The 72,089-nt window shown below is 34.5% G+C and overlaps 1 protein-coding gene across 1 annotated transcript; it reads left to right on the top strand.

Moving 5' to 3' along the window:
• Nucleotides 1-24,587: 24,587 nt before the first annotated feature.
• LOC150106059 (BTB/POZ domain-containing protein 6-B-like) lies at nt 24,588-41,698 on the top strand. The gene is made up of 3 exons (XM_090393806.1): nt 24,588-24,609; nt 38,664-38,896; nt 40,586-41,698. Exons 2-3 carry the CDS (start codon nt 38,670-38,672, stop codon nt 41,649-41,651), a joined length of 1,293 nt encoding a protein of 430 aa, XP_090249932.1. The 5' UTR covers nt 24,588-24,609; nt 38,664-38,669; the 3' UTR covers nt 41,652-41,698.
• Nucleotides 41,699-72,089: the final 30,391 nt, after the last annotated feature.

Below are 72,089 nucleotides of genomic sequence, written 5' to 3'. Positions count from 1 at the left end.
TCATAACCTTTTTGATGGCATTCTCTTGACATGCCCGTACCACTGAAGTTTCTTCTTTTGATATTTTATATTAATGAGTCTGTATATTTTAGGTTTTGTCTTACAGTTTCATTTGTTTTCTTTTCTGTCCATTTTGTTTTATTTATTTTTCTGAGACCTTTCATCTCGAAAGTCTAAAGTTTTCGTATCTCTGTCTTCTTGAGTGTCCAGTTTTCTAAAGAATATAGCACAGTGGGTATTATATAATTTATTTTTAGAGCTTTGGAGATTTTAGTATTTTTTCAGATTTTCCCTATCTAATTAAATGATTACCATGCAGTCGATATTCTGTGCTTATTAGTGGTCACGGTATCTAAGTGTTCTGTTACTGTTATGCCTCAATAGTTGAATTTTTTTTTGTTTTTTCTTTGTTTTTTCCAATTATCAAGATTTTTGTTAAGTCTGTATTTATGGTCATGCTGTATTCTTTAGCGGTATTGTTTAGTTTGTTTATTAGGTTCACCATGTTTTTTGTGTCGGCTATCATTTCAAGGTCATCTGCATATTTTATATTATTGAAGTTATTCCAATTTAAGTTGATCCTTTTTTCTCCTTCCAAATCTTGGTTAACCATATCCTCTAGGTAGATGCTAAAAACGTACGGGAAGATGGGACATCTTTGAGCTACTCCTTTACTAACGTTTATTTTATATGTTGTTACACTATTGAACTTAATTATTGCTTCTGTGAGACTGATATTTTTCTAATAAGTCTAGGGAATCTTCATCGATTTGTGTCTGTTTTAATATTCTTAATAACATTACTCTGTTTATTGCGTCGAATGCCTGTTTAAAATTTATAAAACAATAATAGATATTTTTGTTATGATTCCAATATAATTCTGCTAGTCTTTGTATTACGAAGATCTGATCCAGCGTGGAGCGATTCTTTCTGAAGTCTGCCTGTTCTTCACTAAGAATGATCTCATCTGTGCTCTTTATTCTGTGCTGTAAGACTTGTAAATGTTTTGTAAGCATGGCTGAGTAATGTGATTGGTCTGTAATTTTTACTATTTTTCTTATCACCTTTCTTGTAAATTGGTATGAAAATTAATGTTCTCCAATCTTCTGGTATTTCTCCTGATTTAATAATTTTGTTGAAAAGTGTGGTAAGGAATTTTAAAGTTGTTTTCTTTCCTTCTTTCCAGAGTTCTGGTGAGATTTGGTCTATCCCTGGTGCTTTGTCAGATTTCATTTGCTTTGGAGCAGCCTTTCTCAACCTCCCCAAGGATTAGTTAAATGTTTAAAAAAATCTACGGACCGCTAAGATGTGTATTTTTTTTTTTAAATGTATCGTTCGCACCCGTGGATTACCAACATTTTGGAAAAATTGTACCTTTTATAACATAATAAATCTAAAATCATGTTTTGAATACATATGGAAACATAATTAATGAAAGGAATAGTGATGTTTTGCTCTTGTGTGATTGGGGGAGAAGAAGAACCACATAATACTATATCTATTTTGTAAACGATTAAAAGTGTATCATCACTAAACAAAGTTATATTTTATTAAAGAAATAAAGATAGTTTCCGATTTGCTGTGGCAAATAAATGGGTATGTCAGCGTCCTCCCGGTGACAACCGAATTCATCTCCCGATACTCATTAAGCTAAACCCAGAAAAACCTTTTGCTGTTGGTACCATGGACAAATGAATGGGGGATGTCAGCGCCATCCCGAAACCTTCATTCATCTGACCACAACGACGTTTATCTTAATCCCCATTCATCCCCATAGCAACATTTATATTTTACATGTTATCCTCATTCATCGCCCATGCTCATGAAGCTAGCCCACAACTTTCATCTTCACGCACTTTCTGATTCCATCTGCGACATTAAAACTGTTCCATTCGCTAAGTGCGCAGTGAAACGAGGAAAAAATGTTCCTATCTTACTCCATTCATCATAATACTGAATGCGAACTTGATATCCATGGATTCCATCATGGATGACATCCCTTGTCCTGTCAAACCATCCCCTGCATATACCCAAACATTTCATCAGAACATCCCAAAGCCATTAATACCCCCCCCACACACACACATACGTACACACACGCGCGCACGCACACACACACACTTCCGGCCGATACGAATCGCCTTATTTCCCTGAGGAATTTTACATGACCAACAAACAAAAATTAAGACTCCTGTTGTGTGAGGTCCTTCCCGATATCTATAAACAGTCCAACCCACAATGTCAGTCGTAAAATGCCATCCACGTGGTCGGGAAACGCCTGCGGCATACGGTCGCAGGCGTTTCCCTCCTGCGACCGTATGCCGTATATACTGTACGCATGTGATTTGTATTAATTGTGTTATGATGGTGGTTTTGATTATATCCGTCCTGTTTTCTCCAGAGGCACAACAGTGGTCATCGTAAATCTGGTAGATTGATTAATCGTCTGGTGGTTTTATTTATATCCGTCCTGTGTGATGGTTGTATTTGTTATGTTATGATGTGTGTTTCTGTACAATCCATGACCGTACGGATGTTCTTGGCTGCATGCGATGGATTCAGTGTGCTCGGGCCGCATATTCCCGGAATCCACAGTACAAGATACGGAACTTCGCTAAACGGGAGGAGGGCAGCTATCTTCCTCGCCTGCAAAGCTGAGCCTCACCGTGATGTCACTTTGTGAGCCTTTCGTTTCATCCCAGATTTTGGAAATGGATTAATTCCAAAACTAGTAAAGAGAATAATCGGAAACTGGAGTCCAAATAAATAATATGATATAGTTAGCTTACTACTTACTTTTAATGAGGTGGTTCAGCTTCACAGCCTTTGCAGAGTTGCTGGATATCCGGCTCAATATTGATCAACTTCAGTCGAATATCGGCACACACATACTAAGACGATTTCTGTATTTTGTTTTTATTTGAAGGAGCGATGAAAATACTATCTCAAAAAGATAGGTTGTAGAAAACTGCATGACAATTTTCAATTCTTCTTCAGATAATTCGGGAAAATCACTTCTCACTGAAGGCAAGATCCAGAATCGAGCCAAACCAAGATCACGAAATTGCATTTTAAGCCCGCTATCACATCAAAGCTCAATTAACTGTTCTTTTTTCGATAACAAAAGGTCGTTCTCGTGAATATAAGCCTGAAATCGATCTCGAACTCATAGAAATTTCTTATAAAAGTTATTCCGAAAATATGTTTCAAAATTCTGTTAAAGAGTTTTGAGGTGGTTACAAACCCTTTTCAGAAACTCAGAAACAGCAAAACGATAATTTTCCACTAAAAAGGATTCCCATGTTGGAAAAGGTGCAAATTATCTGTCTTTTACATAACTAATGCACAACACCAGTTTTTTATTCTTCGAATGCCTTTATTTTGTCGTAGGCATCAAGAACAGTTAAAGAATTTACATGAAGGAAGAGATTTAGTTCATTTAATTTCGAAAAAAAAATGTCTGAATGATAGGATAGTGTTATAACCATGCTTCATCAACAAGGAGTGATACAAAATTAGAATTACGTTCATTTATAAACAATAAAACTTCGTGCCTTAATTGAAATAATCTTCTTAGTACTTAGCCCCTGGAAAACCAGCAAATTTCAGAATGAAGTAAAAGTTGTATATATTCACTACCCATTTCATATCAGAGTACTGAAAATAATCTGTTATTTAAAGGTCGAGACTTAATAAAATTACCTAGATTTACAGCGTTGTATAGCAAAATTTTTAAATTCTGGTGCCATTCCTTTGGAGACCAACCTTTCTCCTGTATGAAACAATATACCCGATTCATGTCTGGAGCCACTTCCTTGACCATAGAAACAACCCCCAACTATGCCTGCCTGTATGGGCGCGAGCTCCATCCGAATAGAAGCGCATGCATTTTTCCCACCTGTATTTTATATTTTCCCACCCTTTATGTATGATTTCAGTATTGAGAGTGAAATATTTCTTCTGCAGTTGTTCGGGATGGCGAAGTTCTGAAAAACAGAATATCGTTATAAATGTTCTTATAATGCGTATATTTTACGTAGCATATTAACTGCGTATTATCTGTAACATTCGTAGTATCGTCTATTTGTAACACATAATAAGGGCTCTTCTTAACTCTTTCGATTAACTGAGATTCTACGTCACCTGCCATATAATTAATTCTGCGACGTGCAGTGTCATTGAAAGAGGAGTCAAATGAATATCGTTTAGTATCTTGTTGCCAAACATAGTTTTCACCACATCTTTTATAGCTGGATGCAGTAAAGTTTACCTGATAGAATGAGATTTCTCTGTTTTCGCTATGCGCAAACTTAAGAGATCGATGCTTCCAGTGCCTTGCTATTAATCAAACCCATGGCCGAAACTACATCTTTCCCTTGATTTAATGTCGCTAAGCGTCATTGAAATTGGTTTTATTTTTTTCAATTTGCTTATTTTTCACATCACAGTGTTTAGTTTCTAAATGTCGGAGTTTCGCAGGTTTCATGCGCTCGTTCGACAACACTTAATAACACAAAACACATTGAGGTTTCTGTTCACTTTCATCTCCACACCAAGTAAACCCGAATTCCAAATATGAACTGTTATATTTCGAATTGTATTTTTTCTTTGAACTGCTTCTTTCTTCTACTTTAATAGTATCAGATTTACTCGCTGTTACAACACGTGTGTTACAATTAGGGTTAGCATCACCTGTTTCATTTGCTCTTGTTTTCAAAGTCCTACTTCTAAGCCACTTTTCCATTATTAAAAAAGGTTTCCGAAAAATACATAAATACTGGGGTTAACTCCCGTCACACTTTGTCCAAGTATCATGTAGCACTTCTGAAGGTATACTGAGCCTTGGTTGAAGGAGGAAAACCTTCACTAATAAAAATCAATAAACTACAAGCAGGTGGTTGAAATGTGGATAACACATGTCCACATCAAAGCTGACAAAACAGCAATGGAAGGCGGAAGTAATAAATCTATATTGTTGTTCACTTCTCCCCTCTTATTATTCGTCATTCTGCTGCTACGCTACAAATTATTGTAGTGCCAGAATGAAGAATAATAAAACATTCTGACAATATTTGTTGTTTTTTAAGTCTCTTTTTGATTTCAATAATTTCGACTTCCTTATTCAATTTTAATTTGTATGGATAGCAAAAAAATATAAATTTATTTAATTAAATTAAGTTCTGCTGACCACCGTTCATATCGTCGCGGACCACAGGTTGAAAAACACTGCTTTAGAGCATTCTCCACTTCCTATGGAAGTCTCGTCAAGGCGTCATGTCTTGAGTTAGTGTGCGGCTTTGTTATTAGGCAGTTATTGTTATCATTCTTAAAGATTTCTTGCTAGTAATGTTCCATTCATATTGCTTTTATCTGATTTCGATTTCCTATTTCCTGATTTTTGATCATTGTTAGAGGTAGTGGTGAAAAATATTTTTGCAATTTCTTTAATTGGGTTTGTAATGTTTTTGAGTTATGGTGTTTATATGCCCCATTGCATTTTCCTGTTTTTTTGTTTAACCAGTTTTCTTTAGCCTGTCTCCAGAGTTTATCAATTTCGTTTTTGAGTTATTTGTATTTCTTCTTGTTTTCTTCTGAGGTACGTATGTTCATTTTTGTGTTTAGTTTTATTTTTTCTTCACATTTTACTAAAATTTCAGATGTTATCCATTTATTATTGAGTCTCTTATAATAGATCTGATATTTACAGTAGCTATATACTTATCACATTTTGTTGACCACATAGAAGATTTCTCACCAACACTATGTGAGGCTCATATTGGTGCGTCGGCCGGTTCTATGAAAATTCACCGAAAAACAATTCATCGAAAGACAATTTATCGAATGCAGTTCATCGATGACAATCCATAATATCATTCATAATATCATAATATTCATAACATCATCATAATATGATCTTTGTTCTAGGTGTTTATCAGAACCTTTCAGTTTTGCACTTCCCTCGTACAGCTTGTTATGTTCAACTGGTCTTGGGCCACTCAACTAGTGACTTCCTCTTCTGGGATATCGCGGCCCCATACCCAACTTCAGATTGGTGTCGGACAACCAATCTCCAGTCCAGTGCACTAATGCATTATACAACCCATCTTTCCACTTTAAATGGCAGGTTGCTATTTAGCAATCTATCAAAAGGATTTACCAAAATTTAAATATACCACACTGTATGCATCCCATTTTCCCAATTCACCTGTCTGGTTGTTATCATAAAGAACTATATTGTTAAAATACGATTTTCCTTTAGTAAACCCATGCTGTTTATCAAAGAGAATACCTCAAGACACATGGTGATATATCAATAAGTCCCAGATGTGATTGATATCGATTTTGCTCAATTCCTCATGAATATCTTCAACTCACTCACCATCAGTATTCCTTCTCCCTCCCCATTGACCTCAAGATCTGAAGGATGTTATTTTCACGAGGATGAAATATATTTATGAAATGTTTATTTGACTTCTCCACTATATCCGTCTCAGTGGATATCATTCACTGCAACTGGTTGCAGTGAATGATATCGCTAGTTAACGATCCTTCACGTCGCCCACAAAAAATCCCTTTCTGAAAGAAGGCAGATAACCAGTAGATTACTGCAGATAAGTGGCCTAAAAGATATATCCATCTCAAAACAAAAAATTGCACACACATCATCACTCGACATGCATTATAATTCATTGATTCAACTGTATTTTCGAAGAACTGTGATTTTTGGGTGAATTGTTGTCTTTCGATGAATTGTGTTTTCGATTAACTGCTGATCGGTGAATTTCCTTTCGATTAACTGTTGTTGTGTGAAATGATTTTCGATGAATTGTTTTTTCGATAAATTGCCTTTCAGCAAATTGTCTTTCGATGAACTCTCCGTACACGGCGTCGGCTATCCGTACGCGGTGTTCGGGTTTCGTTTCGATGAACTGTTTTCGATTAACTGCTGATCAGTGAATTGCTTTTTCGGAGAATTGCCTTCATGAATTGTATTTTCGATTAACGGCTGTTCTATGAAATGATTCTGATGAATTGTTTTTTCGATAAATTGTCTTTTGGTAAATTTTTGTTCGGTAAATTGTCTATCGATAAACTGTTTTCGGTGAACTTTCCGGACACCTCGTCGGCTACCGGTGTGCGTTAGTGTGAGGTTTATTCCCGGTAATTGTGTAATCCATGGAAGTTAAAACCTTAAACATTAAAACGTTAAATAATGTATATAACATTAAAATTAAATGGACAATCCTATTCGAAATTTCAATGTACAGTCTGCATTATGCAAAGTTATTAATGGTTCTTGAAGAGACGAATGTAAGTCTCCAAATATGGGAAGCGTGTGGGAGGGGTGGGTCTTCTATTTTAGCTTATGATGAAAGTAAAAGATGTGAGATATATGTAAACCGTTGGCCATATCATTGCAAAGAACGTTATTGTAATATATTTAGCCTCAGCTGTCGTAATGGTGTATGAACGTTAATTAGATATATAAATAAGATAACATAAATTAAAAATTACAACAGTCAGTTCTCAAGAATTCATTCCATTTTACTTCTCCAATTAGCCATGGAGACAGTGAAAAGAAAACTACTGCGACTATCTTTGCTAAAATAACCTCTCTATTCTAATGTAACATTTGTAGTTGGTTAAGTGCAATAGCAAAAGTTCATAAGTTGTTACTTGCCATTGAAAGTCCAGTGTTTGCTATTATGTTTTATGGGCGTTTGAAGGAAGAGGGAGAGATAGAGATTCCTGACGTCGAAAGCATCTGAGTCATTCCAGATTATATTAACAAAAAATTGCACACACATCTTCACTCCACGTTCATTATAATTCATTGATTCAACTGTATTTTCGAAGAACTGTGATTTTTGGATGAATTGTTGTCTTTCGATGAATTGTGTTTTCGACTAACTGCTAATTTGTTTCTTTCCGAATACTGCCACTGATCTCTTTACCTCATATCCTTTTTAAAAATTTAAGATAAAATGCGTATTAAATTTTTGGGTTACTGGGGGAAACATAAACATAAGGCTCTTTTATATGTTTGCATGCCCATCTCTATCAACTAAATTCAGTGTTCGAACAGATATCCTGGTTTTGATATGCGATCCTGTCGTCCGCAGGATGTACAAACACATATTCTGCATTCCGGCATTAAACGAAATCTGAGAAATCTTGTCTAGCATACCATTGATTGATGCTGAAAGTTATATTGTATGGTCTGAAACACGCTTACTCCATCGTTGCCGTATTTCAAATGTTTGTTTCAAAAAACATCCAACACCTTACTTGAATGTCCAAACCTGAATCGGCGAGATTGTCTCCCACTATCTAAGTTACGTGTTACTCTTATTCTAATCAAACATCATTTACAATCTTTTAAATCATAATCCAGTGTTTTCTCTGTTTTCTATTTGTGTTGTTCTATGTGTAAAATTATCGGCCTTAATATTATAAATAATTCAATGTCCACCTTCTACTATGCATTCAAACTGCATTATGTTCTGTAATTATCAGGTTTTAATATTTGGCTATTAAATATATCATTTGCTCTTTCTATATATCGTAGTGCTAATTTGTTAAATGTTATGGCACAAGTTGCACTGTAATCGAATGATAACTGTGAAACCATTCCAAACAAAGAAACAAATTAAATCAATTGATCAATTATGTTCATTTGTATTCCATTTTTTTACATCATTTTTATATGTTAAGATTTCAGATAAACAATTTTGTCCTTCATGTTAAAAAACAAAAACGGTCGTCTCAGAATTTATCCAACTTCGTGAAAGACGCTCTGACGTGTCTTGGGTGGAAACGTCTAGGTGCTCTCGATTCATAGAACAGATTCGAACCTAGATATTTCAACAAAACGGCTCTATCCCTGCAATTTTAACTTAAAAGTCTTGAATAAAATCTTGAGTGAGAAATATGGATACTCTTTTCAGACATCGTGTAGTAATTAGAACATTGAACCTCATTAGTAGATTACTTCACATTTCATATTTGCATTCTGATTTCTAATTTGCCAAAATTAATTCTTTTCAGCTATCTGTACACAGATGAAATTTCAATTCCGTCAATAGACACGGCAATGGAAGTTTATTTTGTGGCAGAAAAATATCAAATTTCATTTCTTAAGGAGAAAAGCGAAGTATTTCTATTGGAAAATATGACAGCAGAAGCAGGTTGTGTGTGTAGAGTTTATGAATTTTCTAAGCTTATGTGTCTCTCTAATGTGATGTATAAATGTCTAGACATCATTGACAGACACACGGAGACAATTCTTAAGTCATCGGGATTTTTGGAGTGTGAGAAAGACACTGTGGAGATGATAGTGCGTAGGAAAAGACTGACACTCGAGACAGAATATTACGTATTTGAGGGCGTTCATAAATGGGGTGTAAATTTTCTCGCTGAAGCACAGGAACAAACAAAAGAAAGTTTAAGAATCGTGCTGGACCCTCTTTTGAAATGGATATCGTTTTCTCTTATGTCATCGAAAGAACTCGTTGATGTTATCGAAACAGAATTGTTCACATTTGAAGAGATTGGACCGCTCTTATGCCGAAGTATAAAAAGTAACACAACCGTAAAATTTTATCAGACAATTGGCTGGAATTATAAGAGATCATATCGTACACATTTCTATTATCGTATAACAATATTTGATTTAAATAAACGTTCATCAAAATCTGGAGTTGCTGGAATCATAAATGCTCCGTTTTCAACTGACAACAAGATCTCTTTCATGCTAGATATTCTAGAAAACTCAATACTCCTTGTCGAACCATTTATAAAGGTTCAGGTTGAAGATGATAATAAAAGGTATTTCAATGTGAAATCTTGTATAAAATCACTCTGTTCTTCTGAGGCCACGGAAACAATGTATGAAAATGTTCCTAATGATAATCCTACAGCACTGTATGTGAAGTTAGGAGAAAAACTTCAATTGACTGCGATATTTAATCAGAAGTTTAAGAAATGTACAGATGGATCCATTCCTGAAAAGAAACTTTATAATGGGTCCAATTGTAAGTTTAGTCTACAACCAGAAAGTAATTGGAGAATGACATCTCTTACAGTTTACATGTATGTCAAATAATGAAACCTTATGTTTGTTCTGATTAAAAGCAAAAATTAAAATGCTATTCGCATAGCAGAGAATTTTGTAATCTTTTTTGCAATTTTTGAGACAATTTTATCTTTGATATAAGATTTCTTATTTGCTTTTATTTAGTTGATATCAAAATTCACTTGATAAACGAAATGTAATTATTTAGTTGTAAGTCGGCAGCATAAACAACTTTTTATGTCATATATTTATTATCTTAATATCAGCTTAACCACAGAGTAAAACGTTTTGTTTAGGATATTTTATATATATGATCATGGCAGGATGCAATGCCAAGAAAAGGAGAACCGATAGATCAACTCGCTCAAGAAGAACGGAATTACGATAATATGATTGCTGCCTATTTAACATCCTCGCAAGGTTTCAAGTTCCACATTACTATTTCCTCAAAAAAGACCGCATCAGATTTGAATCTAATCGCTGACTGCAAGTGATCTTAGATACATCACGAGTTAGTTGGTCTCTAGAAGAGGAATAAGAGTTCATTCTATCTTAAAGGTGCTTTTTTAATCCATATTGCTGAGACATCGATTCTAGAATTAAGAAGATTTCAGAGACTGTTGCGTGTTGGTTTTCTAGTGTCACGATAATTTCATATTTACATTTGGTCGAAGTGGTGTATCACACTTTCGAAAGGTAACTTTTGCAATATCGAAAAAATAAGTATCACGGTGAAAATGTGTCACTTTATGCTTAACCATCACTGATAGTTAGCCCAAGATTATCATTAATCTAAAGCCACTTGGGAAGGGAGTACGACAGAACATTCTTTCGTGACGTCGAAACAAAACACATTATGGTCGATTTCATGATTTCGGGAATTAAAATGATGAGTTTCTGGTAGGGAAAAAACTAACTCTTCTCGACAGAGACGATTATCTTGAGGAACGCCAGAAGAAACACAATGTTCGCAATATGATTGGAAAGTAAAGCATGAAAACTATTTGTTTTGTTTGTAACTCCTGATATTTTCATAGTGAACAGTTCAGCTAGATTTTATTATTAAACTATTCCTGACAAAATATTAGTTCTATACTAAGTATGGAACTAAAAGAAGAATAAGAGAAATACTAAGTCAAGATAGTCGCTGTTGCTGGTCCTAAGATGAGTAGAACAGTAAGATTCTTCTACTCAATCGAAACAGGAATTTTTCAGTTGCTACAAATCGGGAACGTGGAGGAATAAAAGGAAAAATGGAAAAAATTGCAAAATAAAACTGATTTGTTCTTATAGTTTGACGAAGAATTTCAGGACAAAAAATACATAATATTTTTATTTATTAAAGGACAGATGTCATAAAAAGCAATGTTTTGCTAAAACGTGAAGAGAAAGAAGAAAGGCTAGTTATCAAGGTAAGCATCTCCTGGATTTCATTCGGTGGATGGTTAACTACTGAAGCAAACTGCAGCTAACATCAGTAGTGCTCGTGATCATCATACGAAGCACAACAGCAAAGAAATGGGCCTAGCAGATGAGGCAGAATTTGGTACATACCATGTTGGCATAATAGACGTTACAAAAATAAAAAAAAAGGAACAAACAGGTAAAGTTTTTCTTTACCAAACGGAAAATGTAATATTCAGGCAATATCGATCAGTGAAAAGTAGTAGTCGCTATAGTAGTCAACATTAAATTCAATAGTAATTTATTCATTGGCAGGGCAATATCAAGCACAGTGATGTCTGCAAATATCAGATTTCGTGTTTGCACACAGAGGTAAGTTGGATTTAGGCCATCTACAGGTTGCAAGGATTAAATTTCACATTAAGACAAAAGGAATACGACATGGTGAACCACAAATGTTTTTTAAACACTGTATTTATATGGGTTAAATAGAGCATTATACAGAATAATACTAATTGATATGAAAAATGTTAGTCAGCAGTTAGAAATGAAAGAAATACAGAAAATATGGTTTCGTGTAAAATCAGGGGTAAGACAATTATGCTCATTATCTCCCTCTCATTCATTATATGAATATATGAATCAGATTATGAGAGAAAATGGCATTAAACTTGATACCAGAATCGGAGATATCAAATTTATCATTGCGTTATGTAGATGATATTATACTCAAAAACACATCTAGTGAAAGATTGCAGGATTCCCAAATGAAATTGCGTAACAGTTGTACAAACTTAGGCCTGAAAATCAGTAATAAAAAGTTGAACATTAAGGAAAAACGGAGGAACGAAGAAACCTTATCAACCCTAAAAACAGAAGCTGTATTTTCAAAGGAAGACATAGAGAATAAGAAAATATTTCAGCTATTTAGGCATAGTTTTTAGTGAAGTTGTCAATCTGAATTTGGAAATAGACAACAGAATAAGCAAAGCTGCTATGGAAATTGGGATAATCGAGAAATTATCCAAAACTCTAAACTAGCAGTAGAGAAGGCATACCAGTTTTAAGTTATGAATCAGAGGTTGGGTTTCAAGAAATGCATTTGATCTAAAAATAGAGACCACAGATATTATTATTTTTGTTATTATTACATAACACCACCAGGGAGTCCAAAGACTCATCGAGGGAGGGCACCTACTGTACAACTCTCCGTCTCCACCACTCCACCAACCGCAAATACCTTCATAATTTAAAACAAATAATAATTTACTGAAGAACCATGCAGAAGAACAAAATGAATCCTGCACTTGTCAACCTGACCTTTACTGATAGCTCTTCGTCACTAATATATCATCAATGAATCCTTCGGGGTCACTGAAGTTGGGTTCATCTTCTATACCATTTACAATAATATCATCTCTTCCACTTTCATGAGTTTTATCGTCATCACCTGCTCTTATATCACTATCTTCAGCCATCTTTGAAAGCCTCGCGACACATGCTATATGAGGGTAAAAAAATTAGGGACTGAACAGATATCTTCCATAGCAGAATTATATTAAAAATAAAGATATCAGAAAGGTACGAGACATTGAAGAAGGAATGGAAAGAGTCACAGAAGAGGGCGAAAATTCAGATGGATTGATTCATCAGAAGTGCTTGAGAAGCACGAAATATTAGTAAGTACGAAATGTTAGTACACTAATTGGAAAAAATATCAACGGTCATCCTTAAGAGCAAGGTGCATGTAACGAGTCACGTGTCTGTTGACAGTATAAACTGGGGGAATATAATGCTCCCAAGCCAGTGCAAGTGTATCCTGGTGAAAAGGATGCGAGAACGGAACTGACAGAGTTTCAAAGGAGTTGTGATAGAACACTATGTTAGCGACCCAACTGTTCAGCACGCTGTTCACAAATTGAGACAACCCAGGTCAACAGTCAATGACACTATACTGACAGGAATGCGGAGAGAGTAAACTGCAAGTTCTTATCGTCTGATTGAAAGTCAATCTGCAGGATGACTTTCAGTCAGCAAGTTCAGATATTCCTTAAAGGACACCTGACATTACTGCGATATCAAGAGACCTGTTCTGTTACTTCAGAATATGCCCCCCGCCATGCCACCACCACGTTGAGCTGTGTACACAAGGAATGCTGATATTTAGCTGTACAAGCGTGGGATCAATTTATATCACAAAATGGATGGGAAAAGCACTATCATTAAAGTGAATTGCGAATTAAAGTGAATGTGTAGATTATATAATGGAAATTATACATGCTTCGTCAATTGTCTTGAGGAGATTTGAGATGTTTATACTGCATGTTTGACTTCGCTGAATTGTCCCCATCAGATTACTTTCATAACGGATATTAGATATTATAACTGAAATTTTTAGGCATTTATGTTTTAATTTTAGGAATTTTTTCCATAATTTGGCAATTAATTCCTTAGTTTTAGGAATTTGGGTTTCAGGTTTAGGAAATTTTACTTTAGTCTATATGCTTGCCTTCTATATTATAATGTTCACTATGTAATAATAAATAATTATTTATATATTATTACAGACTATGGAATTTATTTACTATATATTGTGTGTAGCATGATGTATTAACCATTATCTTAAGTGATTTTTATGGGCGTTCTCCTCTTGGAAGTCGAACTGATGAAAAATTGTTTTAATGTGGAAGGACCATATCAGCTATCTTGTGTTCTTAAGACGCACAAATACGAAAGTGCTGAATATGACGTCTCTTGTTTCATATTTGGTGCGTGATCGTGATGGAAATCTCAGTATCATCTGGGAGTAATATCCTGCTGACGTAACACGAAGAAATTCTTAGAAACATCAAAAAAGTAGAAATATTTCTCTGATTAATCAGCAGAATTCAAAAATTTTCTTCTGATGACCAATCAGCGTATAAATTATATAGAAGTTATGCTCTACCTGTTCCTAAATTAATTAACTGATTATCTAGAATATGTCGTCGAAATATGGCGTCAAACCATAGAATTTGTTCTTTTAACGTATGCCGGTAATTGTGAACAGAACTCCTCTTCCTTATCCTCCTCCTGCTCCTTCAAGGGAAAGTGATTCTTCATGTTCAGCACATAATCGAATTTTTCAACAGCTATCAATATTTCTGGAAAACATTTATATGAAAAATCAACAATGAACTGAAACCTTCACACTGAGATCCAATCGTCAGGATGCCTCAGAATTTATTCTGATAAGAGGTAAGTTGTAGAATAAAACCCGAAATTATCAGTAGATTATGGAAATGTATTCCCTTTTTGAAAAGCTTTTTAGAAGTGTTTATATGTGTTTAGTGATAACGCAGAACAACTTCCTTACTACCCTTAAAAAACTTCTCAGAAAGCTGTCTGTTTGCTTTCTTATTACTGGAGGATTGTTGGGGGATCATTTGTTACCCTGAATACATGGATTATAATGGGTTACATGTCTATGTGTATAGATAACTCTCACATACGTGTAAATATTACTTCGTGATATTCGCCCAAGGATAAAAATGAACGAGATATAGAAAATACAAATGAAATACTTATTTACTAAAATATATAATCCTTTCAGCGTATTTTGACAATAGTAGTTGTTAATCAACATATTTCAACATAATCATTGTAATTCATCGAACATCCGCCACACCTATTCCCGTCTGTCTCTTCGGCAGAGTGCGTAACATGATTTCTTGCTCCATATCTCAACTTTCCAAACTTCAACATCCCACTTACTGCACGCTCTTTGCATCCCAAAAGATAATGCTGAATGTTAGTTCGGATATATGGGGCTTTGTACAGTCTGGTCCTACTATGTTGTAGACATCGTGTTTTGAATGTATTTGAGCAGATTTATGTTCCAGTCGATGTCCAGAACTGCGAACTGAATGTGTTGGCCGAAGAATGGCGTTTTTATATATCCAGCCTCTGACAAAAGGTTCAGGGACAATAATACTACTCTCCACTGAGTAAGAATTGTTCGACAGTGGATTAGAGAATAGGAGACCGACCTCCATGGCCACACAGAAAAAAAATAATAAAAATCTTGGATCTGAACTTCACTAATATAGGAATGGTAGAAATAGTAAACGGTTGGTATCTTATAAACGCGGATCTATGTCAAACCGCATGTGTGCTGTAATTCGGACTAAAGGAGTGACCTCCTTTAGCCCGAATTACAGCACACAACATGATAAAAAAATAAAAGTTTCTAATTGAGCCGCTGTGTGCAGATAAATTAAAAATATTAGTATTTCCGAAAATACACCAAAAACCAACTTAGAAATGCTTGAGGGAAGATTTCAACTTTAATGACTCATTTAATGAAAGAATGTCGCTTGAAAGAATAAATGGACATTCAAGTCAAACCCTCTTTCAGTTTCTTTATTCAAGTATCTTATATTTGTGATTGCTTACTCATACAAGTTAAAGTGGAAATAAGCTAAGTAAATTTCTTAAAAGTAGCAGTGTGTCATAAAATCAGAAGTTCTTTATTTTAGTGATTTCGTTTCATTTCTCATGTCTTCTGTACTACCTTTTCTGTGCATTATTTAATATTATTATTAATTATATATTTTGTAGTATAATGCTAATCGCAAAACGTCTGAGGATTTATAATAAAATGTTACTCATGAATTTCACTTTAATTGTCATGAATGTAAGTGAGAATAAGGAACCGAGAACTCATCTCTCTCTCTCTCTCTCTCTCTCTCTCTCTCTCTCTCTCTCTCTCTCGACGTCTATCTTGGTCTTCATAGTATTATTCTTATCAAGATTATTTTTATATGACCCCTGTTGTTCTTGACGTTCCGTCTTGAGACCACTTCATATTACACCATCCTATTCGAATCACATTACGAGAAGTAAACAGTCTTGTTGTCTGCTAATTTATGGACAAACCTTCTCAGGTAGTCTTTTTTATGTGGAAAATGTAAACTTTGCTTGTTTCTTAAGATACCAGCTAACTCATGGTCACTTAGAAAAGTCATTATAAAATATCTTATCATTACGAAAATCGGACTGAAGTGCATTTTAAGTGACAGGTTCAGGTTCCCTACGTAAAGTAAAGAAGTTATAAAGACTTTTTATGTTTTCGATGGGAGCTAAACGCATGTCATTTCACGCAGAGGTCATCATACTCATTGGCGAGCTATTGAGAAGCGGTTCAATAATATCGCTATTTTAAAGAACTATAGCTAATTCGAAAATGAATGATAATATCATAATTCCTAATCGTAGGCTGTAGCTGTAGGCTCCACTATTAGGCAGTAAAACCTATGTTCTTGGGTATATATGATTGTCTCGGCAACTGATGTGTCGTACACAATCCTTCCACTACTGGAGGACGTTGACTGTTACATTTCGAGAAAAACCTACACTAATTGTAGTACTGGTTTCTGCCAACGTTTAAACGTTACCATTTAATCAGTATACTTTCTTTAGAAGGACTCAGAGTTCCAGATCATGCTATTATACCACGTTGACTACTAGAAATTTTCAATAAATACGACGTCATCTATCCTTCAATATCATGTATATATATATATATATATTTTAATCAATGGAAATTCCGTGTGTTTGAGAAAGAGAGAGAGAGAGAGAGTTGGATTAGTGAATATACATTAGCCCCGCCATCACCAGTAACCGCCAAAAAATCGTTACGATATTTAACCCCGGAAACCTACTGTCAAAATGGAGGACAATGATATTAAATAATCATGTTCCTTTATCGAAGTGAAAAATTAAATCTGCTTTAATTGTTCAGCAATTTCTGACTTTGGCTATCATTCTTAGACGCTTAAGTAATAGATAATGAACTTTGTCCTTCACGAGTTAGGCCTAGTGGAATGGTCGCAGTAAAATAGTTTCTCTTCATAATAATAATAAAAAATCTGTTTATTATGATTACAGACTCCTTGTAATATCAAATGGAAGCTATGGTGGCATCGTTCGCAAGCAAATATCGAGAGTCAGAATTTGCATATTTAATATTGCCTATTGATAGTATTCATGAGGTGTAAATTTTATCTTCTAAAACACAAAAGGGACAAACAAATACAAAGACAATCACATATTTTGATTTGAATAAGGTTTGCTTTCGTTTCTGTCATCAGACCTGACTTATGTGACCGGACGAAATTAGTTCATATCTGATGAGATGGCGCTTCGCTTATGCAAAAGAATAAAGAGTAACACACAAATCAAAATTTGCCTTACCATTGGTAGCAGCATCGAGGTCCCAGAATATGTTATTCAGAATTAAACTATCAAGTTTAAATATATAATTTTAACGCCTTGAAATCAGCTATCTGTGAGGATTAAGAGTGAAGTCTGGTTGTCTTCAGAAATGCATTCCGAACATCCCTTTCTAAAGATTTTGAATTTGGTAAACCAGGTGATCACCACGTGCAGCAGATTCCTGCAACCCAAAAACATCCGAAGAAGATATTTTGTTCTTGTAATGTCATCAATGGTTCGGAAGCACTTGTTTTTCTTCCAGCCATTAATCTTTTTAAAGCAATACTTACATTATATATCCTCTACCAATAATTTTTCTGGACACCCTAGTTATTTTTAATTTAGGGAACATTCCAGGTTTGTTAATAACATAAAAATCGGTCTACAGACAGTATGAAGCAATATTTCATCGGAGGTCGTATGGCGGTATTTTAATACAGGTAACATGACGTGAACTCAGTGACTTCGAGAGAGGTGCCATCATGAGCTGTCACATTGGTGGCATATACATACGTTCCATTCCTCTCAACTAGAACATCCAAAATCAACGGATGGCGACGTAGTCAACAAATGGAGACGTTTTGGCATCCCTAGAGCAGAAAAACACCCACTTTGGCAAGTGGAAATGACTGACAGGTGCAGGAGGGTGTTGAAACGGGTTGTAATCGAAACAGGCTAAACTCGGCACAGGCCATCCGATCCGTGATGAGTTCCAGATTGCCAGTAACACCACGGTGAGCCTAATAGTCTACGAGAGGTCTACGGGTTTCCAAGGGAAGATCAGCGATATACCAGCCGAACATCACAAGAACGAACAAGGTGTCTCTTCTCACCTGGTGAAAAGAGCGTGTGAACTGGACAACTGACCAGTGAAAAAACGGAACTCTAGAGCCATGAATCAAAGTTCACCTGCTTCCGGTCTGACGTCAGGATGAGGAGCAGTCTGGTAAACGACAATTAACACAGTGTGTTGTATTCACAGTACAGTTTGGTGGGGAGAAGTAATGGTGTGAGACGTATTCAGCTGGCTTGGAGTGGGACCACTGATCGTTGTCCGTGCTTCCATGAAGGCAGCGCAGTAACTTGATATTCTAGATAATCAGGTGTTGCCTATGCTGTGATATTTTTATGGAACTGAAAATTGTTACTATGAAAACGAAATGTCCCATTCCACAGAGGTGCAGCTCTTAATGAATGGTACGAAGATACGTGTTTTAAACGACTGCACTATCCCGTGCATCTTCCTGAACTCAACCGAATCGAACACCTGTGGGAAGAATCACAGCAGCGATTGAGGTCTGGAACAGCACGTCCTCTGTCGCTGAACTCAATGCTCCTTTAACGGAAATGAACTACAAGAAGTTGACGATGCAAGAGACTTGGGAATTATTGTGGAAAGAGAACGTAAGTTTAAACGGCATATTGCAATGATTGACAAATCATCATATAAAATTACATTGTTGTTGAAGAACATACTAACAAGCAGGGATAAAGAAGTTATTGTTACACTTTATAAGGCATAAATAAGACCGCATTTGGACTATTGAGCACAGATCTGGTCACCTGGATTTCTTGGTGATGAGGAAATGCTGGAGAGGATTTAGAGACGAGTTACAAAGATTGTTGCAGATCTGTGGGATGTTCCCTACGAGGATAGACTGAAGATCTGTGGGCTCCAAAAACTAGTTGATAGACGTTGGAGAGGAGATATGATAGAGGCATATAAATTGTTAAAAGGATTTTACAGGATTGATACTGATGACATTTAAGACTAGTGTAGGAAGGGAGAAAACGAGGGCCCTTCCCTGGAGATTATGTCAGAATGTGATTAACTAGGGTGTTAGGACTAGATTTTTTACTTGGAGGGTTGTGAATGGGTTGAATGTGTTGCCAGAGATGGTTGTGAATGGGTTGAATGTGTTCCCAGAGATGGTTGTGAATGCTTCATCTGTGAATGAATTTAAGAGGTATAATAAGTATTGTGTAAATACAGGGTGTTCGGGATAAATTTGACATATTTATAATTAATTATATTTTTCCGTAAGTTACATGTATTAACACACACTTCTCTTCATTTAAAAGTTTGGACCCTTCTTCATTCATATACAAGATGTCAGAAAGGATGGATAGCTGGAACCCACCTGAATCATGGAAGAGAATAACTTGTATCATGATGATTCGTGCCCGCCATCAAAATAAGGATATTACGACTGCTGCCCAATGCTCACTGAATAGAGTAAAAACAATCAGACATGAACTAGAGACTTGCAATGGTGACTACGAGGATGTAGCAAGAAGAAAGATCCCTAGCAGACGATCTGATTGCGTTCGTACAGCAGAATTCCTCGCAAATCTGCAGGAACAGGTGTTGAAGAACCCTGGCATTGGAATTCGGGCTTTGTTCGTGGAGTTGCTAACTGTAGTCAAGCCCTGGATAACAAGGGTAGCCAATGGTAGGCCGTATGTATGGCAGCAGGATTCGGCCCCTTGCCACACCTCTGGGAAAAGTCAAAAATGGTTGTCTGAAAATTTCTACGACTTCACCAGTCCAAATGTTTGGCCTCCAAACTCCCCAGATCTTAACCCCATGGATTATTTTGTATGGGGCGCAGTTGAAAAAGACACCAATCGCACTTCCAGTAATACAAAAGCCCAGTTAATGGATAAAATTAAAACAGTTTTTGCGCCCTTCCCAGGGAGACTGTAGCATCAGCTTGTTCGAGGTTCCCAAGCAGAATTGAAGCTGTGATCGATGCTAATGGTGGTTATTTTGAGTAAATCTTGTTGATAGTATTGTAATTAACTCTGCCTGTAATGTTTTTTTGTCAATTCATTAAATTTAATAGATACAAAGAAGATTTTCTTTTTCCTTACGAAACTGTCAAATTTATCCCGAACACTCTGTAATGGTTAGTGTGCCAATGTCTGCCGCGAAGAGTCTTTTGACTCCATCTAGACACCGTTATAATAATAATATACTAAAGATTTTGGTAGATGGAACATCGTGAAACTTTAGTTTTATTCACGTAAATTAAAAATATAATTTCTTCATTATGCAAGCAAATTAGTTTTTTTAATATCATCCTCTGGCAAACCACTGACATCAACTGACTTTCATAATCTGATATATTAACTTTCACTCTTTCAAAATTTCCACTTGAATTGTAAAATCTGTGCCTTCCCCCAAAAAAATTTGCGCTTTTCTCTCACCAATTTATGATCGATTTCTACGAACAATGATATCAGTCAAACTATTAAGATTGCATTATACTTCGGATCTCCTTTCCTCTCCTACGTACCACTCCGTGTGCAACAAGTATGGTCCATACTTGCACCGCTGAACCAATTCTACCTTCCTCAGTAGGCATCCATTGTCATTGCTGTTGGACTCAGTGTAACAGATTTCTGTTGCACAGTAGCCCGACTATTCAGAATTAAATCACGATTAATACATAATTCGGAGATTATGGAGGGGTGCTTAAGGGTCAAAGATATGTAACTATGAGGAGACCTCCACATAGGCTTTAACGGAATGAGGAGAACCGACCACAGATTCTCACCAAATGTCCAATCGTCACCTTCTCGTGGTGCACCCTGTTGGGTTGGCAGTTTGCGATTTAGTCGACCAAACTGTGTTCTTATTGGCTTAAACCAAAATATAAAATTTAATTTATACTATATTTTATTATAAAATATATAATTGTTTTCAAATTTTTCATAGTACTGTTATATTCTGTACACCCCTGTGGGTACATGTCAGGAATATGAAGATGCTAATGATGATGAGATTATGGACAGTTTCTTGTGTATACATAAGGACGGTCGTGAATGACATTCCGGGCATTTGAAGTGTAAAAAAAAATTCTTTTTAGAATTTATAGAATATGGGATACACCATCTTAAAATAAATTCATTTTCGCACTGATGTACTACCGGACTATGATACGAATACCCCCTTCTTTGTTTCTATACACATAAGCTAACTACATTGTCATATTCCAGTGATAGAGGAACAGTGCATCCGTTTATAAGTGTTTTGAATGATTTGTTTTCCTTTTATTATTTCTTCATAAACTAATTGCCGAGTTCAATAAACAAATCACAGCAAAATCCCACCGATATATATGGAAAAATTATTATATTTCTATTTCTAATTCGTGTTTTCCTACCTACTCCTTCTTAGGAAGAAATTAAGATAATATGAAGGTCCTCCTCTTCTTGTTTCAACCGGCCGTTCTTCAAAATGTAATGTCCAGCTAGCATTGATTAGGATAACATGATTACTAGCCTAATCAAAAAATTCATGCTATAGATTAATGCCGTACGTTGCTAAAAACTCAATTTTTTTCAAGTGAAATGAAGGGAGTAAAACGAGAAAATCTTCAAAGTGACACCTCAATCATCACCCTTAAAATTCATTCGGGAATCAATCGCAGGCAAACTTTTTACTAGTCTACGACACCACTAGCTTTGAACTTCGCAGTCCGATTGTGATTATCCTCATTTTAAAATGAAGTTCGGCGCAGTTATTTTAATCCTTATAGATATATATAATGATTTACGGTTATATAATTAAAATTTTGTTAACATTATTCATAAATTATTTAAAATTAATTGGTGGGTTTAGTAGGAATGGGGAAGTAGTGGAGAGGATTTAGAAATGATTGATCAAAGGTTAAATAACCGAATCGCTTATATACTGGTACAATACAAATGTACACTTAAAAAACGTTTAATTTTCTTGACCAAAAAGCTCTGGAAAGACTTTTATTGGAATTATATTGATCAAGTGTATATAATAAACAACTAAGTTATTCCAACTAGTTTCACCAACTAAGACTGTTGGCATCTTCAGGGTATATAACTGATGTAAGGCACTAAAAAGTAAAAAACTGTTACAAACTATAATCAACCGATTCCAATTATATTAAACAAAGAACAGAGCGGGTACAATACATTCATAGAGCGTGGATGATATCACTTGTTGTTATTTAGGAACGTTCTATAGTTGGCACTATAATTCAGTTCTGGCGAGTTGAAGGATCTGATAAGGGTCTTCCAGATCACGGGCAAGATTAGTCCTTGGTTCCTGTTAAGGTTTTGTATACAGCGGGCAACTGTTGTGGCCTCTTTAAAAATTCGGGAGCGGAAGTCCTCCTCCATGTAAGGAATTGTGCTTCTTTCCCACTCTATGGTATGGTTCGTTCTTGAGAAATGAAAAGCCAACTCAGATTTTTCTTCTCTGTTATTATTGACGTCACCTATGTGTTCTTTTTGCCTAATTTCAAGGTTCCTTGAAATTTGGCCGATGTAATTCAAGCAGCACGAGCAGGGTATGTTATAAACTCCAGCATATTTGGAGAAAGGATGGCTATCTTTTGGAGATCTTAAGAACTGTCTAATCGTTTCTGTGGTTAAAGGCCACTCTTATTTTGTGTGGCCTAAGGAGTCTAGTAATCTTATTGGAAACTGTCCCTAAGTATGAAATGACGATGGTAGAAATATAACGTACATCATCTTGTTGTCTTTGTCGGAGTTCAGAGAAAAGTATCTTATGGACGCGTCTTCGAGGAAATCCATTCATGGTAAGGTTGGTGGATATCAGGGATAGTTCTTCCTGGAGGTCTTGTTGATCTGTTGTAAGGAGAGAGGCACGATTCTTCAACATGTGTACAATACTAAGTTTCTGAGAAATGTGGTGGCAGGAAGTGAAATATAAATAACGTCCTGTATTGGTAGGTTTGCCGTAAACTGAGAGGTTCATACCACCATTCGGAAGCTTCTTAATTAAAGTGTCCAGAAATGATAATTTGTTATCTCTTTCAAGTTCTAGAAATGTATACACTCTTCAAAAATATTATTTCAGAGAGATGCGTAACAAACATTTAAAAGTTATCTTGCATTGAGCTGTAGCGGCACAGCTTCCTTAAGTACAATATGACGGAATGAACCCAAGGTCAAACCATATTACGTCTAATTACACGGTCGCAAGGGGTTTCCTTTAAAGATTAACTGCTCTGCCTTCAGTTTATGATAATACTAAAATGGCTTTGGAAGGCAAACGTTGCATGCAGAACTACAAAGCAGTGAGCCATGATATCGGTTGCTAGATGAAAAGGATAACACCAGTACATGGGAAGTATTAAAAAATACAATAAGGATTCAATATCAGAATGGTCAGTAGAGTTCAATGAATAAACAAGAAACGAAAAAAAAAAAAAAACGTTGTGCAGACTAATGAAACTAGAGATTCTTAAGAATTAGATGAGAGTTTGCAGCATTAAGCCTGCTGTTGACGCTACGTTGGATTAATCATTTCAGTTGTAGAGATGGTACTAGAAATATTACACAAAACTGATTATGAATTCGGTATTAGGGGCTGATAGCATACCAGCACGAATGCAACCATTCAGTTCATCTGAATTGTCTGTACTGTTAAACTTCACTTTCAGAAGTGAGACTCAGAACAGAAAAAATTCCAAAGGAGTAAAAAAAAAAATGTACAATAATTACTTTCCACTAGAGTGGTTCAGCTGTTACTGCGGAACTGCTGTTCCTAATATCGGCTTGTAGGTATTCCTAGCATTGGTAAAAGTTTGAAAATGGTGTTAAGAGCTCCATATCAAACAAGAGTGATTGTGAAACCAAAGTTCTTAAAATAAAGCATGAGTGTTTTTATGGAATGTTAGGACTTTTGTAACGAAGGCTTGCGAGTTCTCTTCAAACTATGTACTGGCGGCGAGGAGACGCCACTGACGTCAATTGTTTTCGCGGAGGGAGCGTCAGTGAGAAGGAGAAAGAAGAAAAACATTTTAGATTTAGTTTTGGTTTTGAGTAAGAAGGGTGAGGAGTGTGCGCGCTCTGGGATCTACAAGGTGAGAGCAATTCGTTATGTAAATGCATGCTCCCATGTTTTAAAGTTCTATTTTGATTGTTTGGGCGAAAATCTGTTTTAATACAAAACAAAAAAAAATAGTGTTCGGAGTTTGTTCCATCCTGGAACAGTAGGAGCTTGATTTCTCACCAGAGAAAGAATACATCAGCATTCAAGTTTTGTTCCATCCTGGAACAGTAGTACAGTAGTTTGGATAAAAGAAAAACACGCCAGTGTTCAAGCTACATTTTCGTCCCGAAGAAACGTGAGAAAGATCGTATCGAAGCTAAATTCCGATATTAGCATGTCATGCAATTTGTAACCTTTCAGTGAGAATAGCGCAACTTGCTAAAATTAGGGCTCTTTTCCGGTTTTGAAATTAATCCATTTCGAATATCGGACTCTTTCCTTTCAAACGGCTGGTTCTTTAACATGGTAGCCTATGGGAGACCGCAGCGGACGCATTAATGCGTGAGCGGGTACCTCGTCTTCGTTCGCTACCGGAAATGACGTCACCGGAAGGGAGATGAACCGGAAATTACATCAGATTGACGTCATGGTGACGCTCGTATCTCTTTCTCTCCGTCGCTGTCGACAGCTAGCATAGCGGCAGTGGTTACGATCGCTCGCTTGCGTGCATATGCGGCCGAGCACACGCGGCATGTTTGCTTTTTACGGTATATGTCACCATACGCGGCCAGGGTGAAAAAAGCTTGCCGCACTTGTGATTTTCGTTTCCGAAAAATAAATAAAGGCACATTGCATCCCTGCTAATAAGATATTTGAAGTAGTCGAAAGAAGTCGAAAAAAAATCTTGCAGTTTTAAGCCAAAGATAAAAGCGAAGAGCATGTGAATAAAATACCATTGGATAAATTTTTGATATTAAAAAGGCTCGCAATCGGAAACCTCGAGTAATGCAGTTTAACACCATTTATTGTTCATAAAAAAAAATCGTTCCTAAATGTGAGACCCATATAACCTTATTTTGTAAGGAAAGAAAGCAAAATGTAATATTAATTGCAATAAATGTTATTTAAAAATTATATTTGACATAATCTTTCCAATGCAAACAAACATTTTGATTATTTATTTTTGCACATGTGAAATTCGTTTTTTTTTTGGGAAGAGACAACAAATTGTGCAGCAAAAAATGTCAAATATCGTAGGGCAGTAAAGAAATTCCAGGTAACCCAGTGCACATAAAGACAATAATCCGTTAACGGCAAGGGGTGGGGGGAGATTGCAGTTGAACAGATAAAATACTGATGAAGTTTCAACAGCATTCTACGTTTTAATTAGGTCAAAGGGATTTTAACATAGCCAGTTTGGTTGTAAAAAGTGACTAATAAATTTTATTAATAGGTTAGTTTTTCTGAAAAGATGCAAATTTCACTCTGTCATCCCAAAGTTTTTAGATTTCAAAGAATTGATTCGCACTAAACGTGCTCATAATATCTATCACAAGGCTAAACTTGATTTATTATATGAAAGAATCGCAGATACCAAGTCCACATTAGCTTCTTTGTTCCGCAAAAGAGATTCTTTAGAAAATAACTTAAACTCATCTTTAGACAACAGGTTCTGGTTTGATATTAAAAACACGAGCTCTCTCCGTGCTTCTAGATCGCAACTCTCCAACAAATTAATTCTTATCAGAAAATTCAACCAACTCAAACAGGAACAAACTCGCCAATCCAATATCAACTCACAAAATTTAAAAAATGTTGTGATTAACAAATCCTCTCACACACTTTCTCCTGCAGAACTTAGTGTGCTCTCAAAGGGCCTTAACTTCGTTCCTTCTCCGACCTTCATTCCTAAAGAACTCTTTCTTACGAAAGTTGAGAAGGCAGCTGGACAATTACCAAAACAAACTGCGAATCTACTTAGGATCGAAGCCATCTTTACCATTAACAACAGTCGTCGTCCTACAGATAATCTATCGCCGACAGAAAGGAAAGCAATACACCAACTTCGTAACAACAATGACATTATTATCCTACCTGCTGATAAAGGGAATGCAACTGTAATCTTAGACAAAGCTGACTACCGTTGTAAGATGAACAACTTGTTAAGTTCTAATACGTATTCTATGCTAGAAAGTGATCCCACAAGAGAACTTCATAACCGTACAAACAATCTTCTGAAATCAACTTCTGAACTTCCTAGACATACAAGACTATCTCTCCGCTCTCTCCATCCCCTCATTCCTCGGTTGTACGGCTTGCCTAAGATCCATAAGGTTGACACCCCTTTAAGACCTATTGTGGAAGGGATTGACTCACCTACATACAATCTGTCTAAATATCTTGCAGCTTCTTTAAAACATTTAGTTGGCAATTCTTCTTCCTTCATCAAAAACTCTGAAGATTTCATCTCAAAAATAAAAAATTTGAATCTTTTAGACTCGGACAGAATGGTGAGTTTTGACATCGTATCTTTGTTTACGAATGTTCCTACAGATGAAGTTCTGAGTCTTCTTAAGGACAAGGTTTCTAAAAAAGTGTTCGCTCTTCTAACTCACTGCATCAATTCCGGCTATTTCTGCTACGAAGAGAAAATATACAAACAAACTAGCGGTTTAGCTATGGGCAGCCCTCTATCTCCAGTCTTAGCTAATTTTTTTCTAGAAGATTTTGAAGAGAAAGCTATTTCCTCAGCTACTTTGAAACCTAAACTGTGGTTACGTTACATCGATGACGTCTTCCTTATTTGGGGACATAGTTTAGAGGAACTGCAAAACTTCCTAAACCATTTAAATAACCAACATCAAAACATTAAATTCACATCTGAACTAGAGGTTAACGGCGTTCTCCCCTTCTTGGATCTAAAGATCAGTAGATTTCCTGACTGTCTTAAATTTTCAATTTTTCGAAAAACCACCCACACTGATAGATATTTACATGGTTCTTCTCATCACTTCCCACCTCAGAAACTGGGCATCATCTCCACCCTCGCCCATCGAGCAAGATGTCTCATTTCCACAGAAGAAGACCTTCAAACAGAGCTTAACTTCCTGAAAAACACCTTCTTAAATAATGGATATTCGTCTCGTAACATCACTAAACGCTTGAGACCACGCCAACATCCTCGACAAGAAGATGACTCCAACCCTATCACTCATATACAGTTGCCTTTTATCAGCACTCTTACCCCAAAACTAGCTAAGATTCTGAAAAAATTCAACATAAAGACCGACTATACTACGCTGCCAAAACTTCGTTCTTTTCTGAGTCGACCAAAACCAAAACACAACCATCTGCATTTTCCTGGTGTTTATAAAGTTTTGTGCAACTGTGGTCGACCTTATTTTGGCCAGACAGACAAATCTGTTTCACTTCGTCTTGAGGAACATAGACGTGACATCTCCTACAGTAGAGCACGAGCGAGCGCCCTTTCCAGTCATGTCCTTTTCTCGGCAAACTCTAACCTTGAAGAACAGCCACATCAAGTTGATTGGGAACGCACTACTAATTTATATATTTGCAAGGATGAATTCGAAAGAAGAATCATCGAATCAAAAGAAATAGTTCTGGACCCTTCACATTTAAACAATAATCTTAGCTACAATTTACCCGATTCCCATAGCGCAGTAATCCAGTACTGGCGCTCAAAAATTAGCTGTCGCACACATTCTACTCATGCCAACGGTAGCACGCGGTCACCTATTCAAATATGACTGTTATTATTCTGCTTTTTATTAAGCTGTAAAGTTCATTTTTTACCGTGTTATTTTATGTCTTATGTTTTTATTTCTCACCTGAAGAAGTCGGATCACCGATGAAACTAGTTGTGATGTATTAAAGGTTTTTGTTATACTTTCTCGGGTTCTAGTCAGTTAAATTTATTTTTATAAATGTATACATCCCGAGTAAATCCTAATTTCAACAATATATATATATATATATATATATATATATATATTCAGGGCCGCATTTACCATTAGGCGCATGATGCGCAAGCTGGGGCCTCACTCTCTATGGGGGGCACAGAGAAAAACCTTACTCCTCACAGAGAACAATAAAAAAAAAGCATAGGACGTATATACACGTCCAGCAAACCTGGATAGTTATTATTTTTAGTTATTAGTGATTATTTTTTTAAATTTTAATATTTAAGTTTAACATCTAAATTTTGTAGCGGAACAAAATGGGATGTAATATCACTTTATTTTAATTATCATGTTATATTATAAAGTATATATATATATATATATATATATATATATATATATATATATATATATATATATATATATATATATATACTTTATAATATATATATATATATATATATATATATATATATATATATATATATATATATATACTTTATAATATATATATAAATATATATATATATATATATATATATATATATATTCGAATACCCAATTTCAAATGTAACTATTAAATAAGCACTTCGTAGATTAAAATGTGATATTAACCATATATCATGTTCATCGCTCTGTAAATGCTGCTATATAAATCGCCCGCGATAACGATGAACAAAAGCGCCATCATACCACAGGTATTGTATTTACTGGCCATCTTCATCCACGTGGTGGTTTCCTGCTGCAGGGAGTTAGTTTCTGTTCGTGATATGTGCGCATTCGTTTTGTAAAAAAATCTAACTTTGTCCTCTCTTACTTGGTATGTGCTGCTTGTATTGGTTATGTTTGGATCTGTATGTATGTATTAGGAATTGTGCATTGTATGGAAACCGACGATACCATACAAACCGAGACATCCAGCAATCGCACCGACGTTGTCCGCGTATGACGGATACCATGTTCGGCTGCATTTTCCCGCCAGTGACGGAACCCTAACAGTAGCCAAAAATATGGAGTCATGATAGCGTTTGTGTGGTGATAACAAACACGAAACGAATACCCAACTCATTTTTACTTCATTTCTTGTATGCTTTATTTATATTCCCCTCAGTGCTGCTTGTGCTTGTTAAGTGTTATCGACTACTATTCAACCGACAACATTGCATCGTGCATGGGATATATTTAGTTCCGCCGCATATGCCCTTCCAGAACCCGTAATATTACGAAAGATACGTCAGCTTCTCTAACAGGTTTCATCTGTGGTGACGTCCAGCAAAAGTGCTTGTTATTTGTGTTATAGCTGTTTTCTTTATATCCTAAGTAACTTCAGTTCCTCTGGTAAAGGAATGTTCGTTTCAAAATCGGCGGGCGCAATTATTCCACTAGCGAGAAGCTTTCCTCCCCTACCCATCGGTGCGTCAGTGTGACGTCTGCCTGATGTAATCTTCGCTTCATCCCGGTGACGTCACTTCCGTTCGCGAACGAGGACGAGGCGCCTGCTAACGCATCACGACATGTACAGCGGTCGCCCATAGACTTCCATGTTAAAAAATGGACAGTTAGAAAGGAAAGAGTCCCTGTTAAAATTTGGATTAATTCAAAAAATATGGATTATCCGTTTCGCGCTTAGTTGCGCTGTGACATTCGAAAGGTAGGGGATTGTCATATATAAGGTTTAATGCTTTCTGGAATTTTGAAAAAAAGATACGTTTATTGTCAATAAGAACCGATTTTTGTCTTCTAGTACAGTGTTCTGCAAACGTTTTTGATCGCGTACCCCAAGACAGAAAAAATAAATAGCGCGTACCCCAATTGATTGAGCAAAAATCTATTGTAATAAGTATTATAAAGAGGAAATATGCCTTGTATCATCATATAATAATTAAAAAAGCTAGATATTTTTACACATTATTTTTATTATTAACAGCTTACAAACATTTATTACAATATTTAATGCGAACAATGGCCTTAAATTTCTTTCATAATTTCTTGAAATTCTGGTTTGATGGCTTCTGATACTGCGATATGAAGGTCTGGTTCCAAGTTTAATTTATTTCGATATTTTGTTTTAATACTTGTCATTGCAGAAAATGATACTTCACATAAATAAGTTGAACCAAACGGTAGGAGTGCATCATTTGCTGTGTTTATTAAATTGCTATACTCGGATTTCAGTCCCATCCACCAATTGTGAAGAGATTTCTGTTGAAATTCGTTTTTCAAAGTTGTGTTGTATCTAATGTCAATTAATTGCTCTTGAAAAATAATCGAAAGGTGGTCAAGTTTTACATTTTTTGCAAATGGGTATAAAATCCATTGAAATTCTTCGCCAGGGAGATCTGTGAATAAGTTACGAAAATATGTCTCTAAACTTTTTAAATGTGTAGATATTAGACTTTTTGTTTGTTTTACAGTATTTTCTGTAACTAAATCAGATAAAGATGGAAACATTTCTAAACATCCCTTTTCAAATCTCTCTCTCCACAGCATCATATTTTTTCGAAATGCAGTTATCGTCATTGAAAAGATCTGCAAATTTCTTATCTTTATCCAGTAGGAAAATGTGTAGCTCATCATTTAGTTCAACAACTCTCTTAAGCACTTTTCCTCGAGATAACTAACAATCCTCCGTGTGGTATAGAAGATTTTCGTGGATACTGCCCATCTCGTGACAGAGTAATTTTTGTAATCATTACAAACATTTGTAATTTTTTTAACGCAATACATATATTTTTGAGTATTGATATAAGCACAAAATCTGTTGATATTTCCAATAACATGAGTAAATACACAGATCTACAAGGTGTCCCAAAATTCACGCAATAAGTAATTTTGATAGAAAATATAGGTTTTTATTTAAAAATTGTAATTTCTTATTGATTCATAAAGTATAAAGTATAGGGTTAAGCATGGAATAGCATATTGGGTAAATGGCCTCCACGGCTTTGCTGACACATACGCACTCTTTTGTTGAAATTTTCCATGACCATTTTGCATAAATATGGCTGAATTTCGTTGATACAGCGCTCAGTTTCCTCCTTCAAGGCGTGGGGTGGTCGTGGGCTTGTTGGCATAAACCTTAGACTTCAAAGTTTTTTTCTTCAAAGAAAAAATGCCAACGGCATTAAGTCACATGATCTAGGCGGCCAATTTTGATCACCAAAACGGGAAATTACACGACCAGGAAATGACTAATGCAGTGATTGAATTGTTTCTCGGGCTCTATAGCATGTGGCACCGCATGGAAACCAGATGTTGTCCACATCCATATCTTGCAATTTAGGCACAAAAAACTAGATTATCATGTCGCGATAGCGAGCACCATTAACTGTTATTGCCTTTCCAGCCGCATTTTCGAAGAAGAATGGACCAATGATGCCTCCAGCCCAAAATCCGCACCAAACAGTGACACGTTGTGGATGCATTTATTTATGTAATTGAATGCAGTAATTGAATTGTTTCTCGGGCTGTATGGCATGTGTCACCGCTTGGAAACTACATGTCGTCCACTTCCATATCTTGCAATTTAGGCACAAAAAACTGGATTATCATGTCGCGATAGCGAGCACCATTAACTGTTATTGCCTTACCATCCGCATTTTCGAAGAAGAATGTGCCGATGATGCCTCTAGCCCAAAATCTGCACCAAACAGTGACACGTTGTGGATGCATTTGTTTCTCAACAATCACTCCTGGATTTTCTGAACAACCCAAAATGTGACAATTTTGTCACATCAAGCCATCAAGATGAAAATGAGCCTCATCGCTGAAGATGATTTTGTTCGAAAAATAAGCATCCACTTGTTGTTGTTCCATAATCCATTCAACGAACACTCTTCGCTGTGTGTGGTCATATTTAATAATAACTCTGAACTTTCAGCTGTCACGCTGGCTTTTTTTTCTCGTTGGCAACACTTTACCGCACAAATGGCGCTAAATTTAAATCTTTCGTGAATTTTGGGGACACCCTGTATATCAGCAGATTTTGGACAACCAATATCGTTTATATGAAATACAGGTCTGTCTATTAATTTTGATAATGTTGCTGATTTTTCTTTACCTTTGATGAGTACTATTCGATATATTTGGATGTTGATTGTATTATCCAATTTATTAGTTTGTCCAGAGAAAGAGATCCAATTTCCCATTTCAGTTAATGATTATATTTAAAAAACCAAGAATTCTGCTTTTTCGGGTTATTCGTTCCTCTTAAACGGTGATGTTGTCATGACATGTTTTACAATAATTCCATCAGAAATAAAAATTTCTTTAGGAAATAAAGTTGAGTCTTTATCATAAAGAAATTGAGCATCTATAATACTAGTCATATCTGAAATTTCATGTTTTTCCCCCTATGTATCACTTTCTTTTTCCTTCATTCTTATTATGTTACTTCTTTTGCCAGCACAAATAAATAGCTATTTAATAATATTCTTATTTTTTCAACAGAATATTAGCTCTATAGTATACTTTGTTAATTTATCTGTTACAAAGTTCCAAACATTTAAAAATTAGACTATAGTGTTATATTTATGTGAGTGTTAAAATCAACGGTGGCTAATCATGACTCATATCCTCCCTTTTCATGTTTATGCATGGACCATCTGTGATTATAATGACGCCATCATCATTCTGATTGAGATTATCACTTCTGGTTTGCGAGTATATGGAGGAAATGTTCACACATGGACAACCAATATCGTTTTTTTATGAAGAGGTTTGAATAATAATTTTGATTTTTTTCCCCCTTACTCGTATTTCGCTCCTAGTGACAGACTTGTATTAAGGGAGAAAAGTATGAATTTTTACAATAATTAATCAGAATTGCATTAAGGTATAAAGTTATGGATTTATATATTAAATTATAAACAGAATAAGAATAAGTAAACTTTTCACTGTGGAAAACACATCAACAACATGAAACTTTGTTCATTTAAGTTTAAAAATGCATCTTTTATTTTGCTGAAATATTATTTACAAGTATATTCACAGAGAATAATTAGAACATGTAAATACCGAGAAATATTTCACAAGATTTAGTTTACACTCTGAATATTTTCCAATAAGTTGGAAATAACGAACATTTTCTAATAAAGAAAATGTTCGTTAATCACTGTTTCTTGGTTTGTATTACATCAAAATAGCTGGTCATAGCTGGTCTTAAGATCGGACAAGGTGTTAGCCTGCATATGACACCGTGCCTTCCTAAATTTTCCATGTATTCTATTGTCACCAGATATACACAAGCAGTCTTCGTATACTATTTGCAAATATCCTAAAATGAATCTTTTCAAATTGAATAAAGTATTGAAAGTCTAATTTTAATTATTGATGAATTTAGATGGTTAGCTATAATTTTTCCCATGATACGAAAACATTATAATTCAGTTTCCAAAAATAGCAAATGACTATAAATGTCATACATTTTGGTGAAAATCTCTCAGTTTCTTTGCAACTAATAGAGAAAACTTTACTTGCACCATATCATAACGATTATCCTTAAAACTCCACTACCGGCCATGATGTCTATAGACATCATGGCCAGTAGTGAGTTTTAATGGTTATGATAATAGGTCTATGATCACTGATGGTATTATTTAGGATTTTCCATTGGATAAGATTTACAGTTTCATAATCTACTTCTGTGATGTTTAATGCTGATTCTCTACCCGTTGTTTTTTTTACCGACATGATTTTGCTTGTTGATTATGATCTCAAGGTTTTAGATCGTCAATCTTGTGCACTATTTATGCTCTTTCCGAAATAGTTGTGGGGAGCCCGAAGTTGGGCTTTCGGCATTCTAGATCTCCTAAAAGGATATTTGTATCTAATCGTTTGCATTTTTTGCATAAGTAGTTCAGTGTTTAAATCTGTGTTATATGCATTGACTATTGTAATAACGTTAACTAATGATATAACTAGTGGTGTATTATATAGCTGCATTATGCGAGAAGAAACTGATAAGTTTGAAATCTTGGCGCATGGCGAATCATGAGGCCGTATACGAAAGATTGCAAATGCAACACAGATGTCAGTTGCAATGCACTGTCAGTTTTAACATTGCATTACAACTCAGATGATAATTGCAACATTGCATTACAACTCAGATGATAATTGTAATGCTGAAACGTACATTTACATTTAAGTAGAGGAAAGTTATTTTGCTTCTGTACATAGCCGTTTCATGAATGTATTCATTTCGTTGGGAATGAATGGATTCATGAAAGGGGTAATAACTGGATTTTTCTCTCACAGATTAGTGTGTGTTGACAGGGATTACTTTTAGAAGGGGGGGGAGTGTAAGTATCATGGATGAATTCGATAAAATCTATGAGTGATGGTGTGAAAGAAAATTCCCTTTCTTGATGAGACCCTCAATTTCTGGAAATAGTTGAAATAATAATAACCGTATACCAATACGAAGCAGTTATTTAGGATTCTGAATAAACCATGAGATAATTATGTAATTCCAGGCCATTTTGTGGGACCAATATCTAGATAAAAATGAGGTAAACACTGATTGAGCTGTGATACTTCACCTTCAGATACTGCTCTCATATAAGTTTTCACATCACAGGAGATTCTAAACCAAGTTCATCCTCGAAAGGACATCAATTCTGATTGACGTACAACCGCTCCTTATGTTAAAAAGCCATCATAGATATTTAGTTAACATACCGTATAAAGTTATATTTATTGCATAATATCCCAGACGGCAAACTATATCGGAAGGTGAACAACTCTTCTATTAACATTGGGTCGAATATATATGACACTGTGGACATTTTAACTGAATGATGTGCAATTTGAATACAGTCACCAGAATATATTACCCGCATTCACAGATCACAGATATAAAGCTATTTCTTATATCTGTGAATGCGGAAAATAAGTGTTGGAAAATAAATTCACGTACATTTTATATATTTATTAATTTTGCTCAGTTATTTTGTTAGAATATCAATTTTAAAAGTAAAATACAGAAAATAACCAATCAATTTGCAAAAAAATAATAATAATAATTTCACTTGTCGAATTCCATAACTCTAACAGCATTCGGAATTCGAAACCGGAAATAACATTACCCTAAACTAAACGGCGCATAGACTTTCCCACCATGCTTGGGAAATCATAGCATGAGCACCAGTGGGAAGGAATTAAACAGAGAACCAATCAGATAGTAATCTAAATTAAATAGTCAACTGTAGAAGAGCAGTCGTACTTCCCCGAACTGATAATACTGCGCAAAACATTAAAGGAAGAATATGAGTCATGAAAAGGTGAATACCGCGATTTGAAATTACCGCTCAGTTCTGGATTATTACTCATGAAAAACACACGACTTAGGATATGTGTGTGTCACAATGAACGAATCATGTGAATGCTAAAAACACATAGCGGACAGAAATCTAAGGAACAAAAGTCAATTTTTGTGAATTGTGGTGTGGATAAAAATTCAACTATTTTGGAATGGAATATCTATTTGAATTAAGAAGAATCATTCTGGAAAACTGTAAGTAAATTTAAATTATCATTAGAATTTCTAGACTACATACAAAAAAAATTATTATAACTAACCTTTTAAGTCTCAGTTTATTTTTAAAATACCGTTTGGGTTTTTCTCTTCATGTAAACTAAAAAAAAACCAATTACCCAAACATTTGTAAACAAGATAACGTTAATTCGAAAAAGGTATTGTCATTTGGCAATAATCTTTTAGTATTGTCACCTTCAAATGATAATGAAAACTTCGGAGCAAAAAAAAAAAAGTGTATGTTTCAGTTATCAATATGTTCCCATTCTAGAAAGAAATGTAAGTTAATTTTTAACATAAACATAACAATTGATAATTGTAATTTCAATAATCACTACTCGTATGTTTTGGTTAGCGTAATTCTAATACTGAATAGTTTTTTTTTTCATAAGAATAATCATAGGGTATATATTAGAGTATCAACATGGATACATTAGCGAGTTTTTTCATGTCTAATATGTATGTGTTTGTGGAACACCAGCATATAATTAAATTATACAGAAAAGCGTAATCACTGCCGCCATCACGACTCTACTCTAAGAATTCCCACCCTTTAACAGGAAAGAAATACCCCATAATGTATTGGAAATTAATACACACAACCAAATAAAACATGATGACAATGACGGATGTGTGTCACCCTGGGAAAATTCCAAGATATCTTCTCTCAAAATCATCACCCACAATTCCATAGCCAAAACAAAACACCATGTCATATCACAGAGAGATATATGTTCCCCAGAAATTTCCAAACACATAACATCACGATTCTTATCTCTAAAAAGCACCCACAATGCAATAAACGAACCAAACAAACCACGTGATGTCCCCAACAGACAAGGACCCCAGCGAAATTCCAAACATTCTAAACTCTATAACAACAAACATTCACATCACGGTTCCTTATCTTATTTGATCTTGTCAGAAGTGTCCCACCAATCACGACACGATTCCTTAACCACTAATATCATTCTTTCCATTCAAAACAATAATGTCACTTATTTACAACTAACAAATGACGTCACTTATCTACAGCTCATAACAACACATATCAACGTCACGATTCCTTATCGTATCTTGATATTGCTTATCAGAAGTGTCCCACCAATCACAACACGAATCCTTATCTCTACCATCACCCATAATTCCATACGAGAACCAAAATAAAAGAACTGAAGCCATTGACACATATGCCCACAGGGACATTCCTAACATTCAATCTCATGACGTCACGACCACAATGACGTCATCAAATCAACAACCAATCACGTCACGATTCCTTATCTTGATCTTGATCTTGTCAGAAGTGGCTACCATACTACTATCGATTCTAAAATTAAGAAAATTTCAGAGACTGTTGCGTATTGGTTTTCTATGTCGCGATAATTTCATATTTACATTTGGTCGAAGTTGTGTATCACACTTTCGAAAGGTAATTTTTGCAATATTGAAAAAATAAGTATCACGGTGAAAATATGTCACTTTATGCTTAACCATCACTGACAGTTAGCCCAAGATTATCATTAATCTAAAGCCCACTTGGGAGGAGAGTACGGCAGAACATTCTTTCGTGAGGTCGAAACAAAACACATGGTCAATTTCATGATTTAGGGAATTTAAATGATGAGTATATGGGAGGGAAAAACCTAATTCTTATCGACAGAGACGATTATCTTGAGGAACGCTAGAAGAAACATAGTGTTCGCATCATGAGTGGGAAGAAAAGCATCAAAACTATTTGTTTTGTTTGTAACTCCTAATATTCTCATAGTGTACAGTTCAGATAGATTTTATTATAAAAAAATCCCCGACAAAATATTAGTTCTAAAAGAAGAATAAGAGAAATACTAAGTCAGGATAGTCGCTGTTTCTGGTCCTAAGGTGAGCAGAACAGTAAGATTCTTCTACACGGTCGAAACAGGAATTTTTCAGTTGCTACAAATCGGGAACGTGGAGGAATAAAATTAAAAATGGAAAAATTGTAAAATAAAACTGATTTGTTCTTATAGTTTGAAGAAGAATTTCAGGACAAAAAATACATAATATTTTTATTTATTAAAGGACAGATGTCAGGTAAAGGTTAAGTTAATTGCTCTGTTACTATTTCCAGCCTAGTAACAGAGCAATTTTTGGTTTTATTTGTAAAGTTAAGTGAAAGTAACATACTGGAACTGTATTACGTTATATTATATGAAACAAAACACGCTGTCGGTGGAACATTGAATGATAACACCTAGAATTGGAGAATTTTATTTAATTATTTTAAAATGTAGACCAGCATGATTTCGAAATTCTTCGCTATCCCAGAAAATTGTTCTCGTTATTACATAGCATTATATTTCGATAAACAATCATTTTCAAAATGCGAATGTACATTTTAATGAACATTCGCATTATGAAAACGATTCCTTAATTCCTAATGTTTCTTGAAGAAAGAGTCAAATATAAGACTAAGTATAGAAATTTTTGGTCGAAGGGGAGGTCTTCTATTTTAGATACAGATGAAAGTAAACGTTCTGCAGTTATATGTAAAACCTTGGCCGTATCATAACAAAGAGTTTTATTTTAAACCTTTAGCTACAGTGGTCGTCGTGCTGAATGAACGTTAATTAGATACATGAATAAGATAACATAAATTATAAATTACACTAGCCGGTTTTTAATAATTCGTTATGTTTTCCCCTTCAGCTAACCATGGAAACAGTGAAAGAAAGACTTTTTTCCTTGCTGAAAGATCCCCTGTACTCTGACGTGACCTTCATAGTTGGTGAAGGTGAACGCAGAGTAATAGCAGATGTCCATAAGTTGTTGCTTGCCATTGCCAGTCCAGTGTTTGCTGCCATGTTTTACGGGCCTTTAAAGGAAGAGGGAGAGATACAGATTCCTGACATAACTCCGGAGGCATTCCAGATTATGCTAACGTAAGTTGTTTTAATGTTGTTGTTTCCAAATAATAATATTGATCTGTCTGCCCCGAATCCTTTTCAAAATAAAAGAAGATATACGTATATTAAATTTTTGAGTTACTGGTGGAAACAGAAACAAAGGTCTCTCGATATGTTTCTTTGCCCATCGCGATCAGTAAAACTCGGTGTTTCACTAGTTATTCTCGTTTTGATATATATATATATATATATATATATATATATATATATATATATATATATATATATATATATATATATATATATATATATATATATATATATATAATATTTTTTATATTTATATTCTATGCAAAACATACACAGCGAATATTGCAAAAATCAAATGCAAATATTATATTTTTAGCATCTTACATACACATTTGACATGGTACATTATCTCATATTTTTATATAGATAGATATATTGTTGTCGTACATTTGCAGTACAAGCACACGAAACGTAAAACGATTAGTAATAAAGAAAGAATTAAAAACTTAAAAGAAGTTTAATAACAATTTAATGTGATGGATGTGTTTTAATACTGCTACACAAAAAATCAGTATCATGTGAAATATTTGAAACTGCAATTCTTAGATTTCTGCTTTGAAATGAAACTTATATGAATAAGCATATATTTACTAATATTCACTAAGGCGAAATATGCAGGAAGTAAAATTTGTGAACCCGCACCAATGTGTGACTTTTTTTTCCATTGAAATATAAAAAATAACAAAAAAAAAATAATAAAAATTAAATACGTTTCTTTTAAGATAAAAAAAATCTACTTAGTCTTAAAACATTTTAGATTTGTTTTCATTATTTTACGGCCCGCAGCGATTCCCAAACTCTGGGCCACGGCCCCCAAGGGGGCCGCAGCCCAGAGTTTGGGAATCGCTGATCTAAAACACGCTTACTCTCTTCTTGCCTGCGTAACTCAAATATCAGTTTCGAGAAAGGAATGAACCTGAATCGTAGAAACGATATATCACTGTCTAAGATATGTGATAAATTTATTCTAATCCAACATCATTTACAATTTTTTAATGATAACGGAAGGTTTTCACTGTTTTCCATTTACGTTGTTCTATTTTTAAGATCGTCGTCGTTAATATTTTAAATAATCCGATTTGCACGCTCTACTGTGTATTCAAGCTGTTTTAAGACCTATGATATTCAAGATTTAATATTTGACTATTTCTTGTGCCCTAATACTTGTTAAATATTACGGCACAAGTGTCACTAAAATACCACTGATAACTGCAAACATGTTAAAAACAAGGAAAGAAAATAAATTAATTAATTGAACAATTATGTTGATTTGACGTCCAATTTTTGACATATTCTTATGTCAAGGCTTCAGATAAACAATTTTGCCCTTCGCGTTAGAAAAGAAAAAAACACAGTCGTCTCAGAATTTATCCATTTTGGTGAAAGATACTTCAACTCGTAATCAGTAGGAAATGTAGGTGCCCTCGGTAATCGAAGAGATTAGAACCTGGATATTTCCAATTAGCACTGTCCCTGCAATGTGAACGCAGAACTCCAATAAAATATGTGGTTAGAAATATGAATACTCCTTTCTGTCATCGTGTAGTAATTAGATCATTTAACCTCATTAGTAGATTACTACACTTTTGATATTTGCATTCTGATTTCTAATTCGCCAAAATTTATTCTTTTCAGTTATCTGTACACAGATGAAACTTCAATACCGTCAATAGACACAGCGATAGAAGTATACCTTGTGGGAGAAAAATACCAAATTCCATTTCTTAAGAAGAAAAGCGAAGAATTTCTATTGGAACATATGACAGCAGAAGCAGGATGTGTGTGTAAAGTTTACGAATTTGCCAAGCTAATGAGTCTCTCTAATGTAATGTATAAATGTCTGGACATTATTGACAGACACACGGAAAACATTCTTAAGTCATCGGATTTTTTAGAGTGTGAGAAAGACACTGTGCAGGATATAGTGCGCAGGGTAACATTGACGATTAAATCAGAATATTGTCTCTTCGAGGAAGTGCGTAAGTGGGGTGTAAATTATCTCGCTAAAACAGAAGAAGAAGACGAAGAAGAAAGAAAAGAAAGTTTAAGAAGTGTGCTGGATCCTCTATTAAAATGGATATCGTTTTCTTGTATGTCACCGAAAGAACTCGTTGATGTTACCGAAACAGAATTGTTCACATTTGACGAAATTGGACCGTTCATTTGCAAAAGTATAAAGACAACCAGAAACGTAAAATGTCGTCATAAAATTGGCTGTGAGAGATCTTATTTTCCATATTTATGTGGTCCTGTTACAATATTTGATTTAAATACATGTTCATCAAAATCAGATATCGCGAGTGACATAACTTCTCTTTTATCATCAGATAACAAGATCTGTTTCGAAGTAGAAGTTCTAAAAAACTCAATACTGTTCGTGGATCCATTTATAAGTGCTAAGATTGAAGATGATGGTAAAATATACTGCAATGAGAAATCTGCTATTAAGTTGCACTCTTCTTTAGAGGGCACGGAAACTATGTATGAAAATGTTCCTAATAAAAGTAATCCCACGGCACTGTATGTGAATGCAGGAGAGAAACTTCAAGCGACTGCAATATTTAATCAGAAGTTTAAGAAATGTACAGATGGATCCATTCCTGAAAAGAAATATTATGAATGTGCATACTTTACGTTTAGTGTACAACCAGAATATAAGTGGATAGTGACTTCCCTTACGTTTATGCTGTATTCCAAATAATGAAACCTTATGTTTCATCTGAATAAAAGCAATAACTTCATATTCCCATTGCCGAAAGTTAAATCTTTTTTTGTAATTTTAGAGACATTTTTATCTTTGTATTACGATTCGTTTTTTGCTTTTTATACAGTTTATCCCAAAAACTACATTTTTTGTCATGTGATTTAGTGTTAATATCAACCTAAACACCAGTTAATAAATTTTATTAGAAATATTTAACTTTTATGACCACAGTGGATTCGAAACCAAAAGCAACGAAACCATGAAAGTCGATGATAAAATGATTGCTACCTGTTTAGCCACCTGGAAACCTTTTTTGTGTCTTACTCTTAGTTCCACAGACGCAATAGATCTGATTGTAATCACTAACTTGAAGCTGTTTTAGACACAACCCGATTTAGCTGCGCTTGCAACAGTAATAAAAGTTTATTATCCCTGTTTTTTAAATTCACAATATTTCAGAGACCCTTACGAGTTATTGTTTTGCATCAATAATTTCATATTTAAATATGGTCAAAGTTGTCTGTCATACTGTTGTAAAGCAAATGCAAGAGGCATCGAAGAAAGAATCAGCGAAAGTATGTCCAGGTTAAACCATTCCAACGAAGTCATTCAGATTAAACTTTGTTTGCCTATTCTTTTTAGTATATATCCATTAATTGCAACACAGTCAACGGATACATCACATTAATTTCAGTTATACCTTCGCCGAGTTAAACATATTCTTCATTTTCATCTGAAACTTTAGCAACAGTTAGCATCTAACATGTTCCTAGCAAGTTGTTTTTGTGCCTTTTTTACATTTATTCTGATAGAATAAATGTACCCTATCATGAATTTTTTATTATTAAATATATATTTCATTTTTAATATGCCCTATCACAAAAAAAAATTAACTCACCTACCATTCTCACGGGCCAGCTTTCATTATTTCCTACTGACCTGTTGGACAAGAATATCCGAGTATCCACTTTATTTTCATTTTAAGCCAAACCTAAAGGTCGTGCTTCTGCTGTTTTGTTTACGTTTGCCTCTACTTTTTACAACATCCTTTTTAACCAAGCCATATTGAACCTCCATTTATTCAATAAAAATATGAATTGCTTTCCTTTCGAACCCTGACCTGCATTGTACGCACAGCCTTCATGTACTATAATTTCATCTCTCTCTCTTTCTCTTGTGTGGAACTGATATAAAACCCTGTACTTATATTAAATACACTTCTGAAGAATTACAGAAACAAAATGACCATCTGCACAAGAGTAAGTTGTTATTCTCCTGATGTTTTAGAGGTAGTTGTTTCTCTTAGAAATAAAAAATTAAAATTAAAATCTCATGTCTTTTACTCCCCACAGGAAGTCGCTTAAACTGCTTTAGTACTAAACTTTCAAGACTGGTGGCAAGTCTGTCTTCATGCTTAATCATCTCTGATAACTGGTTCAAAATTACCATTGATCTGAAGTCATTGGGGATGAGAGTACGAAAGCATATTCGTCCGTTTTGTGTCCAACTAAAATATACTATTGTCCATTTCTGTGTTTATAGAATAAAAATCCTGAGTTTCCGGAAGCAAAAACCTACTTGTGCCTTCCAGAAATTAACTGAATTGAGAATCATTAGAAACAATTCAACATTCCAAATAAGTCTGAAAAAAGTGTGAAAAAACTTTTTTTTCTATTATACAACATATTCTAGAAGCTAAATATATGAAGAGCAAAAGGCTTCAATTCGGCGACATAACTTATTTAAGTTAAGGAATATCCCTCAACTTAAATATTCTAGAAGCGTTTTGATTATTAGTCTTGATATTTTCACAGTGAACAGTTCTGGCAGATTTTATTAAAAAACTTCTGAATAATGTTTTTCTCTCTCTATCCAGAGAAAAAAATATACCATCACTGAAAGAAATATTAATGATAAAAGTATGGAACTGATAGAAGAAAAATGTATAATAATAATAATAATAATAATAATAATAATAATAATAATAATAATAATAATAATAATAATAGAATGATAATAGGAGAGAAATGCGAAGTGAAGAAAGCCACTCTTACAGGTCCTGAGATGAGCAGAAAAGTAATATTCTTCTAGACGATCAAAACTGAATTTTTCAATACCACTAATCGGAAAAAGGAAGGAATAAAATTAAATATGGAAAAATGTAAAAATGAAACTGATTTTTTTTCTATAGTTCGCGTAAAAATTTCAGTTAAATTATTTCAGAATTCTTTTATTTATTTAAGGACATCAAGGGCACATGGCATAAATAAAAGGAAAAAATAAATACTGCTCGTGGAGCCAATTTTGGCAGCATAATAGATGTTAGCAAAATAAAGAAGGCACAAGCAGGTGAGTGTCTTCTAAACAACAAATGCAAGTTATTATATTCAGGCAATAACGATAAGGGAGTAGCAGTAGCTACAGTACTCCATATTAAACACAATGAAGAGTAATTTCTTCATTAGTAGGATAAGAAGGAGATTGCAAGTTTAGATTTTTACTTTACGACAAATAGTTGAGAATGTTGCGAATATAACAATTATGTGTATTTCAGTTCTCTAGATATGCAAAAGGCATACGAAAAGATAACCTGAGAAACGATTTACGAAAGCATTGCATTTATATGGGGTAAATGGAACATTATACAGAACAATACATAGTCGATATGCAAGTTGTCAATAGCAATTAGAAATGAAGGAAATGCAGAAAATATGGTTGGATGTTAAATCAGGTGTAACACAATTATGTACATTATATCAACTCTTATTGAACATATACAGTATATGTTAATCTCGTTATGAAAGAAAGTGGCATTAAACCTCATATCAAAATCGAAGATATCAAAGTTAGCTTTCTTTATACATATGGTATTGTACTCTTAAACACATCCAATGCAAATCTGCAGGATTCTGTAATTAAATTGTATATTAGCCCTAACAAATGTGGTCTGAAAAATCAAAACAAAACAACAAAAATTATGGGGAAAAAATAGAAACGTACTACTGCATTCTCAGTGAGAATCTAGAGAATAAGTAAAGTATTTCAGCTATATAGGTACAGTTTTTAGTGAAGTTGGCAATCGGAATTTGGAAATAGACAACCGAATAAACTAAGCTGGTATGCTGGAGAGACTGCTGAATACCGTTGTATGCAATAATCGAGAAATTACCTAAAACACTAAACAAGCATTATACTAGAGAGTGTTCAAACCAATTTTATGTTATGAATCTGAGAGTGTTTGATTAGAAATAATGCATCTGATCAAAGACTAGTCCACAAATATGAGGGCTCTGAGAAAAATTAAGGGACAGATGGCATCTATGGCAAAATATTAAGAAATTAAAATATTAGAAAGGAACTTGACACTATTAATAGTCAAGAATGTGTAAGCAGAATTAACCTAATGCGGTATGGCCACTTAATTAGAATGAGCAAAGAAAGGTTAGCACAACAAGTGTTTGATGCCAACATGTTAGGAAAGCGACACAGAGGAAGATCAAGATCTAGTGCAATGACTCATTCAAAAGTGCCTGAGAATCACGAAATATTAGATGGAAAGAAATTAACAGGCATAATGCCAATAAATGTAGCCTGTTTGTATTCGTCATAAATTAAAGGAATATAATGCTTCCAGGTTCAGTGCAACTGAGTTCAGGTGAAAAGGCTGCTGAAGGGAACTGGCGGAGTTTGGAAGAAGAGTTGTGATAGGGTGCCATGTTTCAGGCTTATCTGTTCCTCGAACAGTTGAGAGATAGCCTGATCTCAGTTCAATAATCAGTGATATCATATTGAGAGCAAAGCGCAGGAAGTCAACTGCAAGTACTCCCCGCTGTGGATAACCAACCACACTCATCGAACTTGACCGTAGGGTGCTAAGAAGGATAATATGTAAATATCGCCATTCGTCGGGCAAGGTGGTTTCGTGTTCACGGCATCGACCTGAACACGCGTTTCTTCACCCAAATGCAGCGGCTTCTTCAGTGGAGCAAAGTGCGTGTACAATGGAACCTGGAAGTTTGGAAAACTGTGTTATGGAGAGATGAATCACGCTCGACCTCTACCGAGCAAATGGACAGTGTGGGTGTCGCGGATGCCAGGAGAACTCTTACCAGAGTACTTAACCCAGACTATGAAATTCAGAGGTAGTGGTGTTATTGTTTAATTCTGTTTTCTTTGTCTGGCCTCGACCTCTGTATAAGCGACTGAAACACTGAACTCCGATAAGTATCTGAACATTCTGAACAATGCAATGCTTCCTGCTTTGTGGTGTTTCAAAGGAACTAACCAATATCTCTTTCAGAAACTTTTCAACACACAACTTACAGACTGTTACTACGTGGTTTGTGGAGTGGAACGTCGCCACCCTCGACTGGTCAGATGAAGTCAAGGAGCGTCCTCCCCAGAACAGTCTAGGATCTCAATACATAACCACAGTAAGAATGGTTCATACTTTTCATTGATCGGTATAGTACTCTTGTGGAAGGTAAGATTCCGAGGATTGCTGCAGTCGTTGCGGTAAAATGAGGTCTTGCGTCTTATTAATCTTGGCACCATGGCTGATTGTTCCTAACAGTATGGTATTCGTCAACTTCTTTCGAAGCAGTGAATGACAATATTGGAGTACACTGACAAATAATAGACTTATTTGGTGGAAAATGTTTGATACGAGATTGATAATGAAGTTATCGTAATCAATGCATTGTTGTCATAGTAGCCTGAACACCTCTTGGTGACACATATCAAGAAATCGATGATGGATTTGAGAAACAAGATTTATTTCTGTGTATATTCTCGCAGAGGATGCTACTAAGGAAAAAGTGGGGAATATTTCAAGGAATTATAGAAGGCAGCTTCTACAATTACATAGACAAAAGAAAATTTAGTCCTAGTTGGAGATTTAACAGCAGTGTACAATGACTAGTAGATTTAAAGAAAATATTGAGAAAAGACTGCAGAATATTTTAATAATGGAAATCACTTAATTGATTTCTGTTGAGAAGTGGTTTTTACAAACACCATAGTTCAACATCTAGCAACACTTCATACACGTGAGATGATTCATCGAACGTAGGCGTAGCATTGAGTTGAGAAAGCAAAAAATAACATCTGACAGTGAAGCCGCACAACATCCGCTATCAAAATGGTGATTTTTTTTTGCATACATGTATGCCTTTTACTTGAACAGAACGTCACAAATTTTGAGGGCTCTCTTCGGATTGCAGAGAAATTTCTTTTCCTAATCATATATGTACAACAATTGTAACTCTTTAGCCATACGTGTGATAATTTTTATAATTAATTAATTTATACTCGATATACTGTAATTGATCACCATAGAAACCAAGAAATTATGAAAGAAATTAACCAAGAATTGGTAATAGAAAAAAATAAAAAATATAAGCATAAATGAATGGAACACGTTCAAAGAATTAAAATAGAAAAAGATTACCAAAACAAGCCTTAAAGTACAAGCTATTAGAAAAAAAAAAAAAAAGATGACATCCTCTTAAACGATTCAAAGATGACTTTCAAGGCCGGAACAGGCCACGCTAGGCCTAAATCCTTGATATGCATGATGATGATGATGAATTAATTTATAATTTAAACCTTCATCTATTCCTTAAGAATCTCTTGCTGAATTTTAATGCACATCCATTTTATTCGTGCATGTTTATTATTTGAAATCTATTGACTCATTCGTATATTCTATCGTTAATATTATTAATACTTTCCATATACCCCTAAGCCTTCTTATCTAGCAACCGGTATCATGGCGCACAACCAACATACCCTTCACATGGTCATAAATTACTTCTTTGTAGTTCTGCATGTATCATTGGCCTTCCCAGGCCAGTTCTGTATGATCTCTATCAAAAACGGAATAAGGAGCGTTCAGTCTATAATTGAAACCCCCATGAGACGGAGGATAATTAGAACTAATCGTTTCTAAATCCTCTCCGGCGCTTCCACATTCCTAAGAAATTGAGGCGACCAAGTCATTTTAAATAATTTATGAATAATGTTAAACCACTTATATTATATAATAACCTTAAGTCATTTTATATCTGTAACGATAAAAGTAAATGAGCTGAAGTGTGTTGCCGAAATCAAATTTCAAATAAATGCAGAATATTCAAACTTTGAGAGAGAACTCCATATTTAAAATGAGGATTGCAATGTTGAATATAATAACAATCGGACTGCGATATTTAACGAGAGATGGTGTTCAGAGATAAGAAGAAAATGTTTGGGATGGAGTTTAGAAAGAACTTTAAAGATATTATCTTGATATGGTTGTGGTGTCACTTGGCAGGTTTTGCCAGTTTTCTCCTTCATTGTCACTCAGTTGAAAATATGGACCGCTCTGCAGAGTAAAGACACCCTTTATAGTATGGCTTATTGAAGAAACGAGCATTAATGCCATGCATTGCATTTTGAAGAACCACACATTAAAACAAAAAGAGGAAAACCTTCATAATAATGTATTTTCCTCCTAAGACGGAGAAGGTAGGAAACCTCGAATTACATATAGAAATATAATAATTTCTCCATGTATATGGGAGGGAATTCGTTGATTTATTTATTTATTTATTTTAACATGGGGATTATTTTCCTATCTTTGGGGTAAAAATAATAACATGAAAACAAATAATTCACAACAGTGGTAGACGGATGCATTGTTCCACTATCACAGACCCTTTTCTGATCCAGCACTTTCAACTCACGACATGCGGAACCAACAACGACAATGAACCTGCCAACAAATGGTTGTCATGTGAGAGACGCCCACAGCAGCCATGTCAGCTTCGTTTTTAGAATAACTATTGAAAAATATCAACAGAATCAGAGTGAAGAAAGGTAGATTCGGCTAGCTCTTATGTAAATGGAATATGTCAAATAGCCCTTACTGTGACAACAATCAAACATATCAGTGACTGCTCTCTTGGCCGTTTCTACAGTGACCTGCAGTAGATACATGAAGTGTTAAGGTTAAGGAATTGTGAATTGTTATTTTATTACATCTATAACTGAAGATTTAGGGAGCTATATACAACACACACACACACACACACACACACACACACACACACACACACACACACACACACACACACACACACACACACACACACACACACACACACACACACACACACACACACACACACCACCACCTATCTTACTTATTGTTAAATTCTTTCAGGTTACTTGTACACAACATCTAACGTCAATCCATCTCGATCAGGCACCACACTATGAGAGAAAAATCTAGCTTTCGTCCTTTCTTAGCTGTATTCATTCTTATCTTCCAAGGATTTAAAACGATATTAAAGGATATTCTTTCATATACTTGATATCCTTCCAATGATATTAAAGATATCAATTTATAACAATGAATGCATATTTTTAATAAATTTATTATAAAGATACATATTCGAATAATTGTAACAGGCTGTACACATTTTATGAGATAAATATTGATAGATTTGAAGGATATTAATAAAATATGAGTATATAAGAGAAAGATGTTAAAAAATTATATTAGAATCATTTAACCTTCCTAAATGGGCAGGTCCTAGTAAACTGGCCACTCAGAGTAAGGAAGAAGTTGCATTAACTCGGTTACTGAGATCGTAGTTTTGCCTAATGTTTCTCTGGGATTGCAAAACAAAAACAATACATATAGCAAACCGATTATCCTATATTAATGCGTGATACCCATTGCAATGAAATATGTAAGTATCTTTGATAAACCACGCATGTGTGAATTTAGGAAACTTCCTCATAATTTCTATAAGGATATTTATCCCTGGGCAAGTTAACAGGTTGCCTAAGAGCGTGGGGGGGGATTAAATCCATGAAAATACAAAGATAATGCTGAACATACATGAATTTCAATCTCATAATATAGGGCTTTATATTCTGAATTATTGTATAATATTCTTGATGTTCAAAGAAATTTATATCCGGAATGTGTCTTTGGTTTTACAAAACGTTTCAGAAAATCGTAAGATTATAATCACTGAAGAAAAACAGATCGATGAAGACTGTTATATTAGCAGATACATGATTTTAAGGAAGAGAATATTTGGCTCTATACGTTTGGAGTAAAATTGTGTTTGAATGATAACCAGCCGCTGCTCGTGTTCCTGTCTTTTATTTATGAAAAAAAAAAGTGTAGGAATGATAGTTGAGTTTCGTTGAAGAAATGTTGTGTAAGTAGTTATAAAATGGTACATTGCAGAAACCCATCCTGCATTGGAATTGGACTGCCGAGTATTAATTGGATTGACACCAGTGTAGAAGGAGAATGGCAGAATCCATATCGGTGTTTCCTAATTAACTGCTCGGGTTGCAAAAGCAGCTTGTTTTTAATGAGGTTCTCCTTCAATTAGAAGAATACTGAGATGAAAGAATTGGAACGATAGTTTAATTGATAAACTTTGTCTCCATTTTTTAGGAATATAATGGATAAAATCTTACTTCCTTGCTATTGTGCAGATGCCGAGTGAATATGAGTGCGTATACAGTAAGCATGGGTGATAATTCCGGAGCACACGTTTTGCGCATTACTGGAAGATCGGGGAGAAAAGACATTACTATCATTACTAGTGAGGATTACATTACAGCTGACAGCATCAATCCAGTAGATGCTGTCAGCTGATAAATCGTAATCTGACGACGGCAAAGAGCCATAGTTGTTTCTTGAGCGAATGATTTCGCGAAGATCTGTAATTAATTGGTCATCGTGATCCCCTTATCTGACGGCTCCTGACGCCCATCTTTCTCTGGTTATATGAAGGTGTGTGTTTGTGGGAATTATCCAGACGATCGATTATCCAGACGATCGATAAGCTGAAGCAGAGTATTGATGCATAAAGTAGTGCAATGAAGCACTAATTTATGCAATGTTAAAGAAGATTCGTGTTTGTGAAGCCGAAAATAGAAGGCATTTATATGCTCTGTTTTTTTCGTAAACTAATAAGAAAAATCTCCAGGTTATATTCTTCATTATAATAAAAAATAATTAATAAATAAATTATTTATTAAATGTTTAATCCATTCGTGATTTACAGGCTACAGTGTATATACACACAAAGAAGAAAGTGTAGACAGATGTAGACAGATAAAGATAAAACTTTGCAAACAACAGCAGGAAACGACTCAAGTGAGCATAATTTGAAATGCTTCCGAAGTAAGGTCTGGAAAATTTATCTCTTCCTTTTCCTTTAAATAACCGTTAAACATGGCAATAAAACACTGGATTGGCAAAGGCAAGCAACAACTTCTGTAGCTCATCTTCCCGACAACAAACTATACATCAGAATAGCGATGATCTCTCAACAAGGATGAATATATATATATATATATATATATATATATATATATATATATATATATATATATATATATATATATATATATATATATATATATATATATATATATATATATATATATTTATCTTTAGACACATTAATTCGCAATAAAGAATTTTTATTTAATTTTTAATTTAGATTTTTGTTATCTATATGTTAATTCAATTGATCTGAAGCCGAAAACCAATTTTCCGGTAACTAATGAAAAACTATGCGTTTAGACAAGCAACTAAAATTATTTTGCAAAATATTCAGCTGTAGCTAAAGTTGGTGAAATAATTTTCACTTGACTAAGAGGAGGCGGGATAAACAGTTTTGTGTGTGTCACAAAAGTTCCATAATTTTATAGCAAAAGAAATTTAACTTCCTCATGGTATTTCTGGACTCAGCGTAATTCGACTTTAATGAGTTGAAATCATGAGGTCGTTATGAGAGAAGAAAATAAACAAAATTTCATTTGTTCCCCGCTTTAAATGGATTGTGCAGAATTCTCAATTCCACATTCATATATGAATTTCTGTCACAAAAATAATATGGTGATTAATTATTCAACAACATGGTTCTATGTTTCATTTAAGAAGACATTTCGATCTTCGTAATAAATTACTTTTTCTCAAAAGTAATTTCAAAATATGAAATGAACAAAAAACAAAACGAAACCACACAATATTTCACGGTCCCTAACGGAAAGGCTGATGTTTTCAAGAAACCACAGAAATTGTACAGATTTACAAAAATACAGTGCGAAGTTTTAAAATTTAGCTTTATTCTTTTTATACAGAATTCCGTTGAAATTGACATTTTTTTCTTCAAAATTATATACACAAATGAACCACCCGATAACGTTATAATTAATCCAAATTATTCTTTATAGACTTCAAATCTTGCATTTCTTAATTACAAGCGTCCCCATTGCTGTATAATACTTGTTCAAAGAAATCTTTCAGTTTCGAAATAGAAATCAAAGAAAAAATCATCTATCGCCTTTTATTTTCTTACAGGGAGTTCTCCTGTCCTTCCTATCCGTACCTTAGGACGGGTTTAGTGCTCTCTAGTGAGGGGCATAAGACGATTTGATGTAACTGGTTCGTCACTACTCTGCTGTAATGGCGATATTCATCACTGTCATCCGTGTGTGTGTGTGTGTTCAGGGGACTGATTTGACTGTTCGACAGGACAAAAAAAACCCGAATTTACGGTTAAAAATCCCCTATCGCCGTATGAGACCGGCAACTCACCTTTTGTAGAAAAAGATCAGATAAAGGTTCCTCACGTCACTGACTGGAATCAAACGCAGTTTTTCCGACCAAAGACTTCGTCTTTACATCGACTTTGTTAGGGAGGCTCTTATAGGGAGGTAATCAAGACATTTAACCCTGTACAATTTTTCGAAACTAGTTTGCTTTCATCTCTCTCTCTCTCTCTCTCTCTCTCTCTCTCTCTCTCTCTCTCTCTCTCTCTCTCTCTCTCTCTCTCTGTCTTCAAGATTTCTTATTGAATGTTACATAGATTGTAGATCTATGGTAGCATCATGAGCGAGCTAAATGTTAGTTCTGAGAGCTGAGAACTTACGTTAGGACCAAATAACGAAATTTTTAGACCTATATTAAGTGAGTCAACCTACAGTACTTATCTGCTATTGCACAAATAAGATATCGAATGATTTTCTTATTGGTTAAGTGACATTGTGTGTGTAGTGGGAGAACTGGTATATCTATCTATGGAATGAGCAGGACATTTTTTCATATGAATTTGATTTTTTCTATTTTAAGGATGCATCGTTGAAACATTGCTTGTATTTTATTATAGAATTCAGCTCTTTTTTATCGCAGTTACTCTCATCACAGATGGTAATGTTATGATATATTAGTAGGGTAACTGTAACCCTTTCTAGTTACTTGGAGATAGTCTCATCTCATACCAGGAGATAAATTTTATCTTCGACTTAAAAGTCGAAGTTTCTTAACAATTAAGAAAATCATTCGATATATTTGATGTTTTTGAATACCTTTAGGTATTCAAAAACATCATTTCGCTGTTAATGAGACTATATATTTGTCTATGGCGATAATGAAAAATGAGTTGTGGATAACATTTATAGGTTAAATGAGGACTGTCTGAGGGAGCCGGGGTAACTTGAAGTATTAAATTTTCCGCTCACGGATATTAAAACCAAAATATAGAAGGAGTGCTTGAAATGATGTTGAATATCTGATGTTTAGAAAATAACTTCGAAATCAAATAGAGGTGTTGTCTGATTGTATAAATTACTTTCATATCAATGAGTAATATAATGCCATATATCTATGATTACTTCTGCATATCAATCCATGAAAAATTACAGCTATGGAATCAAAATCTTCATCTTATCGTCAAAAAACTTGAAAGGAACTTTCTCTGTTTAAATTAACAACGAAAAACCTATCAAATACGAATACAAATTCCGATGCAAAAAATAAATACAGGAATCAACATAAGCACTGAAATCTTCATCCGAGTATTTGCATCCCAACTTCGATATTTTTCAAAATAAATTGGATTGATATGGAGTAGGATTGTACAACAAACCGATGCTCGCAGTGAACTCCTCCATTTATTTCTTTATAGTGTAATTTGTTTTCACAAAAGGGAATCTGAAAAACTAAGCGAGCATTTTATACAATGAAACACATAACTTCATTGATGGAAAGATTGAAATCTATAAAAATTAAGTGACGGGCTAACATGGTCATTTGAAGCATCAACATGTCATGATGTGTTTTGAGTAAAGAAGAAATCCTTTCTTTGTAATATGAAAAATAATATGTAATTTGCAATTAATCACGTTAAGAGTAAGATTTTCGTTTGTTATAAAAATTTCTTATTTTAAACATGAAATTATAAATAATACTTCTTAGTTTTTATTATATTTAAAAGGTCCATACGACAATATTACAAACCAATCCTATTTATTTATGATAGGGTTGAAATACAAGATATAATGTGAATGAATCTGTGCTCTAATACTATGTGCGCTACATCAATCATTCATGATAAATATGATGATACCATGAAGTGAAAGATATAAAATTATATAATAAAAACAGCTCCCAGGATATTATGATTTCAGCCATTGAAATGGAAGAAGAAACAAATATCTTTACCATAGACATACTAGCACACAGCATAGAAAAACTCATAAAATTCTGCATGTATTTGATCATTAAAAACATTTTTTGAAAAGATCTGCAAAAACGAAGCAGTGCCTACCGATTGGATGAAATCAGTCATAACTCCTATGTACAAAAAAGGAGATAAAATATAATGCAATAATTACAGAGGAATTATCCTCTTCAGTATTCCAAGTAAGATTTTTAAGAAAGTACTCCAAAAACAAATTAAGCCAGGTATAGAACTGGCACTAGGAAAAGAACAAATCAGATTCAGACCAGGGCGAAGCACAATTAATCAACTATTCACCTTAAGGCAGCTAATATAAAAGACACTAGAGTACAACCAAAGTTGCTACATAAATTTCGTAAACTTTCGTCAGGCATTTGATTCAATCTGTAGAAGAGAACTATGGGAAACTTTGGAAGAATTTGGAATTCCCTGCAAAACCATATGAATAATAAAGAATCTGTATCAGAAATCTGAAAGCACAGTACGAATGGTGGATGCCTTAACTAAGTGGTTCCACACAGATAGCGGAGTAATACAGGGATGCAATCTGTCACCAGACCTGTTCAACCTTACTGGAAGAAGCAACCAATAAGGCCTTAAACAATGAAGACACCGGAATCAAAATATATGGGGAAAATGTGACAAATTTAAACTTGGCAGACTGCATTGCATTACTTACAACCAAAGAAGAAAATCTACAGCGAATTTCTGATAAAATAAGGGATGAGTGTATAAAATCAGGATTAAACATAAATATACACAAAACAAAAATTATGCAAATAGGAAAAAAAAGCACCAGTCTGAAAATTGAAATTGATTGTTAGAATCTAGAGCAGGTAGAAAACGTCACCTATTTTGGAGGAGTTATTGACTACAATAGTGAAATTATAAAAGATATAAACAGACGAATCAGTCAAGCATCCAACCCTTTTGGACGACTTAATAAAATATGGAAGTCAAGAGACATCAAATAAGTAACAAAAATTAGAATCTATGAAACAATGGTCCTCCAATACTCCTTTATGGAAGTGAATGCTGGAATCTCAAAAACGGCTGAAGAGAAAAAATATTAGTTATTACAGAAATGGGTTGGCTTAGAAGATTTCTTGAAATATCTCTGCTGGATGGACTAAGAAACGAAGACATAAGGAAACGACTAAGAAGAAATAACAATAAGAGACAAAATCCAAGAAAAACGAATGCAACGGTTTGGACATGTGTCCAGAATGGGAACATAAACACTACCATCTAAAGCCCTGAAAACAATGATGGAAGGTAAAATATCCAAAGGACAGCCCGGAATTAGATGGATTGACAAAATAAAAGAGGACCTGAAAATCAAATCTCAACAACCGACACGAAACTGGACAGAATTGTTCGGACTCTCCTGATGGAAGAGAGAAGAAGAAAAAGAAGATTATTATTATTATTATTTGGCACCTACAGGGAAGACAAAGATTAATGAAGGGCACCAGCAACTACCACTGTCTCCACCACTCAATCCACAAACTGACCGAAACTACACGAACGCCATCTACTTCAGACCACCACCAATAGTTTTTCCACAGACGATCACAAACATCTATGCCCACGGCAGGTTTTGAATCCGCAACCTTTTGGGTGGATGGCGGATAAGCTAGCCACTCGGCCAAGCAGGCCGACCACTGATATAAAAACTGATATAAAAACATACTCGCATTTAATATGAGTAGATTTTATATCAGTTCCACACAGGAGTGATACAAGAATTTATAGTACATCAATGCTGTGTCAATCCTGGACACACTTCCGCCATGATATATTTTTTATTTGATAATACCAAAGTTACCTTTCGTCAGTATGATACACAACTACAACATGGAGTATATCAAAATATGAACTTTTAGTGATACAGAACCCAAACACGTCATGGTATCTGAAATCTTGTTAATCCTAGAATCGATATTTCAACAACATGGATTGAGAAGCACGTTTGCAGATAGAATAAACTCTTATTCCTCTTCCAGAGACCAGTTAATTCGAGATGTGTCTAAGAAGAGGTTAGAATAGAATCAAGTCCGATGCGGTCTCTTTTTAAGAAATAGCAATGTGACACTAGAAATGTTGCGAGATGCTAAACAGGAAGCAGTCATATTATCGTAATTCTGTCCTTCTTGAACAAGTTCTTGTATCGTTTCTCCTTGCTCTTGACATCGAATCCCACGATGGTCGAAGATGCAACATACTCTCAACAAATCGTTTTACTTTGTGTTTAAGTTGATATTAAGACTAGAAAATATGATATAAAAAGTTGTTTAAGCTACACCTACTTTAAATTAAGTAACTGGATTTCATTTTTACAGGTAATTTTTTACTAAACTATATAAAAAGAAAATGAAAATCTTATTTTAAAGATAACAGTGTTTCAAAAATTAAAAATAATTGAAGTGTTTCGGCTATCCGAATATGAATTTGTTTCATTTAAGCAGATAAAACATAAGGTTTCATTATTTGGCATGCATGTTAAATGTAAGGGATTTCACTCTCCAATTGTTTTCTGTTTCTACACTAAACTTACAATATATCCCATTATAAAGTTTCTTTTCAGGAATGGATACACCTGTATATTTCTTAAATTTCTGATTAAATATCGCAATCATCTGAAATTTTTCTCCAGGCTTCACATACAGTGCCATAGGATTATCTTTGCGAACATTTTTATACATAGTTTCCGTGGGCTCAGAGGAAGAGAGTGACTTTATACAACATTTTTCATTGAAAAACTGTTTACCATCATATTCAACATGAACCTTTATAAAGGGTTCTACAAGGAGTGCCGGTTTTTCCAGAATTTCTATCATGAAAGAGATCTCGTTGTCAGTTGAGAAAGGAGAATTAACGTCTTCGGGAACATCAGTTTTTGATGAACTTTCATTTAAATAAATTATTGTAACACGGCAGTCTAAATATGGATTATATGATCTCTTAATAATGTTCCAGCCAATGGTCCGAGAACATTTTACGGTTGTGTTACTGTCTATACTTCGGCATAAGAATGGCCCAATCTCTTCAAATGTGAACAATCCTGCTTCGATTACATGAACGAGTTCTTTCGATGACATAAGAGAAAACGATATGCATTTCAAAAGAGGATCCAAAACGCTTCTTAAACTTTCTTTTGTTTCTTCTTCTTCTTTACCAGGATAATTAACACCCCAATTACGAATTCCGTCGAACAGACAATATTCTGATTGCAAAGTCAGTGTTATTCTACGCACTATAGTCTCCACGGTGTCTTTCTCACACTCCAAAAAATCCAATGACTTAAGAATGATTTCTGTGTGTCTGTCAATGATGTCCAAGCATTTATACATCAAATTAGAGAGACTCATAAGCTCAGCAAATTCGTAAACTTTACACACACGACCTGCCTCGGCTGTCATGTGCTCCAATAGAAATTCTTCGCTTTTCTTCTTAAGAAATGGAATTTGATATTTTTCCGCCACAAAATAAACTTCCATCGCTGTGTCTATTGACGGAATTGAAATTTCATCTGTGTACAGATACCTGAAAATAATTAAATTTTTTGAATTAAAGTTAGAATGCAAATATTTAATGTTTATTAATCTACTAATGTGGTTTAATCTTCTAATTACTACACGATGAAAAAAAGCATCGTGTAGTAATTAGAACTACACTCAATATTTTACTTAGAGATTCTAAGTATTAGATTTCAGGGATAGCGCCCTTAAGTTGAAAACATCCAGTTTCGAATATCATTAATGAACCGGCAACACCTAGATTTTTCTAACTTACAGGATTTAGACGGTCTTTCCACAGGATGGATATTTTCTGACACCACTAGTTATTTATTTTGTTTCTTTTCTAATGTGAAGGACAAAATTGATTATTTGAATCCATAACATCTAAAATGATGTCAAAAATCGGAGAACCAATGAACATAATTCTTCAGTTAATTAATTTAATTTGTTTGTTTGTTTGTTTGGTACAAACAAACAAACAAATTAAATTAAATCACAGTTATTATTCGATTTTCAAAGACACTTGTGCCGTAATATTTAACAAATTAACACCACGATATGTAGAAAAGAGCGAATAATATATTTAATAGCCAAGTACGTTGAATACCTAGTAGAAGGGGAGCATTGAAATATTTAAAATATTAAAGGCGATGATGTTATCCCGCAGAACAACGCAAATTGAAAATAGAGGAAGCATTTCAATATGATTAAACATTTTTAAATGTTGCTTGATTAGAACAAGTGTATCAGATATCTTAGATTCTGTGAGGTAGTTTTACCGATTCGAGTTTCCCGAGGGAAGTAAGCTTTTGGTATTTTTGATTAATTTAGTTGATAGCAATGGGTATAGAAACATATCAAGAAGAAGGTGTATTTGTTTATAATAGTAACTCAAAAATATGTAATGCATATTTCCGATAGAATGCTAGAAAACGACTGAAGTTCGCATAATCTGAAATGCCTCAGGAGTTATGTCAGTAATCTCTATATCTCCTTCTTTCTTTAAATGTCCCTAAAACATGATGTTGCTTGCTATTGCCAGTGCAGCAAATATTCTGATATCCTCATATATCAGAATATTTGCATTGGCAATGGCAAGCAGCAACTTATGGACTTCTGCTATTGGTGAAAATGGATTGAATTATTAAGAACTGACTGTTGTAATTTTTAATTTATATTATCTTATTCATATTTTATTTAACGCTCAGAAAGCAAAGCCATGCGACCACTAAGGCTAATTGTTTTTGAAATAATGTTCTTTGTAATGATAGGGCCAAGGTTTTACATGTAACCTGAGGTAATTTAATTACATGAGAAGATAAAATAAAAGATCCACCTCACACACGATTTGTATGCTTAGAGGCTTACACTCGACTCTTGAAGAGCCGTTAGGAACTTAATATAATGCAGACTGTACACTGATATTTTGAATAGGATTGTTTATTTAATTTTAAAGTAACGAGAAAGTTTTTCTAGAAAAGCACAGAATCTCGTAATTATGCTTATTTGCATTTTAATACTTTACTACTTAAGTAACTATATCGCCATCACTGATAGATTTTCTCGAATTCATCCATGCTACCTCCACTCACCACCTTCAGAAGCGATTTATGTCACCAAGTACTGCTCTACAAGAGTATCCAGTTCTCACACGTTTTTTCAATGCATTCATTAACAGTTTCCATGCATGCCCTATTACCTTCCATGAAATAAAAATACCATGTACGTATTATTATATGACCGTTTCACAAGCATGAAAGTCTCTATCACGTGAACCCTTCCCCTTTCACCTGTTTTTAGAGTTAGTATTCCAAAAATTTTAAATCAGTGTTCATACTCAAATATCATATTTAACACGCTATTACACCTTCTCCACTATATTGTATCGTCTATCAAAGTAGATCTTCATGCTGTGAGCCGTTGATGTTGTATAAACCCCTTGGTAAGAGGAAATTGACTTTGTTATACTTAATATATCAGAGAAGAGAAGACTAATGGCGTATTATATAGACGCATTATGCTACACGAAAGAAATGATCAGTCTAGGATCTTTAGTAGTTAGAAAGTTGAAGATTAGTAGGCGCTGTATAGCAGAGACTTAGAAAGCAACTCATTATATCAGTGTTCTTTTCAGCATTACAATTGATATTCTGAGTTGCTCTCTCAGTCATTGCTATACATCTTCAACTTACTAACTACTAAAGCTTATAGATTGATCATTTCTTTCGTCTAACATAATGCGCTATATAATACGCCATTAGTCTTCTCTTCACAACAAATGCTTTATCTTTACTAACATTTAACGAATGGCTATATTCACATGTCTACAACTCCAGTGGATACCAATCATTTTGCAAGTTCTGCATTTCCTTAGCATTCGCTGTTATGGTACCTACCGTTACATCAGCAAATAGCCGTATGAATTCTGTCAAATCTTACCGAACAACATTAATGTAAGAAATTAATAACAACCGTCCAAAGCATAACTTCGGAGATACACCACGGATCACCTTAAATCTTGCATAGTCATATTTCCTATACGTTGCTTTTTGATGCGTCCGACAGCTATCCTCTTATCCAACTAATCGTTTATAATTCAGTCCGCTATTCTCAATTATATACGTCCTCTACGCTCTATCATGTGAAAAGACGTTAGCGAAGTCCGGAAGTAGCAGTGGTGTCTCATCGACCGATACCATTCATCTGCCACCTAAGGATTGTCACAAACATCAAACAAAAGGAGAAATTCGAACTCGCAGCCTGTTGATTGGTGATCAGGAACACTGACCACTCAGCCAGCTAGGGTGACAATTTGCTGATATTGTGCTATGCTATTTTACAAATAAATACATTTTTCAGAGTTTTTTTTTTTCTTCAAAAACTTGAACTAACCCGAATGTTACGAAATAATTCGGTTTCATCCCTAAAACAATTTAAATGACGCATCAGGACTTCTGTTGCTCATGTGCCAATAAAACAGAAGATTCCAACTAAGAATAAGCGATTAACCCATGTTTGTATTTAACACCGTTTTACGGCAAATCGAATTGGAAAATGCACATTCTCGTTTACTTTTTCGATTGTTTCACTTTATTTTTTCTGAACAGCCATTTGTAAACTAAACTCTTGGTGTATTTTGAGGTCTTATAATAAATTCCTAAGTGAAGAGCACTGGTTTAAGGTGTTTAGAGTGGAGTAAGGTTTCGACGGTTTCTTTAAACAAACATTTGAATTACGGCTGCTAAGAGGTAGTAAGCATGTTTCAGACCATAGGATATTAGGGTCAGTATGAATTCGTGGTATGCTGGAGAATATTTCTCAGATTTTTCTATTAGCAGTTTGTAGGATAAGTGTTCATGCGTTCTTCGGATAATCAGATTTATATATCAATATAAGATGCCTAGTAGAACGCTCAATATAGTTGATCACAATGGGCATAGAAGCATATCATGAGACCATTTTTTGTGTTTTGATCAGTAACTCAAAAATTTAATACGTATTATTTCTTTCATTTTTGAAAATATTAGCAGGTAGATAGATCAATATTATTATTAGGAAACAACAGCAGAAAACAACTCACGTTATCATAATCTGGAATGCCTCAGGAGTGACGTCAGAAAACTGTATCTCTCCCTCTTCCTTTAAAGGCCCGTATAACATTGCAGCAAAAACTGGACTGGCAATGGCAAGCAACAATTTATGGACTTCTGCAATTACTCTGCGTTCACCATCACCAACTATGAAAGTCACATCAGAGTATTGGGGATCTTTCAGCAAGGACAAAAGTCTTCCTTTCACTGTTTCCATGGTTAACTGAAGGGAGAAAATATAATCAATGATTAAGAACTGACTATCTAATTAATGTTTAGACAGCACTACTACCACTAAGGGTAAAGATTTTAAACTAACGTTCTTTGCAATGATATGGCCACGGTTTCATATGTAATTCCAAATCGTGTGGTTTCATGTGAATCTAAAATAGAAGTCTTTCTATTGCCACACGCTTCCCATACTTAGAAGCCTAACACTTCTCTCTTCAAGAGCCGTTAGGAAATTAGTATAATGTAGACTATACATTGAAATTTTGAATAGGATTGTTAATTTCATTTTAATGTATGTAATTTCGAGAAACGTTTTCTTGAAATGTAGAGAATTCTTAACAAGGCATGCATTTTAAACTACGTTATCAAAATTTTACCATTCTAGATATCATTATTTTATCTTCCACCAAGAGTGATGGTTATTACGTTTAGCATAACATCATACAAATTATACTCCAAATATGTTACTTTTGCTTAACTTTTCTAACGCAAGCAAAAATCACACTGTTACGAAGCTCAATATCATAACCTTATGATAAAGAGGCCGTATAATTAAGCTTAGCCACTGTAGTGAAACTGCTCATCACACAAGATTCAATGTACACCATGTTAGAAATATTCATCCCAATGTTCGGTCAAGAATTTTTCAGTTTTCGTAACAGTTTCAAGTCAGGATTTTAAAGGATACATCACGGCATTTGGTATGCACCAAAAAGGGGGCTTTTTGAGGAAGGCTAACTAATTTCTATGATGGCTTTTTAGCATGAATAACTTTTGTAACACAGCCAGCATCGCTGAAGTCCTCTCGATGGATAAACCTCGTTTAGAATTTCCTATATGATGTAAAAAACGTATTTAAGGGCCTTGCATATGAAGGTGACTTACCACAACCAATTCAATATTTTCCTGATTTTTCACCCTGAAATATTTCCAGAAAAAGGACTAAGGTTAACATGTAATTATCTCACACCTGCTTTCAACGGAATGAATCTCAAATAGCAGTTCGTAATGTATATAATTATTACACTTACAAATGATTTCCAGGAAATTAAGAACTCATCGAGTTTCTACAAGGATTCCTGTAATCACACCTTTGGAGAACATACTCGAAACAGGAACGGTAAAAATTGATTGACTTTGTAGTTTATAATAGTTTATAATAACCTAAAAATAATGAATTCCTTCTATAAACATAAAGACATACATAAATTCTTGGGCAGCAAGAGGATTGAAATCAATATTAGATTATTTTATATTAAATGAAAAGACATCAAAATTTTCACTAGATGTTAGAGTTCACAGAAGATATGAAATAACCAGTGACTACTTCCTTGTTAAAATAAAATTAAGATTGCCACCTATATGGCTACAAGTAACAAGAACAGAAAGAAAAATTGAACATTTGTTTAGGAAACTAGATTATTGAATGACACAAATGTACAGTGACTATATGAACAAAGAATTAACCAATATATAGATAAAATAAAATAAAATGAAGAAATAGAAATAGAATGGTTTAATATAAAACCGATGCTAAATACAGCAGCAAATGAAAGCTTAGGAAAGACCAAAAAAATCAATAAAAGGAAAATACTGAAGATCTTGGGATGATACAATGAAAGAAATTATCAAAAAGAAAAAAGAAGCCAATCACAAATGGTTAAGCAGTTAAAGATTAGAAGATGAAATAGAATATAAAAGAATAAGAGCCATAGCTAAAAGCGAAGTCAGGAAAAGACATGGAGAAGCAAGGAACAAATTTGTTTCTAATATAAAAAAAATGATTTAAATAAAATAAGACCCATGTATATAAACTTTTGAAACATTTAAACGCAGATACCAAAGAAAACGCAAAATTAAACACTGAATTGAAATTAGAAGAATTTCTAAATTACTACACAGAATTGTGGACAGACAAATATTTTAAAAAGGACAACTGGAATAATTAACGAAAATGTAAAGGAAATAACTGAAGAAGAATTAGAAATCAGCCTGAAAGAAACAAGAAACGGAAAAACACCTGGAGAAGATAAACTTGGTTCAGAACTATATGAATATGCAGGAACAACATTCAAAGAAAGATTCTTATTATTTTTAAAAACCTATTTAACTGGTATCCCCCCAATAGAATGGTAAAAAGCAATTGTGATTCCTATCTTTAAAAAAGATAATAGAGATGACCCTAAAAACTATAGAGGTATCGGTATAATAAATTCCTGTTACAAAATATATAGTAGAATCTTAAATAGCAAACTAATGAAATATTCCGAACACTTTATTTTAGAAGTACAGAATAGATTTAGAAGAGGAAGATCATGTATAGACCCGGCCTTTTGCCTAAAATTAATAATAGAGAAAAGAAGAGAATACAATTTAGAAACACATATTGCATTTAGAAAAAGCCTACTGACAAAGTTAAAAGAAACATATTATTTAACATATTAAAAGAAAGACAAATATCAAATAATATCCTGAAAACTGTTACAAGTATATATGAAAATTATATATAAAAATAAAAATAAAAATAAGATTAATTCACGAGCTATCATATACGAGAGAGATAAACCAAGGAATCTCACAGGGATGTCCCCTCTCAGCAACACTTTTTCAAATTTACCTAAATGAAATAATAATAAAATGGAATAAAAATTTACATCAAGGAATTAAACTTTCACCTACAGTTAACTTAAACAGTCTCCTCTTTGCCGACGACCAAATAATAATTACAAATTCTGAAGATAAACTACAGAAAGCTATTTTAGACCTAGATGAGATATCCAAAGATTATGGTATGATAAAATCAACAGAAAATCAAAAACTATGGCCTTTAAAGCACAAGATCCAGCAAGAACTATAATAGTAATAGATAACAAGATCTTAGAATGAATTCATTTAACTACCTGGTTTGAATGAACACATATGAAAATGAAAAAGATATAAACATAAATATTGCAAAATATTTAAAAATAACAGGTGTAATTAACTCTATATTTAAACCAAACCTAGTTCAAAAACAAACCAGACTAAAAGTATACAATACATTAGCCCCTACCAATCTTAGTGTATGGAAGCGAAATCTGGACAATAAAACAAAAAGACAAACAAAGATTAAGAAAAACAGAAATGCAGTTTATGAGAAAAACTGTAAAGTACACCCTATTTGATCAAAAAGAAATGAAGAAACTATGAAAGATTAAACCAAGAACCAGTAATAGAAAAAATTAAAAAATATAAACATAAATGGATGAAACATGTTCAAAGAATGAAAACCGAATTACCAAAACAAGCCTTAAAGTACAAGCTATTAGGAAAACGAAAACCAGGACGTCCTCTTAAACAATGACTTCTAACGCCAGAACAGGCCATGCTAGGCCCGAATCCTTGAAACGAATGATGATGATGATGATGACGGGATGACCTAATATGATGCATGTTGTGCTTTATCGAAAATTTTAACAACCTTTTCAAAATATTGACTTGTTTAACACGCATGCCCAACAATCTCTTGAAATAATCTTAAGTTTTTGAAGCAAGATAGGTGTGTTTCGTAGTAAAGTGGGGTTTCAATTTATCAGGAGCCATTGCGTTATTGGATATTTTTCTCCGCATATAAGATACTGGGGAATAGGACATTTTTCCTCACTGGTCTATGTCAAACCTCAACTCAAATATTCGTTCTAATATTGCCTATTAATTTTTCTTATTTTGCTACGTGTAATTTTGCTGTCTTCTGTATGAGACGTATTTCAGGAACGTCGTTACTACTTCCTCCAGTTGTACTTCATTGTTATTTGCCTCAGAATCACGCTTTCGTTTAATAATAAATTTATCCATTGTATGGTATTAAAAATCGACTGTGTGATATTACGATATTACACAACACACAAACCAAACAAATACACACACACACACATCACTGAATGTCTGCAAAAGAGACGCTCCTCCAAGCCCCTCCTGCAAACACATGACCTAACGATATTCTATTGGTTTAGAACTCAACGCGCATACCAATCTTCCGTTGTTAGGATCAGAGTAGCCAGTTACACTCAGAACTGTGCCACGTGATATCTTTCACCGGAGGAACACTTGTAACCATTTTACGGAACACAAGTGTTATGGGAAACGCCAGTCAAAAACTACTGTTCTAGACTCTACTTGCATCACCACGGAAGCTAGTCATCCTCTTATGCTCGCTAATAATTTATAATTCAGTGCATTTTACTCCAAAACATATTAGATTCCTCCATGTATCACGTGAAAAGACTTTGCGAAATCCAGAACTGGTGTGGTATGTGCATTATTCCTGGGGACGTTATTGTAATGTGATTATACAAGGTGAGAAATTACTCCATAATGACCTTTCATTAGTAAACGAAGTATAGTTCCACAGTAAATCTCTCTTGATATGCGCTATTACCAAACTTTTCAAATTTTCACCAAACCTCCAGGTAATTAACGTCGATGGTTAGATACATCATTCTCTGAACCAGTCTATTGTAGGGCTATATGGTTTCTAATACTTTGTATTTTTTTCTGTTCTCAGATTCATTTTACAGAGTAAGGTTTAAACCACAGCCATTTTACCTGTTTTGATTTGTAGCATTCGTGCTGATCTGATGTCAGCAGAGTAGTAGGGGTGGCGGTTTGAACCAAATGCATCCGGTGGGCATGGCTTTCCCCTGAGGGTATATGTGTCAATGGCTTCAGCTCCTACTAGGGGTGGAGGTTCTGACCAAATGCATCCGGTGGGCGTGGCTTCCTGACGTCATTTTGTGTGACGTCATGAGTTTGGAATGTTAGGAATTTCCCTGGAAGGATATGTGGTCAATGGCTTCAGTTCTTGTGTTTTGGTTCGCGTATGGAATTGTGGGGGTTTTTTTGGTTCACCTATGGAATTATGGGTGAGGATAGAGATAAGGATTCCTGTTGTGATTGGTGGGACAGTTTAAATCAAATGCTTCCGGTGTGTGTGGCTTCCTGAGTCAAGAATTTCCCTGGGAGCATATGTGGTCACTGGCTTCAGTTCTTGTATTTTGGTTCGCGTATGTAATTATGGGTGATGGTAGAGATAAGGATTCGTGTTGTGGGTGTGTGTTGTTTTCAGATGTAGATAAGTGATGTCATTTGCTATTTGTAAATAAATAAATGTCGTCATTTGTTATTTGTAAATAAGTGACGTTATGTCTTTGTGTGGTATTTTGGTTTGGCTATGGAATTGTGGGCTATGTTTTGAGATAAGATGTCTTTGAATTTTCCCATGGTGACACACATCCGTCATTGCCGTCTGTGGGAATTCTTAGCGTATGTCGTGATGGCAGGTGTGATTAGATTTTTCTGAATAATTAATTATATACTGGTGTCACTCAAACATACTGTTTTTTTTTCTTCTATAGGTTTGTACTAATTTCCAATATATTATGGGGTATTTCTTTCCTGTTAAAGGGTGGGAATTCTTAGAGTAAGTCGTGATGGTGACAGTCTTTCCAGCTTTTCTGAATAATTAATTATATACTGATGTCACTCAAACACACATACTTTTTTTCCATACCTCATCTGTATTTTCTTCTATATACATGTTCTAATCACGTTCATATTTTATTCATAATTCATCCAAATATTTTGATTTGTATAAAATTAAGATCTTAAAATTACAATAAATAAATAAATAAACAAATCGTGTGTGTATTCACGGTTATTGCAAAAGTGTTCTCTTAAACATACATAACACATCAAAGACACTGTTTGTTCTTTTAAGTTTACATATTTATTTCACAGATATTATTTACAATGCAATATGCAGAAATAGGAATTTACATATATCACCAATGCAAATGGTGTTTTTCTTGGCATAACATTTCTTTGAAAAAAAAAAAAAACTTACATTTCTTTCCAGAATGGGAACATCTTGGTACTATCTAGGTTTTCTGAATATTCCAAAATGTTGATTAACATATATTCACAGAACACAAACACAATTCTGAAAAGACATTTTCATTATAGGTTACTGTGGCTAACATATATTCACAGAACACAAACACAAGTCTGAAAAGACATTTTCATTATAGGTTACTGTGGCTAACATATTCACAACACAAAACACACAAAACATAGTAGTTAAAAGATATTTCTGTAAATAACCAGAAAAGCTAGTGGACTACTTAATTTACCTTAGTATCCGATTGGTTCTCTGTATTAATTCTTTCCCACGGATGCCCTTGGTGGGAAAGTCTATGCGCTGTTTTGTTTAGGGCATGGGTTATTTCCGGTTTCGAATGATGTAGTAACAAACAGATGTAGTAACAAAATTGTCACTTTTCAGTTCATTTGTACTTTATTCACCAAACTACAAATATGTGTTGTCAAATTTTGAAAAAAAAAAAGAAAAGAAAAAAAAAGTTTCGACTGGCAGTGATATGTTTTTAAACTTTTATCATGTACAAATATCTTAAAAGAAAAGAAAAATGTACCTTCTTTTCATTTTTACATCAAGCTTTTTTAAGAGTTTGGTAATGTGATGAGTTAAAATATCTGCACTCTGTAAAATAACCAAATTTTTATCTTACTTTGTGTTGGGAAAGGTAAAATTTGTATTTGTGTTATCTGGAGAGTATAAACCTTTTTTCTATACTAAACTTTAAGAGTTTAAATTATGTTTTGGGTAAAATTATCTGCTTTCTCTCTGTAAAAATCACCAAATTCTAACAGGTAGGATTTTCGAGTATGCGAACGAAATGTTTACAGATAACTCAAAAAAAAAAAAAAAATAGGTAGCATTAGACAAATTTCTAAATACTTAATTACAGGATATCAGGTTTCCCATGGTCCTTGCATTAATTTCACATTAGTGATTTTTTTACAATAATTAAACAGAATTGCATTAAGGTATAAACTTATGGATTTAATTATCAAATTCTAAACTGAATAACTGAGTAAAAATTTCACTGTGGAAAAACACAACAGCAACACACATCTTTGTTCATTTAAGTTTTACAAATGCTTATTTTATTTTGCTGAAATATTACTTACAACGAAAAAAAAAATCGAAACTTGTAATTACCTAAAAATATTTCACAATATTTAGTTTACACTATTTTCCTGAAGAAAGAAAATTTCAAAGACTTTTGTGGTTCACTCATTATTTTACTTTACTGGACCTAAACACCACAACACAACACAATACGATAGCTGCACTGTACGAACGAATTGCAGTAACTGAAAAGACACTCGACTCGATTGTTTTACTTTATAGTACTGTTTACCTGACCTTTTACCCTGACCGTTCCTTCCAAATGAAACTTTCACGCAGGTGACTCACAGATATGTTTTCGCATGCTGGTGGATTGATGTTGATGTGCGTTTATCTTACTTTGTGATATTATGGTACAAACTTTATCTCTGTGGCTCGAATTCATCCAAAGGAAGATGAGCGAGCTACCCATTTGTAGATATCTTTTAGTGATGTCACCTCAAACTGATAACCAATGAGATGAACGATCTCGCCATTGCGAGATATCCGAAATTGTTTGAATGGAAAAAAAAAATAACATTATGTGTTGGGTGTGAAAGGGTAGTCAAGAGTTTGACAGTGGTCTTCCCTGCAAGGCTCCCCCACCCTCCCTGTCCTCTAGAAGATGTCTGCTCATCTAAGGGAGATGAGCTATTTTGCCGTTGTCGGATTTCTTTTAGTCATGTCACTTCTAACTGATGCTAAATGCTTCCCCATCCCATACTCTAACCCATCATCCCTCTCTCCTCCAGCAGATGTTTGCTCAGGCTAGCGGAGATTAGCGAGCTTATCATTTGCGTATATCTTTTAGTGATGTTACCTCCAACTGATACTGATAACTTTGGAGGAAAAAAAAATAGCATCAGGTTGTGAAAGTGAAAAGGTAGTCAAGAGGGTGACTGAGGTCTTCATTGCAATATTCCCCTAACCCCCTCTCCTCCAGAAAATGTCTGCTCAGCCTCATGGAGATGAGCGAGCTCATCATTGCAGATATCTTTTAGTGATGTCACCGCCAATTGATACTGATAATTTTTTGGGAAAAAAAATTTAAAAAACTGGTTTTTTATAATAACTTTTTAGTAAAAAACACGTTTTTTATGAAAACGTTTTTGGAAAAAAAATAAAAAAACGCGTTTTTTTATTTTACCAGTTATCAGTATCAGTATTTTAAAAGATATCCGCAATGATGAGCTCGCTCATCTCCACGAGGCTGAGCAGACATTACATAACACTTACCCTAAACAAAACGGCACATAGACTTTCCACCAAGGTGGGCACCCGTGGGAAAGAATTAATACAGAGAACCAATCGGATACTAAAGTAAATTAAGTAGTCCACTAGCTTTTCTGGTTATTTACAGAAATATCTTTCAACTACTATGTTTTGTGTGTTTTGTGTTGTGAATATGTTATCCACAGTAACCTATAATGAAAATGTCTTTTCAGACTTGTGTTTGTGTTCTGTGAATATATGTTAGCCACAGTAACCTATAATGAAAATGTCTTTTCAGACTTGTGTTTGTGTTCTGTGAATATATGTTAATCAAATTTTGGAATATTCAGAAAACCTAGATAGTACCAAGATGTTCCCATTCTGGAAAGAAATGTAAGTTTTTTTTTTTTCAAAGAAATGTTATGCCAAGAAAAACACCATTTGCATTGGTGATATATGTAAATTCCTATTTCTGCATATTGCATTGTAAATAATATCTGTGAAATAAATATGTAAACTTAAAAGAACAAATAGTGTCTTTGATGTGTTATGTATGTTTAAGAGAACACTTTTGCAATAACCGTGAATGCACACACAGGATTTGTTTATTTATTGTAATTTTAAGATCTTAATTTTAGACAAATCAAAATATTCGGATGAATTATGAATAAAATATGAACTTGATTAGAACATGTATATAGAAGAAAATACAGATGAGGTATGGAAAAAAAGTATGTGTGTTTGAGTGACATCAGTATATAATTAATTATTCAGAAAAGCTCGAAAGACTGTTGCCATCACGACTTACTCTAAGAATTCCCACCCTTTAACAGGAAACAAATACCCCATAATATATTGGAAATTAGTACAAACCTATAGAAGAAAAAAAAAACAGTATGTTTGAGTGACACCAGTATATAATTAATTATTCAGAAAAATCTAATCACACCTGCCATCATGACATACGCTAAGAATTCCCACAGACGACAATTACGGATGTGTGTCACCCTGGGAAAATTCAAAGATATCTTATCTCAAAACATAGCCCACAATTCCATAGCCAAACCAAAATACCACACAAAGACATAACGTCACTTATTTACTAATAACAAATGACGACATTTATTTATTTACAAATAACAAATGATGTCACTTATCTACATCTGAAAACAACACACACCCACAACACGAATCCTTATCTCTACCATCACCCATAATTCCATACGCGAACCAAAACACAAGAACTGAAGCCAGTGACCACATATGCTCCCAGGGAAATTCCTGACTCAGCAAGCCACGCACTCCGGAAGCATTTGATTTAAACTGTCCCACCAATCACAACAGGAATCCTTATCTCTATCATCACCCATAATTCCATAGGTGAACCAAAAAAACCCCCACAATTCCATACGCGAACCAAAACACAAGAACTGAAGCCATTGACCACATATCCTTCCAGGGAAATTCCTAACATTCCAAACTCATGACGTCACACAAAATGACGTCAGGAAGCCACGCCCACCGGATGCATTTGGCCAGAACCTCCACCCCTAGTAGGAGCTTAAGCCATTGACACATATACCCTCAGGGAAAGGCCATGCCCACCGGATGCATTTGGTTCAAACCGCCACCCCTACTACTCAGCAGCTAAATGAATTCATATTCAGTTTTGTGTAATATCTCTAATATCACCTCATACACCTGAGTTGATTCACACAAAGTAGAACATAACGTGAGATTTTGCGAGGTCTCTCTCCAGACTGCAGTACAATTTCTTTTCCTAATCATATTTCTGTGCAATAATCGTAGTTCTGTGGTCATACGTGTGATAATTTTATAATTAATATCATCCCTCTGCAGATGGCATTCTATGCCATCGAACTCCATCCAACACCTGTGGGACGAATTGGAAGGCGATTGAGGTCCAGAACAGCATGCCATTGATCTGTCGCTGAACTTAGTGCTGCTTTGATGGAGGAATGAAGACATATTCCACCTGATGTCTGCAGAATGTTGGTGGAAATCCTCCGTCAAATGGTCTAGGAGGTGATCAAAGCCAAAGGTGAATTTATCCGATAATATGGTTCGCCTACTGGTACCAATTGTAAATTGCTAAATTATAGGACAATTATTGGTGTATAGTGTATAATATCCATGCAGTAGAGACTAATCTTCTTCCTCTTCTTCTTCTTCTGCAGCTTCTCCCACTTAAGTGTGGTCACTGTTGATGATGAGTCTCCTCCACACCTTCCTGTCTTGGGCAGTCACCATATCCAAGTTCTTCATCCTCAAGTCCTCTTCTGTCAGTTTCCTCCATATCTTCTTTGGCCGCC

This window comes from Typopeltis vanoorti, chromosome 6 (assembly GCF_054136105.1).
Source record: "Typopeltis vanoorti isolate ZY-2024b chromosome 6, IOZ_Tvanoo_1.0, whole genome shotgun sequence".
NCBI classification, from domain to species: domain Eukaryota; kingdom Metazoa; phylum Arthropoda; class Arachnida; order Uropygi; family Thelyphonidae; genus Typopeltis; species Typopeltis vanoorti.
Note: the sequence above shows the minus strand (reverse complement) of the source record. Positions and strands in the feature narration are given on the sequence as shown.

Coding starts and splice junctions, on each gene's coding strand:
- LOC150106059 (XM_090393806.1), top strand. CDS start 38,670: ATGGAAACAGTGAAAGAAAGACTTTTTTCCTTGCTGAAAGATCCCCTG. Junction 38,897..40,585: donor GCATTCCAGATTATGCTAAC/GTAAGTTGTTTT, acceptor TATTCTTTTCAG/TTATCTGTACACAGATGAAA.